Here is a 72,089-nt window from a genome sequence, read left to right on the forward strand (position 1 = left end):
GCACGTTTGTGTACGTTCTGATAAGTCTGTGCGATATGTAAAATTTTCTCCCATCACTTGTTATTATGCAGGTTCTGTTTCTCACTCTTCCTTTCTGTTACTCTTTCTCTTTCTCTCCTCCCTGCAGGCACAGATTCCTCTATATGATGGTTCTCACGGCCAGCCTTCCACACACACACATGTGTGCGCGCACGCACGCACACACACACACACACACACACACACACACTGCAGAACTCGTTTCTTTTTTTTTTTCTTCATACTTGAACCGATCTAGTGTAGCCTTATAACAGTGGTGCCTCAGGGCTTGAAACTGTACTGTGGCAGAAAAATAACCTAAAACCACACAGACACACACACACACAGGGATACACATACAGAGGCACTCTTACATATTCTTATTCAGTCAAGCACAGTTTTCAACAAAACATATCGCAAATATTGTAACGTCATATTCAACATACAAAAGAAGTAATTTTGTCCAAATGTTTCAAACTGATGTACTTTCATAGCACTAAAGGTGTGTGAATGGGTAGATAACAACTTACACTCTTCTGTTAATTCTCTGATTATTTATCGTGAGACTTGTTGTTTGTGTGTGTGCTTGTGTATGTTACATTAAAGCTTCAGCATTCAAAGAACACTTCCATCTTCATAAATATGGTATAAAAATACACACACTTCATTTAAGGGTTGCTACCACTTATATACACTGCGTCGCGTCCCCCTCCCAGACGACGATTGATTTGTTAATTAGGGGAGAAGGTGGGGGATTGCTGTCTTCTGGGGGCCCAAATCTGCGGAAGCAGTAAGAAGTAATTCGGTTCTAGATCCCTCATGGACATACGGTGACCGGCAGGAACAAACTTGTCCGTACTGTTTCATCCTTTGTCTATATTTACGTCTTTGTCGCTCTCCACGTAAATTCTGAAAGTTCATTTAAACGAGAAACAAATGATCGATCTTTTTTGATCAAATAATTCAGTTTAGTTTTAGTTCAGCGGTTACACCCCCCCCCCCCCCAATCCATTGTACCTGCCTAGCGCGGAGGAATAACAACGCATGAACAGCACCCGGGGGCACGAGTAGGAGGGGGAACTTTCAGTGTCTAGCGTGAGAAGTCATTCAGAACTCCGGAGTCCAAGGCGTCAATACGGCTCCGCTCTCACACACGCGCAACATTAGTGAATAAGCGGAGTTTCTCACGGGCGTTTATAAGAGAGACACGAACCTTTCTTAAGTTCTCTACATGTGATTGCGGATTATTTATTTATTTTACGGTTTTGGCCATCTCATACTTTCTTTGGATTTAAAACTAAAACAAAACAGTTTGGATCTATGATAGCCACGGGAGGAATTTTAAAACGGCAGCGACACCTGTGACACCGAAACAGAGGAATGAACCTTTTCTTTGTGAAACTAACGTTTATGACGGTGGCTCTTGCGCTGGCACAAGGTACGGGCACAATTTCCTGTTGAACTGGGGTTAGAAATTCGATCATTAGCCCCATTGTGGCAAATTAACGACGTTACTTCATTATTTGTTTTTCCACTCCCAGAAAACAGTAATTTTGACGTTTAGATTTATTTGTTCTCTACCTTCGAAAATTGTTGACTTTCTTTATTGACTGGATGTTGACAACACTTATGTAATTCTGTTGTAGAAACAGCGATCTTTCTTTTTTCCCCCCATTGAATCTGCCACGACACTTGTTGCTAATCTGTCTTCCAGGGGAGAGTGATAGCCTTCAACTGTTGCACGGCTTTATTTGCAGAATAGGTGCTTGATGTTCGGGCTCACTGGATTCCTTTAAACTCGCTCCCTTTCTATCGTTGGGTCACAGTCGAGCATACTTTTAATAGCAATTGCGGCTGAAGTATCACTATTCTCATTTGCTGTTTAGGCTTGATCATTTTAAACCAGTGACCTATTTTGAGTAGATCAGAAGATGCCGGTTTGATTCTAGTCACAGTTTTAAGTGCTTAGTATCATCTCTTTGAGGCTGTCGGCGCTTGTGTTTCGGGAGTTAATTTTAGTGTGGGAAGCTAGTTCGTTCCGAACTTCAATTGTTGTTGTTTTGACACTGTATTAAGATCCTGATATTTAGCGAAGTCTGGGCATGACCTCCATTCACACTGTGTGTAAGGATTTTTCATGGCGTGGGAGCGTTCTCTTGCCTGTGTGTGTGTGTGTGTGAGTGTGTGTGAAAGAGGAGGGGGCATGCGGGGGAGGGGGAAAGCTGTTGTTCCCGTCCGCTGGTAAACAATGACTTCGGGTGAGTGTTTTATGGCTCGTGCTGGACTCTGATTTCTTTTGTCCGCGCCAGGCTTGGCTCCGCAGCTGTCGCACACCCCCCCCCACGAGCTACGCACCACGCGCGGCGTCCTTTGAGGAAATGATTAGAGAGAGAGAGAGAACAAACGTGCGTGCATAGAGGCTGATTCAGACACGACAAGCGAAAGTTACAGAATAAGTTCGAGTTTTGGGATTGAAAGGTCATAACTTTCACACACTCACGCACTAAGACTGTGTTGTATCACTTCGCCGAGTGGGTTCCACACAACCAACCACACACGCAAAAACACATGGTCTATAGAAATGATTACATTGTTATGAAATCGATTATATTTTGACCTTTGTCAGAAGAATGATTAATACTAGATTGGGTGCGTATTTCGTATATGCTGAAACGTGAGAACGACTGCTTAAACAGGCTTACTCCACTCTTCGAAAATTTTCTGAATATGGACGAGCCAAACTTTAAGAGAAGCACTACTTAACAGGAAATTTGGAAAGTGTCTGAATATTTAGTATCAATTTCAGTCATTGAAATCTGGACAGTTTTATGTAGCTGGTATAACAGTCTATTACTCATATGTGAAGCTCAGTAAAAATCTTGAGGACAGTTCCCTTTAATTTTAATTGAAAAATAATTATAATTATTTAAAATGTACTATTTAAGATCAGACATTTATTTTAATAGCCCGTTCCTCAGATTATTTTAATAACTCCAGGGAATTCTTAATTTGTAGTTACGATGCTCTGATGTACTAATATTGTGCTGTCACAATAGATTTTTGTCGCTGAAAAACGATGACGACAGGAGTTTTTAGTAGAGGTCACAATGTGCAGATGACTCAGAATGAAAGAAAGATCAAACACAGATTGGAAAGGGAAAAATGGAGGTGTGGCTTTTGCTTGAAAAAAAAAAACACACACACCGCAGAACTCATCGGTTTTTACTGTAAAATGCAAGGGTAAAAACACAGAGTGTGGAGAGAAAGTTTTCTGGTTAAATGGTGCATGGCACTGGCGTTATGTGTTTACGTGTTTCCCGGCTCTTTCTTGCAGGTTTTAGCTGCTCTGAGTCATGTCAGAATGGTGGAACATGTGAACTTTCACCAACTGGAGATTCTGTGTGCAGGTGAGTCAGAACAAAATCCAGAAAACAGACAGTCACACACACACAGACCCTGATCATAACACCCAAGTCTTACCATAGTCAAAGAAAAAAAGAAAACAATGTACATCAGACACCGTGGGGAGTTATGTGAGCATTGAGCATGTACTGTATTTGTGAATGAATGTATGTGTGCGTGCGTGCGTGTGCATATATGACTATATTTGATATTCCAGCTGTAGAGAGGGAAACCTGGGCAACAAGGTTGGAATGAGAGCAGCTCCCCTCCTGTGTGTGTGTGCGCGTGCACGTGCGTGTGTGTGTGCGCACACACGCCCATAAACATTTTCTTAGACTCTTAGAGGCAGACCACCCCCCCCCCTTAACACCCCCTTTATCCCCCCCCCCCCCCCACCCCCCCAATGCTGAAGGGACGCTGCTCCTCTGAACTGAAAACTTTTTCAGCCTATTCAGACTGACAGCTGGGTTCTACCTCCCATTGTCTCTCTCTCTCTCTCTTTCTCTCCCTCCCTCCCTCACACACACACACACTCCTTACACACTCGCACAGTCTGTTTCAGGCTCTCTTTCCCTCTCTCCTCTGGCTCTCCCTCTCTCTCACACACACACACACTCACACGCATGCACGCAGTGGTTTGTTTAATGAATGGTGTCCTGTTCAGGGGGCAGATGGCAGGGGGAGTAATGAGATTGAAGATTCATCAGAGTGAGCTCTGTGTGTGTATGTAGATTAGGTTCATGGACGGGGTGGAGAATCCACAAATTTAAAAGCAAACAAGTGGGATGGGAGGAGTGCCTGCTGGCTAACTCCCAACAACCCACTAAACATTTTTATCTGCTCCTCTTTGCTCCTCTCTTTCTCTCTTCTTTTCTGCACTGATGGAGATTGAATAGCTGTGAGTACCATACCAAGCCAGTCATTTGTCAAACTCTCATCCCTCTATGCTTTTGAGAGTATGAGGGGAGACAGAGACCTGCATATTATACATATGTCCCAGGGCCAGAGTGAGTCAGAGATCAGCCTTAGACTTATGGGACTAGTGAGACAGTCTCTCAGTGTGTCTCTCTCTCTATGTTGAGCACAAGTAAAGAAGTTTAGTTGTGTTTTTAGGTAATGTCACTTACAAAGTATTGTGTTTTGATTCCAGGTAACCTTACTGAGAATTTCTTCAATGTGTGTTTGTCACTGTGTGTGTGTATGTGTGTGTGTGTGTGTGTGTGTGTTTTAGTCTTGATGGTGTGTGTCTGTGTAAGTTGAATGGATACTGTTGGACATGTGGTCTGGCTCCCCCTCCTGTTGGATGACCTCAGTGCAATGCGTTGGGGTTTGAGGGACAGTTTTCCCTGGCATGGTGGGGTTGTTTGCTGTTCTCTCTCTCTCTCTCCCTCAAACACACACAGCCTCGCTGCTCAGCTGTTGGTTTGAATGTTTCTAGAGATTTGGAAGGTTTGAATATGTCTGTGAGAGCCACAGGCTATATGTGAGTGTGTATGTGTGACGGTTTTGTTATGGCATGGTAAAGCTGCAGTGCAGGTGGTAGGAATGAGTGTGGCTTTCCTTTTGGAAAGCTATTCCCTCTCAGAAAAAGGGACTGTCCATGCATAAGGGGGATCAATAGCCTTCCTAGTGTTTCAGTGTATATCTGAGTGAGCTGTAGACTGGTATTTTGTTGAAGAGTGAAGATATTCACAATAATGAAAGATAAATAGGAACACAAACGAAAGGAGGAAAATCAAGGTGGTAGTGAGAGTTTTGTTTTTATTGACCCAGAGGGAAGTGAAAGGTATGAACATGAGACCACCCCCCCCTTCCTGACACACACACACACAGTAGCAGATGGTAGAGCAGGCAGTGTAAGGGAAGGGGGGGGGTCATGCTTTAAAGTCACAAATGTGCTTGGGGTCAGAGGTCAGTCCCAGCATCTGTTCAGGGGGACCTGACACGCTCTTCGACCTGTTGCCGATAGCGACTGCCCCCTGGAGTTTCTGGAGACACAAAGAAACACACATACACACACATTCAGACAGAGGGACATATTCACTGAAAGCACATTTAGTTAGGCAGTATGCAGATCTCTGGGGGTCAAATGCTGAGTTACTGAGTAAATGTACGTTCTGTTACTGAAAGCATCGAGAGGTTTGGCAGCACACCGCAGTAGCACCGAATAGAATCTTAATTAAGAGACTGCTAAAGAGATAGAAGCACTCAGACAAAGAGATGACTGGGTTGATGATCATTTTGATTCATCAGATTAGGTAGTGCAAATATATAGAGCCATTGTGTCTTTATGTTTTGAATGGTGTGTGTGTGTGTGTGTGTGTGTGTGTGGTGGGGGGGGGGGGGGGTGTACAGAGATAGCGTAAACATGCCATTATAACATAACTCTAAAAACATGTTAGTTATTTAAAATTACGTGTTCTATTTGTTTTGTTCGCCTTCTCTGATTATGGGTTAATTTTAGACAACAGTATGTTTGAACAATTGTGATAATACAGCAGACTGTACTAAAGTGAAGGAAAATAAGAGGGAAAGCAAGGAGAGAGAGAGAGAATGAGAATAAAGAGATCAAGAGATCAAGAGTGTGTGATATCTTGCTGTCTCAGGGCAACCCCAGAAGCGACCTCACGCCATTCACCATGGAAACAGTTTGGGGGGGGGGGGGGGGGGGGGGGGGCAAGGCTTAAGGGGGAGGGGCCTCACTGGCAGCTGCCCTCATTAATGCAAACACCTGCTTCAGACACAGAGAGCAACAGATGTAGACTTACCCCAATAGACATTTACATACACACTTGCACATTAAGCAATTATGCGTACACATACATACGAACACGCAGCTCACACACTCAAAAATGAGCCGAGACAGTGAAATGTATGTCACATTTCACGTACAGTCACATTCCTGCTAACAGTAGTTTGAAAAGCAATGCTGTAAACTTGCCTACAGATGGAGGCAAAATACTCAGTGTTTTACTGTGTTTGTTTGTGTGCCTGTGGACATTACTCCTAATTCTTCGCAGAACTGTGTTGATCTGGCATGTCAGTGTTTCTATCTCCTTCTACCTCTCTCTCTCTCTGCCTCTCTCTCTCGCACGGGCACACGCACACACACACACACACACACACAGATGTTGAGAATTAAACTGAGCTCAGTGTGGCACCCGCAGGAAAAAACCATGACACATTCGTGCCCTCATTTTCCACCCCTCTAAACTACCATGAGTGTCAGTAAAAATCATCATTTTCTCACGCTTTGGCCTGAAAGAGTGACATGTTTGTGTATATATGTGTGTAAGAGTGTTAAGTAATGTGTTTTAAATGATGAATGTGGCCCAGTGTCATATCTCAGAATGAGATGACAACTGATAAAGTTTAAAAAGAGAATTGCACATTTGTGTGTGAGAGTTTGCTTCCTGTGTTTGGGTGTATGTCTATTTTTGTTTCTGCTTTTTGTGTGTGTGTCTGTGTATGTTTGTGTGAGATTATGCCAGTGCATGTATGTAAGTGTTTATTTTAATGTTTTCTATCTGTTTATTCTGTAGGTGTCTGTGTGTGTGTGTGTGTGTGTGTGTGTGTGTGTGTGTGTATACTCTAATACTGTCTCTGTCTGTGTATTCTGTAGGTGTGTGTGTGTGTGGTGGGGGGGGGGGTGTACAGAGATAGTGTAAACATGCCATTATAACATAACTCTAAAAACATGTTAGTTATTTAAAATGTGTGTATACTCTAATACTGTGTATACTCTAATACTGTCTCTGTGTATTCTGTAGGTGTCTGTGTGTGTGTGTGTGTATACTCTAATATTGTCTCTGTGTATTCTGTAGGTGTCTGTGTGTGTGTGTATACTCTAATACTGTCTCTGTGTATTCTGTAGGTGTGTGTGTGTGTATACTCTAATACTGTCTCTGTGTATTCTGTAGGTGTCTGTGTGTGTGTGTGTGTATACTCTAATACTGTCTCTGTCTGTGTATTCTATGGGTGTCTGTGTGTGTGTATACTCTAATACTGTCTCTGTCTGTGTATTCTGTAGGTGTCTGTGTGTGTGTGTGTGTATACTCTAATACTGTCTCTGTGTATTCTGTAGGTGTCTGTGTGTGTGTGTATACTCTAATACTGTCTCTGTGTATTCTGTAGGTGTGTGTGTGTGTATACTCTAATACTGTCTCTGTGTATTCTGTAGGTGTCTGTGTGTGTGTGTGTGTATACTCTAATAGTGTCTCTGTCTGTGTATTCTGTAGGTGTCTGTGTGTGTGTATGTATATTCTAATACTGTCTCTGTCTGTGTATTTTGTAGGTGCCCAGTTGACTTTGCAGGCGACAGGTGCCAGTTTCCCAGCCCCTGTAGCCCGTCCCCGTGTCGGAACGGCGGCGTATGTCGCACCCGTACGCAGGGAAATGATGTCGACTTTAGCTGCGAGTGTAAACTGGGCTACAGTGGCCCATTGTGCCTCACTCCTGTCAATCATGCCTGTATGCCCACCCCCTGTCGCAATGGAGGCACCTGCACACTCATTACATTAGCACAGTTTGCCTGCCGATGCCCCCCTGGATGGACAGGTATACACAGGCACGCACACACACACACACACACACACACACACACACACACATGCACACACACACACACGCATGCACAAATATATACTGTAGCATACATTTACAGATGCACTCTGGCACATATATGAGCACACACACAAACACATGTTTTCATCTTTATATATCTATAATTGGAGCATCTCATTTTGTTTAGACAAAATTTTATTTCTTTTTCTTCTTTGCTATGGAATTGATTTATCTTGTGTGTGTGTGTGTGTGTGTGTGTGTGTGTGTGTAGGTAAGACATGTCAGCAGGCAGATCCGTGTGCGTCGAACCCGTGTGCCAACGGCGGCCAGTGCTCTTCCTTAGACTCTCACTACATCTGTACCTGCCCCCCCGCCTTCCACGGCCCCACCTGCCGACAGGACGTCAACGAATGCGCCATCACGCCGTCTCCCTGTAGGAACGGGGGAGTGTGCGTGAACGAGGTGGGCTCGTACCACTGTCGATGCCCCGCTGAGTTTACCGGCCCGCACTGCGATTCCCCTTACCTGCCCTGTAGCCCCTCCCCCTGCCTGAACGGAGGCACCTGCCTACAGCCCGACCATACCACACACACCTGCACCTGCCTCCCAGGTACTGAGAGAGAGTCTGAGTGTGAATGAGTGTCAATAAACAGGTGCCTCTGTAAATACTGGAGGGTTGGGGGATTGTGGATATGTGTCTGTGCCTGTATGTGTGGGAGAGGAGTGTGTGTGTGTGTGTATGTGTGCCTGTATGTGTGTGTGTGAGAGAAGAGTGACAGACAGCTGCCACTGGAAAGAAATGTGTTTTTTTTTTTTGTATTATATTTCTCATTATGTAAATATATCTCCCAGACACATCTGTTCCTCACAGACACAGACATGTGGCCAAAGCCACACACAGACGAGCACTGTGTTGTTTGATGTGTGTAAGACAGGAAATGAGTCATGCCTGCTGTCTCTCTCAGGGTTCACAGGGCTTAACTGTGAGTATAACGTGGATGACTGCACTCAGCACGCCTGTCAGAACGGAGGACGCTGTATTGACGGAGTGAACACCTACAACTGCCACTGTGACAAACACTGGACCGGTGAGCTGCTCTCTCAGCAACACAGCCGGTGTTGATCCATCTCCATCTCCACCTGCTGAACAATAACACTGCCATGGCAAACATATCTATTGTTGTTGTTGTTGCATTAACATTATTTTTTATGTGAGTAGTGTCTGAAGTGAATAACAAAAAAAAAAAAGACCCAAAGCGCTACTATACAACATAGCATTTATGCATGTTAATTGTTTATATGTTATTATCACTACCTCTGATTATACCTCTAATGTCCCTGTTAGTACCATTTCTGTAAATACCATCACAGCTCATTCTGAGTCTGACTGACAGGTCAGTACTGTACGGAGGACGTGGATGAGTGTGAGATGTCTCCCAACGTGTGTCTGAACGGTGGGACGTGCCATAACACACACGGGGGTTTCCACTGCGTGTGTGTGAACGGTTGGATGGGAGACGACTGCAGCGAGAACATCGACGACTGCGCCAGCGCCGCCTGTTACCATGGCGCCACCTGTCACGACCGGGTGGCATCGTTCTTCTGCGAATGCCCCCACGGACGCACCGGTGCGTACATACGAGTGTCTGGGTGTGTGTGCTGGCGTAAGCATGTGTAGCGACATTTGCGTATCTAATTTGTTTGTTTGTTTGTTTACCTGCAGGTTTGCTGTGTCACCTGGATGATGCATGCATCAGTAACCCATGTCAGAAGGGCTCAAACTGTGACACGAACCCTGTGAACGGCAAAGCGATCTGCACCTGTCCGCAAGGCTACACTGGCTCCGCCTGTAACCAGGACATCGACGAATGCTCTCTCGGTAACACAGTCACAACTCACATGTCATTACTGAGCCTAGAGAACTGATTAGTTGTTTCTATGGATACAGTACATTTGTAGTTTGTAATATATCTGTGACAACATATAATGTACATATATATATGTATGTGTGTGTGTATATATATATATGTGTGTGTGTGTGTGTGTGTGTGTGTATATGTGTGTGTGTGTGTATATATATATATATATATATATATATATATATATATATATATAATATACAATGATATATAATGATTTTCTTGGAAGATCTTATCTGGATCTTATTTGACAATAACAAACTCAGTAGCTCAAGAATTATGCAAGGTGACCATGTTGCCAGGAAATGTGAAGAGATAACAGGAGTCAGAGGGTGGTTGTTGACAGGAACTTTACTCTGCTTGGTCAATGAGAGCGGATCTGTGATGTAATTAGTGATAAGCCATTAAGAAGGTGTCTGTTTGTTTGTTTGTTCCAGGTGCGAACCCTTGTGAGCATGGCGGCCGATGTTTAAACACTAAAGGTTCATTTCAGTGCAAGTGTCTGCAGGGGTATGAAGGTCCTCGCTGTGAGATGGATGTCAACGAGTGCATGTCCAACCCCTGCCACAATGACGCCACCTGCCTCGACCAGATCGGTGGATTCCACTGCATCTGCATGCCAGGTGCATATCACGTTACCACAGCAACATGAGGGTTGGGTTAGGTTAACAGACTGCAAAATGGATGAATATGGATCTTTTTAGGGCATAAGAGGTTTGTTGATTTATTTGGCAAAAGTGTATAACCCAAATGTGTGTCTTTTTTTTTCTCTCTATCTTGTGTGTGTGTGTGTTTAGGATATGAAGGTGTCTTTTGCCAGATAAACACAGATGACTGCGCTTCCCAGCCATGCTTTAACAATGGAAAATGCGTTGACAAAATCAACTCCTTCCACTGCGAGTGCCCCAAAGGTAACCATAGAAATGAACTCAGATGATCCAGTCAATCTTTAACCAGAAGTCAGAGCTGTAGGTCTGAGATGTGGACTTGTGAGTGTTTGTGTGTGATTGTCAGAGATAAATTTGTTTGTTGGTGCGTTTGTTTTCTCAGGGTTCACGGGGAGCTTGTGTCAGCTGGATTTTAATGAGTGCACCAGCACACCGTGTAAGAATGGAGCCAAGTGTACTGACGGCCCCAACAAATACACCTGTGAATGCACCGAGGGTACGGTAAAACACAAGCGCACACACACACACACACACACAAAAACACACACTTATTTCCTCATACACTGCTGTTTGCTTATGCCCTCTCTGTCTCCCTCTCTCTGCAGGTTTCACTGGTCCTCACTGTGAGATTGACATAAATGAGTGTGCGTCTAGTCCATGTCACTACGGCGTGTGTAAGGATGGTTTGGCGTCTTTCACGTGTGTGTGCCGTCCCGGTTTCGCGGGTCGTCTGTGTGAAACCAACATTAACGAGTGCGCCAGTCAGCCGTGCCGAAACGGAGGGACCTGCCAAGACCGAGAGAACGCCTACATCTGTACCTGTCCCAGAGGAACTGCCGGTAACTCACAAGAACACATGTAGAGATGTGTGAATATGACATACATGCACAAACACACACACACACACACACACACTCGCATGCCAACTCTGAGTCTCTGTTCTGTTGCAGGTGTGAACTGTGAGGTGAACGTGGATGACTGCAAAAGTAGACCATGTGTTCACGGCAAATGCATCGACAAGATAAACGGCTATGAGTGTGTGTGTGAGCCCGGATTCACAGGTGAGATACACACTCTCTCTCTTTCTGTGTGTGCGTGTGTTTGTGAGGTAGGAACAGATGGCCAGCAAGGTGCAGCAGTGGTGTCAGGTAACTTTGGGAACAGAAACGCCCTCACACACACATACACACACTCGCTCTCAAACCCTCAGTTCTGCTTTGTTGAAAATGGTCAGATCTGATCTTGTAAAGTGATCTGTTTAAAAAGACTAGGCTCTGAATAAGCAGCGCACACACACACACATTTGAAAAACACAGAGATATGGGTGAGGGGGGTTCGCCTGTACCTTCATTTAGGATAAAAGCCTATTGTTGGGATGAAATCAGTTGGGTATTATCCTGTCTGTCTGAGGAGGAGTGTGTGTGTGTGTGTGTGTCTTGTAGGGGGGAGATGCTGTTCAGTCGTGTGTGAAATAGGGCCATTTCTTTTGTCTGTGCAAACAGCTTTCTTTCGGCTTCTCCTGTGTATAAGTTTGTGTGAGGGTCAGTCCATTGTGAAGGAGTAACAGGTCCTAGGGTTACTGCCCCTCCCCCAGCACAAGCAACACACACACACACACACACACACACACGTAGAAAGCACACTCTCTCCCTTCCTCCCTGACTCCCTCACTCAAGGCGGTCTTATCTTTTGACATTTTAGTCCACTAAAATTGCTGTGGTAAATGTTACATGTATGAGATGCTGAATGTTGTTTTACTTTTTTCAAGTTTGTCAAAGTACTCAATTTTTGAAAATATTCAAAAATTTGTGGTACCTGTAACCTCAGAGTAACCCTTCCCAAAGACAACAAATTTCTGTTAAATGAGGAATTCCAGCAGTGAGACACTTGCAGATTTCGTCTGAGACACCACTGTGATTGTGTCAGTATCCCATTAGGCCCTAACTGTTAAATGTGACTGTATCTCTCTCCATCTCTCTCTCTCAGGTTCTCTGTGTAATATTAACATAGACGACTGTGTTGGTAACCCGTGTCATAATGGGGGTACGTGTATAGATGGAGCGAACTCTTTCACCTGTCTGTGCCCGGATGGATATCATGATGCCACCTGTCTGGCACAGCACAATGAGTGTACCAGCAACCCCTGTATCCATGGCAACTGCCTCGACCAGCTCAACAGGTGAGTGCCACCTGCTGCATGAGCACGTATATACGCACGCGCACGCACACGCACACGCACACACACACACACACACATACACTGCTTTGCTCTCTTTGAATTAAACACACTGATTTATGGTCTTGTCTATGTGCCTCTCAGCTATAAGTGTGTTTGTGAGTCGGGCTGGACTGGTCGGAACTGTGACGTGAATGTGAACGAGTGTTTGTCCAACCCATGTGTGAACGGAGGAACATGCAGAGACATGACTAGTGGATACGTGTGTAGCTGCAGGCCAGGATTCAGCGGTGAGTGCTTCTGTGTGTTTACTGTCATCTCTGATATATTTCTACTATGTGTTTAATGTGATCACTGTTTACAATGTGATTACATATTAAACAAACCACACTGTCCACATAACTGTCATAAATACTGAATGGACCATAAAACCAGTTACCAGATAGAAAAAAGAGCAGTTAGCTTTTGTGCTATTTACTAGTTTTGCATTTGCATTCTCTTTGACTGTTTCATGCTCAATTCACATGTTAGATTACAGATACATACAGTAGCACCTGCTTTATTACAGATGTTCTTGACACAGTTCAAGCCCAATTGGTACACACAAAATTCAGCCTGATCTAACCTAGCTCCCACTGGGTCCCATCAGGACTGGGTATCCATTCTCAAAATATGTAGATGTCCGTGCGCTGTGTTTAGCTGTGTTATTTTTTGCTTTGGGTTTACACACATTTCTGTAACATTTGCTAAGTAAACGTTTGAATACAAATCTTTTCTACAAACACATTCAGGTTTTTGTAATACAGTAGACCGTGTTTGTGTGTTTGTAATGATGTGTACCCTCTGCGCTGTTTTAGGTCCTCACTGCCAAACTAACATTAACGAGTGTGCCTCCAACCCGTGTCTGAATGAGGGCAGCTGCATCGACGGAGTGGCAGGGTTCAAATGCAACTGCCCACTGCCTTACACCGGTACATACACCCACACACCTAACCCCATTAACCGGTCATCAAAAGCCTGGGCACAGCCAGCCTCTGGCAGCTAGTTTATGTGTTTTGTGTGTGTGTGTGTGTGTGTGTGTGTGTGTAAATTGGATGACAAGAGCTTGTCAGGAAGGGAATATGGTGTTTCCACTTCCTGCTTGGCCATTTCCTGTTTCCTGCCTGTGGGGGAAAACCTGAACAATAGCAGGAAGTGGCTATGCTGGTTGCCACAGAAATAGATAAGGAAGCACTGGCACTGGAAAACCAGGAAAACAAGCACAGACTTGAAAAGCTGTGTGTTTGTGTGAATTCATCCATGTGCAGAACTCACTCCTCACATGTCCCAAAACCATGTGTGTACACCTCACTCTTTCTCGACATGCCTGTGTCCGCGTCTGGAACGGACTAATGTAATGTGAGATAAATCACTCACAGTATCCCCCTCCGCGTGTTTCTCTCAGGTGAGGTGTGTGAGGGTGTGTTGGCTCCTTGCTCTCCACGGCCCTGTAAGAACGGAGGTGTGTGTCGTGAGTCTGAAGACTACCAGAGCTTCTCGTGCGTCTGTCCTGCTGGGTGGCAAGGTAAGTGTGTGTGTGTGTGTGTGTCTATGATAAATAGCTACATCTGTTTATCCATGCTTTACACAAGAATACATTTGTTTATACACCTGCGTCATATTCTCTTTCCTTCTCTCTCACTCCATGCTTCGCCGAGCAGGTCAGACTTGTGAGGTGGACATTAACGAGTGTGTGAAGTCACCGTGTCGTAATGGCGGTATGTGTGTGAACTCTATGGGTGGATTCCAGTGTCGTTGTAAAGCTGGCTTCACTGGTGACCTGTGTGAGACGGACATCGATGATTGCTCACCCAGTAAGATACCTTTAGTTGCTTACAAATGTTCTATCACTTCTTCATCGGGGAAAAACAAAAAACATAACAGATTCTTGGTTTTAATTTAATTTCTACTTAAATTTCAGGAGTTACCTTAATCACATTAAAAGATGTTAATTATATTACATGACTTGCAATTGATTCAATGATCATTTGTGAGGTTTTGTTATATCTTTATTTTAAATGTGCTAGTCTTGAACGTGACATTGCTTTGTTAACCTCATGTGAACACTATGGTTTTGTGGTGACGCAGTAATCACTGTTTTCAGTTTGGTCATGTTGGCTGTTTAATGGCTGTTTCTGTGTGTACACACAGATCCTTGTATGCACCCCAAATGCACCATTTAACCAATCTTTCTTTCTTTCTTTCTTTCTTTCTTAGATCCCTGCAGTAATGGTGGGCTGTGTGAGGACAGAGTGAATGGTTTTGTGTGTATGTGTGTGGCTGGTTTTCGTGGTGAGCGATGTATGGAGGATATAGATGAGTGTGAGAGCGCCCCCTGTCGCAACGGAGGGAACTGCACCGACTGTGTGAACAGTTACACATGTAGCTGCCCAGTTGGTTTCAGTGGAATCAACTGTGAGATCAACACCCCAGACTGCACTGAGAGGTACACACACAAACACACTCATACACACATCCTTTCTCTTTCTGTTTTACTAGCACGTCCGTGTTTTCCTCCTTAAGCACGTATGAATTTACCGCATCAGGATGGAACAACAAAGCACACACAATACACAGACCTCTGTTTTACTGCCCCGCTTCCTTGAATTCACTCACTTTCATTGTGTCTCAGCTCAGAACTGCACGTCTAATTTGTGTGTTTGTGTGTTTCTGTCTTTTGTAGCTCCTGCTTTAATGGAGGCACATGTGTGGATGGTATAAACTCCTTCACATGCGTATGTTTGCCGGGATTTACCGGCAGCTACTGTCAGCACGACGTGAACGAGTGTGATTCCCGACCATGTCAGAACGGAGGAACATGTCTGGACAGCTATGGAACTTACAAATGCACCTGTCCCCATGGATACACCGGAGTTAACTGTCAGGTATGCATGCACGCACGCACACACACAACCACACACACCCTCACACTTACTCTCAGAAATGCACTGTAGTTTCTGCACTTACAAACACACCGGTTGTTTTGACAGAACTTGGTGCGTTGGTGTGATTCGTCTCCCTGTAAAAACGGAGGCTCGTGTTGGCAGCAGGGTGCCTCCTTCACCTGTCAGTGTGCCAGCGGCTGGACTGGCATCTACTGTGACGTGCCCAGTGTCAGCTGTGAGGTGGCTGCCAGGCAGCAAGGTAACCATTAGCATGTGTGCATGTATGTGTGTCTGACTCTTGATTCTCTATATCTTAAGCATTGGTTCATAAGATTTGGCCGTGTGTAAGTATGTAATTCTCACCTCTCTCTCTCTCTGTCTCTCTCTATCAGGTGTGAGTGTCTCTTCGCTGTGCCGTAATTCGGGACAGTGCGTGGATGTGGGACACACTCATTTGTGTCGATGTCAGGCTGGCTACACTGGGAGTTACTGTCAGGAGCAGGTGGATGAGTGTGAGCCAAACCCCTGCCAAAACGGAGCCACGTGCACAGACTACCTGGGAGGATACAGCTGTGAGGTAAATAAGCACACACACACACACACACACACACACACACACACACACACACACTGCAGATCAGCTCCGTGGTGCTGTGCAGCTGTGAAGTGCACACACATGCACAGTATATATTGAACAACAGATAAACCCACACACTTAGAATAAACCCACACACTTTACATGGACACATATTCAGATACAGTATAACACATGCACATAAATACTTATAGACTCAAGCAACTGACATGCACACAATCATTTGACTCAGCGTTTATTATTCCCTACATAAACATATAATGAAAATTCTTCAAAATATTAATTTGTACTCCACTTTCCTTATCTTTCTCTCTCCCCTCTCTTAGTGTCTTCCTGGTTATCATGGTGCAAACTGTTCGAAGGAGATTAACGAGTGTGTGTCTCAGCCGTGTCAGAATGGCGGGACATGCATAGATCTCATCAACACCTACAAATGCTCATGCCCCAGAGGAACACAGGGTGAGTGTGCACACACACATGTATACACACATGCACACACACACATTCTGTATTATCACACACATACAAATGTGTACATGAACTGAAAGAATCAAGTACACAAAGATGCGTGTATACACTCATAACATCAATAACCCCTTCTCTCTCTTTCTCTCTCTCTCCCCCTCTCTCTCTCCATCTCTGCAGGTGTTCACTGTGAAATCGACATCGATGACTGCTCCCCCGCGGCGGATCCGTTAACGGGCGAACCACGCTGTTTTAACGGGGGCCGCTGTGTGGACCGGGTCGGCGGGTACGGCTGCGTGTGTCAGCCCGGTTTTGTCGGCGAACGATGCGAGGGCGACGTGAACGAGTGTCTCTCTGACCCCTGTGACCCCAATGGCTCATACAACTGCATCCAACTCACAAACAGCTACCGCTGCGAATGTCGCACCGGATACACAGGTAAATAAAAACCTTTAAATACACACACATATAGACACAGACTGATTATCTATACGTGTAGACATGTGGACAAACAGCCATACTCACAAACCCACTCATACACACAGACACATGCATAAAGTTACATACATGTACCTCACATACTGTGTGTGAGCGGTAGAATCATCTCATCTCTTCAGCCTCAGTAACATGTTCATTATTCAGTCAGGATTGAACTATTAGTTCAGCTTTTTGAAAAGTGTGTGTCCCTCTGTGGATGTCAGCATGTACAGCTGTCAGTCTGTTCTCCTGCCGAATCAAGGAGTAAAAGCTTCCTCTCCGTCTTTCTCTTTCCATCAGTACCGTGGTCTCAGAAAAGTGTGACTGATAAAATGAACAGGGTGTTAAGTGGTAGTGGAGCATTAATTTAAGCGTTGTTTACACGTTTGTCTCTCTGTAGGTGAGCGCTGTGATCAAGTGTTTGACGGCTGTAAGGAACGACCCTGCAGAAATGGAGGAACCTGTGCTGTTGCCAGCAACACACCACATGGATACATCTGTAAATGCCCACAGGTGAGTATGCACACACACACACACACACACATACATACACGCACACGCACGATCATCACAATGATGCATCTACAAATGTTCACCTATTAGTACTCAGCAGCTCACACACATCCTCTAATGCTTTTTCTCTCTCTCTCTCTTTTTCTTTCCAGGGTTACTCAGGTTCATCCTGTGAGTACGATGCTCGTTCGTGTGGTACGCTGCGCTGCCGCAACGGTGGGACCTGCGTGTCCGGGCACCTGAGCCCACGCTGCCTGTGCCCGCCCGGGTACAGCGGGCACGAGTGCCAGACCCGGCTGGACTCCCCCTGTCTCACCAACCCCTGCTACAACGGTGGCACCTGCCAACCTTCTTCAGAAGCTCCGTTCTACCGTTGCTCGTGCCCGGCCAATTTTAACGGTCTTCTGTGCCACATCCTGGACTACTCCTTCACGGGTGGGCGCGGTCGGGACATAGACCCACCGCCAGAGGTGGAGTCTCGCTGCGAGGTGCCTCAGTGTGAGGGGCGCGGTGGAAACGCCATCTGTGATTCGATGTGTAACAACCACGCCTGTGGGTGGGATGGTGGTGACTGTTCACTGAATTTCGATGACCCGTGGCACAACTGCAAGGCCGCATTGCAGTGTTGGCGATACTTCAATGATGGGAAATGTGACGAACAGTGTGCCAGCGCCGGGTGTCTTTACGACGGCTTTGACTGCCAGAGAACAGAGGGCCAGTGCAAGTGAGTTTGAAGAAACGTCGACACCCACAATCCCTCAGACAAACACATACATGCATGAGAGACCAACACAGCTGTACTCTGTGAAGTCTGATTCTGTTTTCCATCTCTCTGCGTCCCCGTCTTTCACGCGCGTGAGCTCCGTACATATGCAAACCCACTCATACATAAGATCCTGAATACGTGCTCACTCAAATACACACGCATGTTTATAAGTAAAGAAGTTTACTTTTGAATATTATCGATTAATTATCAATTCTCTCTCTGTCTCTCTCTCTCTGTGCGTCAGTCCTCTGTATGATCAGTACTGTAAGGATCACTATGCTGACGGTCACTGTGACCAGGGCTGTAATAACCTCGAGTGTGAGTGGGACGGCTTGGACTGCGCCAACGATGTTCCTCAGAAACTTGCGGAGGGAAGTCTGGTCCTTGTGGTCCACATTGTTCCATCAGAACTTCGGAACCGTTCCTCAGCGTTCCTGAGAGAGCTGAGCAGCCTTTTACACACAAACGTGGTATTTCGACGAGATGCCAACGGAGAACCGCTCATTTTTCCATATTACGGCAACGAACATGAGCTGAGCAAACACAAGCGCTCCAGCCATGACTGGACAGACCCCACCCAGCTCCTCCAGCGCGCCAGGAGAAGCCTCTCGTCCGTCATGAACCTCCGCGTACGACGAGAACTCGACCAAATGGACATCAAAGGGTGGGTCTTTCATGAACTGCTGACAAGTAGCACACATGAGGTGGAGCTCTGGAATTGGCTTAGCTCTGTGTGTGTGTGTGTGTGTGTGTGTGTGTGTGTGTGTGTGCGTGTGCAGGTCTGTCATGCATCTGAGAATTTATAGTTGGCAGTGTGTGTGTGTGTCATTATACTGACTGTGTGTGTGTTTGTGTACAGGTCTATAGTGTATCTGGAGATTGATAACCGGCAGTGCATTCAGCAGTCCACGGAGTGTTTCCAGAGTGCCACTGATGTGGCCGCATTCCTCGGAGCCCTGGCCTCCAGTGGCAACCTCAACGTTCCATACATCATCGAGGCTGTCACCAGTAAGTCCAGTCTCTTGCGCAGTGTCATAAACAAACTCACAAACTTCACACACACACACACACACACACATACACAGAGAGAGACACACACACATTCTCACACACACACATACATGTGCTTAGAAACAGGATCACTTATACGATCTCTCAAAGTGCTCATCCTTTTGCGTGTGTGTGTGTGTAGGTGAAGGGGAACCTCCAGCTTCAGGGGAGATGTACCCCATGTTCCTGATCTTGCTGGGTTTGGCTGTGCTGGCACTGGTTAGTGTGGGTGTGGTGATATCTCGGAAACGGAGGCGGGAACATGGTCAGCTGTGGTTCCCAGAGGGATTTAAAGTGACAGAGCCCAAAAAGAAACGCAGAGAGCCAGTGGGAGAGGACTCAGTAGGCCTAAAGTAAGTGTATGTGTGAAGTATGTACGGTATGAGTGTGTCTCTTACTGAGCAAATTAGAATTATGTCTACACAGGCATCTGCATACAGGCTCGTACATATATAGGCAGTGTATGGGTGCTCATGTCCATGTGTACAGTGTTCTGTCAACAGAACACACATGTAGAATGCAGAATATGGGTGTAGAATCTTACTCTCCTGTGTGTGCTTGTATCTCAGGCCTCTGAAGAACTCAGACAGCACTTTGATGGACGAACAACTCACTGAATGGGGAGATGAGGACACCAGCAAACGCTTTAAGGTAAGAGAGAGAGATTGTGTATGTTTGTGTGGTTACTGGTATATTTTTGTTTAGACTAAGGAGCTGATTCCTCATGTATACTCTGTCTCTGTCTGTGCTTATAGTTTGAGGAACAGTCTATGTTGGACCCTCGCCAGTGGACCCAGCAACATCTGGATGCTGCTGATCTCCGATTGTCCTCGATGGCCCCTACACCCCCACAGGGCGAGATTGAGAGTGACTGTATGGATGTTAATGTTCGTGGACCTGGTGGGTGAACCTCATTTCTTACCTTACTTTGACCTTCATGACATACTGATACGACCTTGACAGAGCAATGACCAAAAAGCATTAGCATGAGCTATAATCTTTAAGTATTCACTCTCTCTTTCGTTTTGCTAACTTACTCTTCATCTTAATTGTTCGGCATGACCGCTGGTGTCTCTGGCTTTCTTTTGCTCTCTCTCTGTGAATGTCCTTAACTGTTTATTCATTTCTCTCTCAGATGGTTTCACTCCTTTGATGATTGCGTCGTGTAGCGGCGGTGGTCTGGAGACGGGCAACGGCGAGGAAGACGACGACCCGTCCGCTGAGGTCATCGCTGACTTCATCTACCACGGTGCCAACCTACACAACCAGACAGATCGAACTGGTGAAACGGCCCTCCACCTTGCCGCCCGCTACGCCCGCTCTGACGCTGCCAAACGTCTCCTCGAGTCCAGCGCTGATGCCAACGTTCAGGACAACATGGGCCGCACTCCGCTCCACGCTGCTGTGGCAGCCGACGCACAAGGAGTCTTCCAGGTAATGATGTGGATCAGCACAGGTACTGGACTGGGTACCAGTATCTTGGGCAGTATCTACAACAGAGCAGTATTTTAGTACATGAAAACTATTAGTACAAAATAAGTACAGGAATGCAGTATGGTGTTGTTCTGGCTAGCCCTTACTCTTAGGAATGTAGACCCACTTAAATGTGAAAACACAGCTCCAGTGCAAAGATTTTATATTCGCAAACTAAAAAAAGCTTAAAGGGACTATTACAGTATGAACCAGTACAAATTAGTAGTAAAGTTCTTAAGTACCTGAATTAGTTCAAATTATAAAGGATAGTGTAGCACTAACCATCACAAGCAGCACTGTACTACCTAACTTAAATTACTACAACACTAATCCACAAGGACTAATTCATTGCAGAATGTTGCAAAATAGTGGAAAACTAAATACAACTAGAATAGTAAGTTGCTTTTATTGGCAGGAGGTTTACCAGCATTGCCTAAATTTTGACAAAACACTGGTGGTTCTCTAAGATTCTGATCAGGAACCGTGCCACAGACCTGGATGCACGGATGCATGATGGAACGACGCCGCTGATTCTAGCTACGCGATTGGCTGTGGAGGGCATGGTAGAGGAACTGATCAACTGCCACGCAGACAGCAATGTTGTTGACGACTCTGGTAGGAACATACGAACACATATTTAGTTTATCTTTCCTTTCTAATTTTGGTCTAACTTAACCTCTGTTATTGAAAAGAGAAGATAAGAAAGATACATCAGTGACTTATGTAAAGCACATAATACTCACCTAGCCCTGTCTTTCCCTATAGGTAAGTCTGCTCTGCACTGGGCTGCTGCAGTTAACAATGTGGATGCTGCCATTGTCCTGCTGAAAAATGGAGCTAATAAAGACCTACAGAACAACAAGGTGAGTGTGTTGGTGTGCTTTTTCATTTCATGGAGTTTATCTGTCATCTGGGTCGCTTTTTTTATGATATGATGATACCTCATCATTCATCACATTAATATGTGTCATCATTCATCACATTAATGTGCGTGCATGTATGTCTGTGTGTTTGTGTGCATATAAAGGAGGAGACCCCACTGTTCCTGGCGGCTCGTGAAGGTAGCTACGAGACAGCAAAAGTTCTCCTGGATCACCTTGCCAACCGTGACATCACAGATCATCTGGACCAACTACCACGTGACATCGCTCAAGAGCGCATGCACCATGACATTGTGCGTCTACTGGAGGAGTATAACCTTGTCCGCACCCCTCCTCTTCCCCTGTCTCCTCCTCTCTGCTCCCCAAATGAGTACCTGGGCACCAAATTGAGCCCTGGTTCCACCAACAACAACGCGACCAAAAAACCCCGAAAACCCAGTGGCAAAGATGGAGGGAAGGAGATGAAGGTAAAGAAGAAGAAGAGTAATGAGGGGAAGGGTGGACTGATGGATGTAGGCGTGCTCTCACCTGTTGAATCGCTTGAGTCACCACATGGCTACCTATCTGACGTCTCCTCCCCACCAATGATGACTCCGCCCTTCCAGCAGTCCCCGCCCATCACCTTGAACCATCTGCAGGGTTTGGGTGATATCAATATGGGAGGGTCTCACATGGGATTGGGCAAGGTGTTTGATTCTGCACCTCCTCCACGGCTTTCTCATATGCCAGTGGTGACTGCTGGCGGTGGTGGTGTCACTCAGACGGGGCAATGTGATTGGCTGCAGAGGGCACAGCAGCAGCAGCAGCAGCAAGGGGCGTTTTCGACGCTGATACCCACAATGCAGCACAGTGCTGCCCTGCCACAGGTCATGGGCTACCCAGTCTTGCAAAGCAGTCACCTGGGAACGCCATCACACCTGTTAACCCATCAAAATCACCAGAGCCACCCAAACCTACAACACCAAAGCTCCAACTCCACCACTAGCCACGCCCTTGCACACCATTTCCTAGGAGATGTGAGAGCGTTAGAGCTTCAGCCGAGCTCTGGCCACGCCCCTACTCAAACCATCCTATCGCAGGAGACCCAGCATCTGGCTCTGCCCATCTCTAGTTCGCAATTCCTGACTCCTCCTTCTCAGCACAGTTACTCCACCCCCGTGGACACACCTAATCACCAACCGCAGGTCCCCGATCACCCTTTCCTCACACCCTCCCCTGGCTCTCCTGACCAATGGTCAAGCTCCTCTCCGCATTCCAACTTGTCTGATTGGTCTGAGGGGATCTCCAGTCCACCCACCAACCTGCATATGAACCACATCCCAGATGCCTTCAAATAGACTTGGGCATTATTGCCGTGGCAATAAGTAACAAAAGAGAAGACAGAGAATTTGCTGAAAAGACAATGTTTTCTTTTTTTTTTTTCTTAGAAGAGCATTTTATATGAACGCCAAGGACTGCTTTTATTCTTTTTTTTTATATTTATTTAAGATTTTTTCTAATTTCTGATAAACAAATCTTTTTTATTTATACTTCTTAAATTTTATTTGTGAAACACTCAGAGAAATTTTAACTTTTATCTACTGAGCAAGTCACTTATTTTAAAATGCTTAAAAGTTTTCATAAAATTTGCTCTGAATTTTCTCTTTATAGAATTGTTTTTTTAAGTTTCAGTATTAATTAGATTTTATATTGTCTTTTTTTAACAAACCTGTAGATTTATTGGAAACAAAAGTAGAGTCTTTGTACCAAGTCTTAATAATGAAATGTGAACAAGTGAAAGTCTTGAGATGTCTGAATGTGAAAACCACTAAGTGTATACACACACATCCTCTTTGTGTTGTTGTCCATGCATGTATGACTGAAAGAATGAGCTGGTATTCTGTTAACAAATTGTCTTCTAAAGATATGATTTAAAAAATGTCACATTTGGTTTGTTTCCGTTAGAACTTTCCAGAAGCTTCTTCCAAATCCCTGACTTCAGATACTCGGAGGATTTGAGGCATTTATAGCTTGTAGTAATTTCTGTGTTATTTATTTCCCCAGGGCAGAAATTTGGTATAAGCTACTGTAAACATTTTAGGCTTGGGTTTGGGTGGGATTAGGGGTGATTGTGTGAGACTGCAGAGAGAACATAGATTCTCATGTGCGTGAGTGTATATGTCGCAGTATGATGACATCACTGGAGCTCTGGCAGGTGTCAGAACGGTTATGTTTTATAAACGCAGATCAAATGAATGTCATGACAAATTACCTACATGTTTTTGTAGTTTGTTTGAAAAAAAGAACAATGTATTGTTGTTGTTGTTCAACAATTTGTAAACTATGTTTTCTTGATATAATAAAAGACACTGTTTAGTGACTTTCTTTAAAATGTTTCACGTCTCTTTTGGATTACTTCGTTGGATGATGTTAACTGTTGGACTGTATTATGATTTTTCCTCCTGTCTTCACATGGCATCATGGCTTTTTCCCTCTTTTTTCCATTGTGTGCTTATGCACGCAACTGGGAATGACAACTAACTTTAAATTTGCGAACAATGAACCTAGTTATAACTGGAAATAAAACGAGCAAATGGGGCTTTGTACAATATATGGGAAATTTGTATAAGAGTCAGAATCCAAAAGGAGAGAGGTCGCTCTGAGAGAAGTTATTCTTTAGTTACAATAAAATGTGAGATTTAGCATGTTGGTGTTACACAGAATCAAAGTTGTTTGAGGCATAGATGGATTTTAACTAAAGGTTTGAAATAGAGTGAGAGACAAGCTAAAATTGGTGATAGTGTAAGGGTTATGTTGTGGTTAGTAATTACAAACACTATCAAAGTGGGGTTGTAGGGGTTGATTACAATATCATTCTCTTGCCCGTTTGCGGCCTCCAGAGGTGGACGTCTTCTCTAAGCGCTAGTGCACTGGTCCGCACGCACCGTGTAAATGCTTTTCCCGTGTCTCTGTGTTACCTGTTATATTCACTGAATTAAACTTTAAGACAGTTCTTCTCTCTAGTGCATATTTAAAGGTCCGTGTGCCGTATAGAAATAAAAAGAACAGTATGTATCAATGACCGTCCATGAGCAGACTTACCGCAACGTGCTTAGAGAAGACCATATAAATTATATATACTAGGAAAACGAACTGGTACCCGGGCTTTTTCTCACCCGATCCAACGCAAAATCGCCCGTAGTGACTGTGTCGCGGGTTTGGTTGTCCTTTTGCCAAAACAGATACCAAAACTGGACCACAGAGGTTATGGAATAGATCAGTAATCGAGGCGGTCAACCGGAAACAGTGGATTGATTTTTCCGTTTTGGTACAAGAGGTGTAACACTGGCAAGCCAAACTAATGGTGCCAGAATGAAGCTCTGACCAGACTGAAAAAGTGACCAGACGGAAACGTCATCATAAACGTTTTTAACGGAGAACCCGAGGCAAGGCTCCCTTGATTGCGAATTTCAAACTGCTACATGTCCTACGTTATTGATTGGTCTATATGAAGCAAGTGTGGCCAGAAGAGACAACAGCTTCCGAACCTCTATTCGTCATTTCCCACGCATTCGATGAATAAGGATCGGATACTGAGGGTGACAGGGGGCGATTTGGGACAAGGATGTCGTGCTTCTGTCTCGGATTAGTGGGACAGGATTTTGGGGTTTTGTAATTATTTGGGTGTCCAAGGACATGAGAAGTATTCAGATGCATATTCTAACAACTCCAAAGGATCACACAAGCAAGACTTAAATAATAAGCCTTACATTTATCAAGCTGAACAAGATATACGACGTAAGAGTGGAGAGTTGTTCAACATTATATGAATGATTTAACATTAAATACATGATTTGCCCTCGTTCAGTTTCTTAAGCCAAATGATTCACAGCATGGGACGACTAGGCAGCACGCATGCGCACTGATAGGCTGCTCCTTGAGACAGCGCCTGCACGGACACACATATCCATAGATACAATAACAGAAAAAATATCTGTCGTTTTTCTGTCATACGGACACTGAGCATCCATCTGACCAGCAATGGTGGAGGACCTACTCCCAACGATGACTGGCCCGTGAAATTTTGTGGAGGATTCTCTACCAGTTTTATTATATTTTACCTTCACTGGATTCCTCTCCCTCTGCGGTTGTCATGTAGCGGAGGCCGCAGAGAATATTGGATTGTGTTGTTGGGTGGGGAGGGGAGCCAAATGCGGTGCATTTCATCTGAATTGTAGGTTTATTTAAACCGTTTCATCACAAAAGCTGGATTGTGGACCTCATACGGTACTAAAGGTATTTAATTCACGGATTGACATGGTTACATATTACTGTCCTGGCTGCTGTCAGCTGTAAAATAGATTGCGAGAACGAAAACCTAAACCAGCAGCTACGTTTCGCTGAGTGATAGTATCTCCCCACTCATTCATTCATAGTAATCCCTTGGTTGATGCAAACTAGAGAATATGCATTGTTTCTTCAGTTGAAGATGTTAGATAAATATTCCCCTGGCGACAAAACATAATTCAGTTTAGTTTAGAAGGAATTCTTATTAAGGAACAACCAAAAACAAAAAAGTGCGTGAGATACACAGGCTGTGTTCAAGGGCAATCTGGTTTGTGTTTCTATTATTTGTCGCCTTTTGTTTGTCTTGTATTAATAATCTTATTCGTGTTTATTTACTTATTTAAAACCGAACATTTTGCTAGAATGCCACTTTTTAAAAATGCGCATTTGATAGAAGCGAAACCTTAGCTGGATTTACCCGAGCTGATTTACAGCTCATACGTGTCGTTAGATCCGCTAAAGACGTTTTGAAATGTAAAAATGTAAACTAATATTTTATCAGTTTATTCGCTACCGTGTTAAGATTTTGATTTAATGAATTAACTGACTTAATCTGAATGAAACGATATAAACCAGTGTATAGGCTACTTTAGATTCCGTTTATTATTAACTCAGAGGGATATTTACTAATCATGTAGCGTAAATCGTAGGCTGAGAAAACCTACTTGCCTCCCAAAGCTGTCCGGTCATTATAGTTCTCTGAAGTACATAGTTGGCCGCTACTAGGAGCAAACAGAGAGCTCGCAAATACGTAACACACCAACATTCCTTTATAAACTTGCACAGAAAATTTTAGCAGCATGCTTGGACAATGGCAGGATAACATAGGCATGCAGTATAGTATAGTATGTTGCTCCATATCTGTTAATTATTTTAAAATGTAATGTAAAGCAAATTTGAATTACCAGTCGTGAGTCTAGGCCCATGTCTTTAGTGTCCCATGTGCCCCTTCATCAAGGGTGTTTTGTTTGTTTGTTTGTTTGTTTGTTTAAAGTGTTTTCAGTTTACTTGTGAGACAGTGGTGCTGTTACTATCAAATTAACAAATTAATGATCTTACCATGCATTCTGTGTCTGTTTCTAAATCTCGTTTGAAATACTTTAGTGATTTTTTTCCTTAAAGCATGAAAGTACCATATCTGTGATGTACTGCTGTAACTCTAATGTGTAGATTGTCTTTGTGTCTGTAGGATGGATGTAGATGTGTGCTCAGGGGGGGAAGCTGGACAAAGAAGAGGGAATTCGGCAGGACTAGAGATCCTTCCATTAGAGCTGTATGACTCAGCCAGGGCCAAAATAGAAGCCAATCTGCGCTGGCTCTTTGCCAAGGCTTATGGGGAAGGTAAGACACCCCCCCCCCCTCACCTGGTCAACAAACTACCCTCCCTGTTTTATTCATCTGTGTGGTGGCTGGTGAGATGTGGACGGTGACATAGCTGGCCTTACTGAAAACGCCATACGCTGATGTCATTATTGGGTTGCCTGTATTTTGTCTGTGTTAAAGAGTGCATAGGCATAGCCACAGAGTCTAAGTCAGCAGTTGTTGTGATCCATGGAGGAGATGATGGTCTTGGCTCTAGTCCTTCCAGTGCATCAGTCCTTCATCTGTGTATGTGTGTGTGTGTGTGTGTATTTGAGTGTGAGAAAATGATTGTGTGTTGGTATATCTTTACAGTGTTTTTAAGCGTGTGTGAGTGTGTTCAAATTTCCTGGAGTGTCTGTATGTGTATGTGTTTGTCCAAGGAGCAGAGCTGACCACATGTCTAATCATATGACAGAAATAACAACCTCAATGTGACATCACTAATCTCTTTGGCTTGACCCCCCCTCCCACTCTCTCTCTCTCTCTCTCTCTCTCTGTCTCTCATGTGTGCCTACTCATTAAACTATGTCTCATCATTATTCATGTTAAATCTTTAGATTCAGATCTTCATCAAGAAAATTTCATTAATTTTGTATTTTTCAAAACAGTTTTGGCCCCTGTTGTGAAGGATGATCTAACAGTTCTTATTTTACTTTTGACATGGATGGTAAAGGAAAATTTCCACTGATATATGAAATATGTGTGTATGCAGTGTGCTGACTCATCTTTATCAAGGGTTTATTTAATTATCAGAGACAGTACACACTTATTATTTACACACACACACACACACACACACCTCTCCTTGGGTCTCAGACAGTCTCCTTCATGTGTAGTCTACAGTCAGATTGGCTGACCTCTGACCTTTCCTCATCAGGGACTCCCAGAGGTGAACCTTGTTCATAGTTAACGCGCACAACCCATCCCTGTCCCCATCACCATTTCCATCACCTTATTGTTAACTATCAACAGTCTGGAAAGATTCAAATTCCAATTCTGTGACTGGTGCAAAGTGAAGCCCTTTAACTGGTCATATACCATGGTGAGACAAGCTCAAACAACGTATTGTGTGTTTGTGTTGTGCTAAAGCTGGTTAGCACTAGATTAGCAGACGGCCAAAATTAGTTCTGAGACTGTCTAGAGTAAAAATAACTCATTCTAAGACGTTACCCCATGTAACCTAAAGCTGTTTTGTGTAAGTGAGTGTGTGACAGAGAGAGAGAGTGTGAGTAATTTAGGGCTTATGTGAGTGTAACCTGTCGTGTGTCTAATCTTACTGAGATGTTTGTCCATTGACAAGCAGAGGTTCATCTCGCCATCACCTGCACGAACCTGCCTGCTTGTGTATCCGTTGGTCTGTCCCCCTGCTTCCTTCTCTCACACTCTCTCTCTCTCTACTTCCCTCTGTCCTGCTCTCTCTCTCCTTCTCTCTCTCTCTCTCTCTCTCCTTCTCTCTCTCTCTCTCTCTCTCTCTCTCTTTCTCTCTCTACTTCCCTCTGTCCCTCTCTTTCTCTCTCTCTCTCTCTCTCTCTACCTCTCTCTTCCTTCCTTCCTTTGGCTTTTTCTCTACCATATTTTCTGTTTTCTGACATTAGAAACTGATTTTGTCAGTAATACTATATGTAAATAAATACACAGTTGAACAGCATGAACATTCACTGCTCCATACAAATGTGCAACTTTCTCTTTTCTCTCTCTCTCTCTCTCTCTCTCTCTCTCTCTCTCTCTCTCTCTCTCTCTCTCTCTCTCTCTCTCTAGACCATATTCCTGCAGACCTGAGGGACCCATTCTACACAGATCAGTACAGTGTGGAGCACATTAAGCCAGCAGTACTGGGTCTGTTACTGAGTGCTGACCTCTACTGTAGGGTGTGTGGTTTATTACTACAACAGGGGGAACAGGGCTCCAGTCTCAATTCACACCAGAGTGTCATTCAAGTGCTTGCACGACGGGGCATCTATGTGCATGAGTCAGACAACACGCCCGTGTCTCATGATGACCTCTCTTCCACGCCCATTAAAATGGTGAGCAGTGGAGTTTGTGTTATTATCTTGTCCTTTTGACCTATGTGTCTCTTTGTGTATATGTGTGTGTTGTTTGTATGTAAGTGTGTAAAGCTGGGGATTTTGTGTTAGTGTTTTGGTTGGTGGGATTAGCTGGTGTGTGTGTGTGTGTGTGTGTGTGTGTGTGTGTGTGTGTGTGTGTGCTAGGGATAGAATGGTATAGTGAGCCCACGGTTCGGTGTGTATCATGGTTTTTGGGCCATGGTAACGAAAACGATAGAAAAATAACAGGCATATCATAATACTGCGGTTCATGTGTGTGTACTGAACCGTGGGGGGCGTACCAAACAGTTAGACAGCATCCTGTGTACCGTTTCATCCCTAGTGTGTGCGCACACGCGTGTGTGTCAGGGGCAGGGTATGTTTGATTGGGTTGTTGCCCATGAGTGATCTCTTCGGGAGTATGTGTGTATGTGTGATGTTATGGTCTGGTTTTTTAATCAGTAGGAGAGGAGAGTGCTCAGGATGTCCATCTGTTCTTAGCCTGCTCAGTATTTTGTGCAGCAAAGTGCGAGTGTGTGTGTGTGTGTGTGTGTGTGTGGGTGTGGTCCATCAATCTCTCTGCATGGTGTGGCATGAAATGGAATGTTATGGAGACTAAAGGCTGTTAAAAGCCACCCTTGTGGCCTTCAACACCACATTACACAAACACACACACACACACACACACACACACACACATTTACGCTTTATCCTCAAACTATGACTCTGCAAGTTGTCAAAGTATCACTTTCCGTAGCCACACATAGTTGTCCATGTTTGTGTGTATGCGCATGTGTGCGTGCTTGTGGTTATGTGCGTGTGTGTCTGCATTATGGGGTCAGAGAATATGTAAGAAATCATTTTTGACTTGAGTGAATCTCCAAATAAGGCTACTTCTTTTTGTCTGTTAAATATCAGCCTCTATGGCTTGAGCTGTTTGGAAGCTACAGAGGAGTCAGACTGTTTATCTCTGAATGTAAGAAATAATATTAATATTATACCAGTAATCATGAAAGTTGTTGGTGCTGTTATAAGGCACTTTTTGTGATGTACATTGGTGTTTCTTGATGGTCTGTTCATGTTTACCAGAGAAGACAATAAACATATTTAGGTATTTGGCCAATCAGAAAAAGAAGCGAAAAAGACTTTTAACATGCTTTAATTCTGACTTAAATTAATTCAGATAACCACTGGAAAAACTCAGTCCTGATGTAATATGTCATCTCTGTTTAGAAACATTTGCTGCTCCATTTTGAAGGGACAGCAGCTCATCCGACAGTGTATTGTTTGAGAGGCCAGAGAAAAGAGCATTAAAATAATCGGGTCTGGACGCATGATTAGGACTGGCCTGTCTGTGTCTGTTTCCAGAAGAAATGGCTGTTCTTCGTTGAGGTTTTCAAAGATGATATAAAACGATGTTGGTCACATTTCTGAACACAACAATGAAAACTCAAAATCAAAAAGACCCAGAATGTTCACTCTTTTTTTTTTTTTTTTTAAATTCTTTATTTTGAGATAGCAGCATACATTTCAAAACTTGCATCAAACCAACAGTAGTGTTCATTTTCCAGATTTTTTTTTTAACAATTGCAAAGAGAATAAAAATAAAAATACATAATAAAAAATAGGAATAAGACAAATTTAAGAACTTTGTACAATTTGGGAGAGGTTAAGTATGCACACAAGAGCAATGTGAACGAATAAAACACTTCCATCCAAACTCCCGGCATACGTGAGAGTCAGTGCATTTTCAGTGGAATTTGCATACATCAAGCCAATCCTCATTTGATATTGAAAAATTACCTTCTTTTTCCCATTTTTCTTTAATTTATTCTGTAGTGTGGGACTTTTTTGTCATGAGGGTCTTATAAAATCTAAAGATAGCACCCCCCCCCCCCCCCCCCCCCCCCAAAAAAAATACCATCTATTTTGGGAGAGGCAAAATAGATGGTCCAAAATTCAGCTTTGTGTTAGCCCTTCTTGATGTTTCTTTGACATTCTTTGCTCTAAATTTCCATGTATTAGGGAGATCTAGATATCAAGATGTACGTAAATGTTTGGACATCCAGAGTAAAAACAACAGTGGTACTTGCTATCTGTAGAGATAGCAGAGTCCAGAGTATTGGCCTAGTCACACCACAGCCCAAAAACACTTAAGACAAACAGATCAGTGTAGTTTGTGGTATAAGAGACTAAACTGGCCTTCAACATGGAAACATATCTCCACTCATAACCGCTGGGTTATAATCAGATGGAACAACAGACAAATTCAGTTTGACAAACAAGAACTATGTCGGTCTTGATGTTTGAAGTGAATTTTACTTGAGCCTTTTAAAATAATATTTATCCCTCTCTTCTTTTGTGTGTGTGTGTAAAAATTTAAATAATTAAAAATGGGACTGGGATCAAAATTTAACAAGATGTTTCCTGCATACTTCTGTAAAATGTATAAATATTACTATGATTGTGTGTGTGTGTGTGTGTGTGTGTGTGTTTGTGTGTATGTGTGTTCGTTCATGGATGCCCATGAATACATGTATACTGTGGATCTCCCCCTGTGTGTACAGAGCTCCCACATCCCTCTGATAGATGGGCTGATGCTGGCGTACTCAGTAAAGCTGATGAGTATAGAGAAGGTTGTCGCCAGCGTCAAAAGATTCTCTGCCTTCAGTGCCTCCAAAGAACTGCCCTTTGATACTGAGGATGCCATGGTCTTCTGGATCAACAAGGTCAGACATAGCTGTGTGTGTGTGTGTGTGGCGTCATCTGCACAGAGCTGCTGTGTCTGTCTCTCTGTCACTCTTCAAGAGTGTGTATGTAGTCGTTTGCTCAGTGTGTTTTTGTATTTGTCCCAGAATGTACCTGTGTTGGGCGTAGGGTGTGTATGTATGTATGTATGTATGTACATGTGTGTGTGTGTGTGTGTGTGTTCCAGGTGATTTTAAAGACGAGGGAGATCTCTGAGAAAGAAGTCAAATTAAAACAGCAGCTGATGGAATCACCGTGTCATCAAAAGGTAAAACCAACTAATCACACGCCTTTATAGAACCCCTCCCCCTCACATCCAGTTGGAAACCCCTGCTTTAGCATGCAATGAGGCCTGTATTCTCCTGCTCCTCTTACTGGCTAATGCACTGAGCGTGTGACTGCATGGTTTTAATCAGATTTCTCAGGTGAATCTGATCCTTCCGCATCTGACCTTTTGACCTATCTGCTACTCTTCCTGTTTGTGTCTCCCCTTATCCTGCCTCTTCCTGTTGGATAGTCTCCCTCCAAATGGTATTGGAAGCTCGTGCCTGTAAGTGCCAACCTCTTACCCCCCTCCCTGCTTCCATCTGTGTGTGTGTTTGTGTCAGGGGCTTTTCCTGCTCAATCCCGTTCTACTTTGTTTTGTTTCTCTTTCATGCTGTGAGTGGCCGTGTGTGAGTGACCATCATCGCTTAAAAGGGGATTTAACAAAAAAACAAAAGCAACATACCAAATCAAAATCAGATTACAAGGCAACAAAAAAATGAACAAATTTTGTACGTCGTCAGATTTAATGAAAGTGTCCTGTACTGTAGTCCTCTACTGTGTAACCAGTACTTAGTCCTCTACTGTGTAACCAGTACTTAGTCCTCTACTGTGTAACCTGTACTGTAGTCCTCTACTGTGTAACCAGTACTGTAGTCCTCTACTGTGTAACCAGTACTTAGTCCTCTACTGTGTAACCAGTACTTAGTCCTCTACTGTGTAACCAGTACTTAGTCCTCTACTGTGTAACCAGTACTTAGTCCTCTACTGTGTAACCAGTACTTAGTCCTCTACTGTGTAACCAGTACTTAGTCCTCTACTGTGTAACCAGTACCGTAGTCCTCTACTGTGTAACCAGTACTTAGTCCTCTACTGTGTAACCAGTACTTAGTCCTCTACTGTGTAACCAGTACTTAGTCCTCTACTGTGTAACCAGTACTTAGTCCTCTACTGTGTAACCAGTACTTAGTCCTCTACTGTGTAACCAGTACTTAGTCCTCTACTGTGTAACCAGTACTTAGTCCTCTACTGTGTAACCAGTACTTAGTCCTCTACTGTGTAACCAGTACCGTAGTCCTCTACTGTGTAACCAGTACTTAGTCCTCTACTGTGTAAACAGTACTTAGTCCTCTACTGTGTAACCAGTACTGTAGTCCTCTACTGTGTAACCAGTACTGTAGTCCTCTACTGTGTAAACAGTACTTAGTCCTCTACTGTGTAACCAGTACTTAGTCCTCTACTGTGTAAACAGTACTTAGTCCTCTACTGTGTAACCAGTACTTAGTCCTCTACTGTGTAAACAGTACTCAGTCCTCTACTGTGTAACCAGTACTGTAGTCCTCTACTGTGTAACCAGTACTTAGTCCTCTACTGTGTAACCTGTACTGTAGTCCTCTACTGTGTAACCAGTACTGTAGTCCTCTACTGTGTAACCAGTACTTAGTCCTCTACTGTGTAACCAGTACTTAGTCCTCTACTGTGTAACCAGTACTTAGTCCTCTACTGTGTAACCAGTACTTAGTCCTCTACTGTGTAACCAGTACTTAGTCCTCTACTGTGTAACCAGTACTTAGTCCTCTACTGTGTAACCAGTACCGTAGTCCTCTACTGTGTAACCAGTACTTAGTCCTCTACTGTGTAACCAGTACTTAGTCCTCTACTGTGTAACCAGTACTTAGTCCTCTACTGTGTAACCAGTACTTAGTCCTCTACTGTGTAACCAGTACCGTAGTCCTCTACTGTGTAACCAGTACTTAGTCCTCTACTGTGTAAACAGTACTTAGTCCTCTACTGTGTAACCAGTACTGTAGTCCTCTACTGTGTAACCAGTACTGTAGTCCTCTACTGTGTAACCAGTACTTAGTCCTCTACTGTGTAACCAGTACTTAGTCCTCTACTGTGTAAACAGTACTTAGTCCTCTACTGTGTAACCAGTACTTAGTCCTCTACTGTGTAAACAGTACTCAGTCCTCTACTGTGTAACCAGTACTGTAGTCCTCTACTGTGTAACCAGTACTGTAGTCCTCTACTGTGTAACCAGTACTTAGTCCTCTACTGTGTAAACAGTACTTAGTCCTCTACTGTGTAACCAGTACTTAGTCCTCTACTGTGTAAACAGTACTCAGTCCTCTACTGTGTAACCAGTACTGTAGTCCTCTACTGTGTAACCAGTACTGTAGTCCTCTACTGTGTAACCAGTACTTAGTCCTCTACTGTGTAACCAGTACTTAGTCCTCTACTGTGTAACCATTACTTAGTCCTCTACTGTGTAAACAGTACTTAGTCCTCTACTGTGTAACCTGTACTGTAGTCCTCTACTGTGTAACCAGTACTTAGTCCTCTACTGTGTAACCTGTACTGTAGTCCTCTACTGTGTAACCAGTACTTAGTCCTCTACTGTGTAACCAGTACTTAGTCCTCTACTGTGTAAACAGTACTGTAGTCCTCTACTGTGTAAACAGTACTTAGTCCTCTACTGTGTAACCTGTACTGTAGTCCTCTACTGTGTAACCAGTACTTAGTCCTCTACTGTGTAACCAGTACTTAGTCCTCTACTGTGTAAAAAGTGGAGGACTAGCAGATGTATCCAGACTTCTCTGAGATGCAACTCTAATGGGAAACACTGTGATGCCAAGGCAGCATTTCCAGAACTCTATGCTTCCATAACTAAACTTATGAGAGTCATGGAGCACTCAGTCAGTTCAGTAAATACATCTATAAATCATCCAGAAAGTCTCAGTAATAATGAGACAAATGTGCACATATGTCAGATTTGACACACATTCATAAATAATCAAACAGAACAGCAGCAAAATTCAAAATCTTTATGTTTTGTTTGGAGTTCTCCTTTAAAGCCAGCCATTACACTCCATGCCTAACTCTATCCATCAATCTCTCTCTCTCTCTCTCTCTCTCTCTCTCTCTCTCTCTCTCTCTCAGCCTGATCTCATGAATGCTTTGGCCCATTGCATGTTGGAGCCTGTGGAGTTTTCTCGTGTGGTACAGTGCCATTTAATTCACTCACACACTTATTTATGTAAACGTTCATGTATGTAAACATTTATTTTCAGATAGATGCTGTACTTCCTACCCTTTTTGATGTTGGATGTTTTTTTTTGTGTGTGAGAACAGATACATATATGTATGTATTTATGTGATGTTATGTACAGTCATGAACATCAGGATAAGAAAATATTTGTGAGACTGAGGGGGGGACTCTCACTTTCTGCTCAGGTGCGTTACCGTAGAGACCACCTGTCGGGCCATACGCTGCCACACATGCGTGTTGTGGAGGAGCTGATGAGGGATGTGTGTGACGGCACCGCCCTTCTCACTGTGATCCATTACTACTGCCCGCAGTGCATGAGACTACAGGGTACACACACACACACACACACACACACACACACGCGCGCGCACACACACACACACGTCATTCCTTACTGAAGAGTTTGAATACTTTGTTACACTGTTTCAGAGCATAGATGGAAAAGTACAATTTTGGTATTGTATCATTTCTAATTGTGTAAGGGCTTAGATGTTTTGTTATTTAGCGTATCAGTACTACACTTTCTGACCCCCAACATTGCTGCCTATCTTTGAGTGGACTGACCCAAAATAAAAATGCTTGCAATGTAACGTTATTTCTCTCTCTCTCTCTCTCTCTCTCTCTCTCTCTTTCTCTCTCTCTCTTTCTCTCTCTCTTTCTCTCTCTCTGTCAGACATCTGTCTGAAGGAGGTACTATCTCTAGCAGACAGTGTGTATAATGTTGACTTGCTGAGGGAGTTCTGTAATGAGTATCTGAACAGGTGCTTTTACTTGCATACTGAGGACCTATTGTATGCCCCGCCTGTGCTTAAGGTAAGGCTATCACACACTCTCATACACGCTCATATATTCACACACAGGACACAGGTACATGCATACAGAAAGACAAGGATATTACCTAGGTTTCCATTCATCTCTGTAGATTTTAGGCAATATTCAGCTCACACAGCACTTTGGAATTACACACACGCACACTCTCTCACACTCTTTAGTTCCATGCTGTGTGTCCTGTCTTTCTGGGTCATTGTGTAGGTTGCAGGTTAGGGTTGCCCAAATCCATTCCTGGAGGTGGCCAAACACCTGCCGATTTTGATATGAGCAAACCTTTTTTATGTCTGATTGGCTGAGGTGTACTTACACCTGTTTCCCAGGTAAAGTCACCTTTAAGTATGAAGAGAAGGGGGGGAAAAGCAGCAAAACATCAGCGCAGTAGCACTGGATTTGGGGATAAACACACAAATGAACACACTCTGAGCAGCATGTCCAATGTGAATAACCTGTGTGTGTGTGTGTGTGTGTGTGTGTGTATTTCTGTCTGTCTGTCTGTCTGTTTGTTCTCAGTATAATGTGATGGTCTTCATTGCGGAGCTGTTCTGGTGGTTTGAGGTGGTGAAGCCAGACTTTGTTCAGCCTAGAGATCTGCAGGAAATCAAAGATGGTGAGAAAGCGTTCTCATTATTCTGATTAGCTGAATGAACTACTCAGTACTTAAATCTTTATTAGAACTGATGAGTTCCCATCCTTAAATGTAACTGACTTAGAGGCATTCCATACAACTAATCAGATATGAAAACAGGTCAAGGGATTGAAGATGGACAGTAATGCAGTGTTGAGTTAGAGACTGGTCTTCTTATCGCTGACTAGTGTTCATGTCATCTTCTACTCTGTGTGTTGCCAGTCAGGCAAGGATGGGCTTCCTCTCTTAGTCATGGTCCCTTCCATGGTCCTTTTTTCTGATTTTCTCTGCCACTGTGGTATCTGTCATGCTTACTATGGTCTCATGCATGGCCTTCTGTAAAGCTTCTTTGTTTCCATGTCAGTGGGGAAAAATACGTGCACAAATCTGAATTGAATTACTTTACTGTGAATGTTGTTACAGCTGGGGCTTCACTGCAATTAAATGTTTTACCTTTTGAAAATGAAAAAGATCGTTTTTGTAATTAGTTTTTATCTTTCCCAAATAAAGTTTTTTGTCTAAATGAATTATGTCATAAGCTGATGTTACAAACACTTTCTAGAGGTCTTTCCTCACTAGGTGGTTAACTGCCCTTTCATTCTATCTGACAGTGAGGTCCGCCCTTCAGCCAAAGAGTACCCGCCCCCACGTGCCCATATCCAACGCCACCAAGCGCAGCTTCCAGGCCACACCCGCTGCAGATGTCTCCATGGTAACAGGCCCAAACCCAGACACCTGTATGAGGTACTACCTGCACTCTGAGGAGTCAGTACCAGGGTGAGTCTATGTCATACACAGAATGAAGAGAGATTCTGGGTGTGTGTGTGTGTGTTGGGATGATGGCTGGGTTATGACCGATATGTGATGATGTTTCTGAGTGTATCTAAGTGTTCATTTTAATTTTACATCTGTGAGACATAAATGTTTTTGCTTGTGTTTACACTTCATTATTCTGTGTTAATTGTGTGTATATGTCTGTGTCTTACATCTTCTAACATTTTACAGCACCAAAGAAAGTCCCACCCGCAGCCCTTCACATACGCTCCTTCCACTGAGGCAGAGACAACAAAAGCCCACCCAGGGGGAGGAGACTTCAGGTAGCCCCCCAGCTCCTCCCATTTACTTATAGGTGGTTTTCGTCTATATGTTAAATATGGATGCAGCAGTTTTCATTGCTTTTGTGTTTGTGTGTTTGCGTGTAGAGCTCAGGAACAGGTCAAACTCTCTGTCGAGAATGGAAGGGCACAAACTGGGGTCAAGACTTGCTTGGGCAGAGAGAAGACAGAGGTGAGGGGTCACAGGTTATGCATGCAACTCTTGCTCTCACATGAATTCTAAAATAGTGTAAAGAAATCAAAACTTTCTCATTCTGTTTTTTCTCTCCTAAGTAAGCCTACATATATGTATGTATTTAATACAAAGACGGACAAAATATTATAGGATATATAGTAAAGGACAGGTGATGTACATTTCTCTGAATATTCCTCTATTCCTGTCTCTCTCTCTCTTTCAGACCTCTGTCTGGCATGGATGTGGATTGGGATCGTATGTGTTTTGATAGCATTAGTTTGGCTCGATCCATCAGCAAAGACAGTTTAGCGTCCAACATCATCTCCATCACTCCGAAGCACTGTTTAAATGGCCAGCCACGCCCCTTGCACCATGACAACCCTGATCAGGAGGAGGAGCTGGTAACTCTGGTCAGCACCGAGGGCGTGGCCTCGGGTGTCGGACCCAGCCCTGAGAGTTTTTTCCTGGAGCCGTTGCAGCCAGCCGCTCTACGCGTTAACAAGGAGAAAAACGACATGGCGAGCAAACGAGAGGAGAGCGGAGAGGGAAGGATGGGTCGTAAAGGGGGAGAGCAGACCCAGAGTCACACAGAACACACATACTGCCCTGAACAAACATCATATACAGTCAGCCAACCCTTTAGCGAGCCGCAACACAAACACACACTTGTGCACACGCAGCAATCTGGAAGTTTCTTCCTACACGGGGACAATGGATACATACGGAAAGATTCCGTTTCTGACTTTGAGGAAGATGATGATGAGGACAATGACTTTGAGGATGAAGAGCAGCGTGAGCTGGCAAAGGAGCTGCTGCAGCATGCTGGGAGTAAGTGGGCGGGGCTTAGGGAAGAAGAGGAGGAGTCTTTGAAGCTGCATGAGGAAGAATGCATCCGAGAGCGGGAGGATAAGGAAGATATTAGTAACTTTAGTGGTCGCTCGAGTCCCTGTCCCAGCACGTTGTCGCACGCTAGCAGCACGTCCACTGGTCGCATGACCAGTTTTGCTGAACGTCGCATGCAACGTACGGGACAGCTGCAAGACAGCTGCTGCAGTTACAGCACGGGCAGTTCCTTAGCAACTACTCCAGATGGTTCTGAAGGTGCTCCAAGTCTGTATGCAAAACCTGCAGTTGCACAGGCTGACACAGCCACAGGAGTTCGCCCGGGGCTGGCATCAGAGCTCGTGCAACTGCGAATGCAGCTCGAAGAAAAACGACGCGCCATCGAATCACAGAAAAGGAAAATAGAGACTCTGACAGCGCGGCAACGACTGCAGCTGGGCAAAGCCGCTTTTCTTAATGTTGTCAAAAAGGGGCGTGGCCGCGAGACGCCACTGAGACTACTGAAGCATCAGGAGAAGTCAAGACTTGGCAAAGACAAGGAGGAGGAGGAGGAGGAGCAAAACCAGACTAAAGAGTGTCCTCAAAGCAAAACAGTGCCCCCTGGTGTAGTGGAGAGTGGTAGCGATAAGCATGTGAGTGTAGCAGAGGCTTTGGAAGAAGGGGGCAGGGAAAACCAAGCCAGAGAAGATGGAGCCTGGGAAGATGGTGGCGGAGAGTTGGACTTGAGCGAATGTAGCCGTTCTATTGAGCTTCTGAACGACGCAATCTGTTCAATACAGCAGCAAATGATGCAACTTTCGCTTCAGCAAGATATGCTGATGAAACAGAGTATGCAGTCTCCACCTGAACAGACACACCAGCTCACACACACACACTCTGCAGAGTCTCCTCATGAACAAAAAAATACTCCCCAGCAGCAGTCTGAAGCCATCAAGCCAGCTGTGCAGTTCATGGAATCAGTTACATTGCCGACACGACGCCCCCCCAGACTGAGCTCTGGACGCACCCCTCGACTCAAACCCACAGATCTCAAATTCTCTAAGGGGTCAAAGTTTAACACTACTGGTGACACCAAGCCCTCCCCAGGAGGGGGCCGGACCCCCCGTTCAGAGGGTGAGGAAGAGGGTGGCGCTAAAGAGGGTGGGCGTGGCTTAAGTAGAGGAGCCGCTCGGAGTGCCACGTTCAAGTTACATGACGCCGTTAACCGACGCAGGTCCGGAAGCCGCAGTCCAGAACGATCGCCCCTAAGCCTGCCCCCTACCGTGGACCCAATACCGATCCCTGCAGAACTGGCCCGAGAAAGGAGTGTTTCAGGTGGGTCGGGGAAAGAGAACAACGAGCCTGGTGAGGAGAGTAGAGCCAAGGCTCAGCTGATTGAAGTGGACCTGTCAGAACTACCCCCAGACTCAACCAGTACCAGCACAGAACCACCAGACCCAGAGCAAAAATCAGGACTGGGCTTCTTCTTCAAGGTATGAGAGAGAGAGAGAATGAGAGAGATTGTGTGCGCATATATTTTAAGATTGTCTGTGTGTGTTATTAGGTCATGTGTGTAGTATTTAGTTGTGTATGGGTTGTTAAGTTTTGTATTTATATTGGATAATTATGACTTCATAACAAGCAGTACATGACAGATTACTTGGGTTTACAATTGTCGTAACGGTAGTGTAATACTTAATGGGTTTCTGAATGGCTTTAAGAAAAGGTCACTACAGCAGATTATGAGTAATTGGATGAAAGGACATGTGTGTATGTCATTATATTATTGCATGTGTGTGTCTGCTTGTTGAAATCAGTGCATGTGGATCTGATTATTATGGATTTCTGCTGATCATTTTTTTAATGTTTCCAGTGCATTTAGCTTTGAGATGATGAGACTTAAGAAGGAAAGAGAATTGTACCTTAGAACTACATATCAGAGCAACGAAAGTAAGCTATCACTCCCAACGCACTGAGAATAAGAATATATAAAACTCTGTGTGTGTGTGTGTGTGTATGTGTGTCATCAGGATGACCAGAAAGCAGAGGATGAGCTGGCTAAGAAGCGTGCGGCATTTCTGCTGAAACAGCAGCGTAAAGCTGAGGAGACACGACTTCGTAAATTACAGCTGGAGGCAGAGTCAGAATTAAAACGAGATGAGGCCAGGTAAACAACTCTGTGTGTGTTTCCTCAGTCTCCAAATGAGATTTGTGCGCGCGCGTGTGCGCGCATGCGTATGTGTTTTCTAAGTGTTCGCGTGAGTTTGCGTGTTTGAGGGTATGTTTGTGTGTACGTATCTCTAAATTGAACAGAAACACCAGAATCTCTGTATGTGTGTATCACTGTGCTAGAAATAAAGTGTTTGCTTTTGGGTGTGCGTTTGGGTTTTTCAGACGGAAGGCTGAAGAGGAGCGTGCTCGTAAAGAGGAGGAGAAAGCTCGTAGAGAACTCATAAAACAGGATTATTTGAGAAGGAAACAGCAGCAGTTAATGGAGGAACAAGGTGTGGCCAAACCACGCCCACGGACGAGGAAACCACGCCCAAAATCTTTACACAGAGGAGAATCTGCCACCCGTAAGAATCTATAACATGCTTGTGCTTGAACGCATATGAAGAATAAATAGAGAACTACATTTAACTTTTGCAAACATTGTCAATGAGAGACAGATTTACAAATTCCTGTGATGACGTTTGGTCATATGAGCAGCAAAAGCTGGAGGTGAACAGTTAAATGTGAACACTGGAGAGTGTTTCAGAAAGTCGACACATCTGTTATGTTTTTCTATTGTAGTGATCGCACTGACCTGTGTAGGACTATGCATGACTACAAAATGAACTTGAAGGAAAATATCCTTACTTGTGTGTCTCTCTCTCTCCCTCCATCCCTCCCATCTCCTCTCTTTTTCCTCTCTATCTAGCTGAGGGTTTAGGTAATGCTCCCTCTGGCTCTTCTCTCTCTCTGGCCTCTGCTGCCACTGAGGCTGACAGCGTTATGTCAGGAGGAGGCTCACAGAGGTGGGTGTGTGTGTTTGTGTGTTTACGCGCACGCACAAATGTGTGTGTGTGTGTGTGTGTGTGTGTATAGTCTCCAGAGATTTCAGCAGTCAAAGTGATGCTGGGATCCTAAGCAAATGCAAACATGCAGCGTAGAATCTAATTTCATCTGAAGAATAAAAGATGGATGGATATGTTAATTAGTCTCCTCTCCCTAAAACTGGGCTTGTGTGTGTGTGTGTGTGTGTGTGTGTGTGTGTGTGTGTGTGTGTGTGTGCGTGTGCATGTGCGTGTGCGTGTGCGCGCGTGCGCGTGTTTATTTTTTGAATGTATGTGAGACTCAAATACTGTAAGAAAATATGTGTTAAACAGAAATACCTGAATTTTGAGAATGTGTGTTTTGATGACTTCTTGTGTGAGAATATTTTGGAGAGAGATATGTCTGACCATCGTGTGTGTGTGTGTACCTGTGTGTGTGTTACAGAGGTGATTCTGTGGATTCTTTCCCCCTGCTGAATCGTAATGTGAGCAAAAACTTTGAAAGAGACTGGGACAATGGTTCTACAGCCTCATCTATTACATCAGTGGCTGAGTACAGCGGTGAGCTACACACACCCCCATCCACACACACACACACACACACACACACACACACACATTTACCCATACACACATTAACACTTACTTACACACCTACGTATGAAACACTTTCGGGCTCATTGTCTGTGTTGTGTAAGTGTGCATGGTTTTGTGTGTCTTAGGTCCGCGGCTGTATAAAGAGCCCAGTGTGAAGTCCAATAAGCCCATCATTCATAATGCAATCGCTCACTGCTGCCTGGCGGGGAAAGTCAACGAAGCCCAGAAGAATGCTATACTTGAGGTAAAGCCCCATTACCTTAACAAATGATCACACACCCAGATTGCCATAGCAACTAACTGTTTTACTTTCTTAATATTCAGTGAAATTGTGGAGCAAAGCTGCAGTTGCCTCAAAAAGCAACTTTCATATTATTTAATATTACTATAATTCTGTGTGTGATTTCTGTGGTGGTGTGGTTTCCAACTGAGCTGTAAAGTCAACATAACTGTTGTTGTAGTAGGAGCTAATGAGTGAGTGACTGACCTGGTGTTGTTTTTGTTCTTTGTGTTTGTTTGTGTGTTGTAGGAGCTAGAGCGCTGTGAGTCTAATCACTTGATAATCCTGTTTCGTGACGGGGGTTGTCAGTTCCGTGCATTGTATTGTTACTCCCCGGACACGGAAGAAATAGTCAAACTGACCGGGACGGGACCCAAGAGCATTAGCAGAAAAATGATTGACAAACTCTACAAGTACAGCTCAGACCGTAAACAGTTTACAGTCATACCGGCTAAAACTGTTTCGGTCAGCGTGGATGCTCTCACCATTCACAACCATCTATGGCAAACAAAGAGGCCCACAACCTCCTCCACCAAGAGGAAGTGACACTGCCCCCCTTTTCATGCGCTGCTATTGGCTCTCCACAGGCTGCTGCTCCTCCGACTCTCCTGCTGGCTTAAGGACTATCAGTGGGGGTGGGGTTGTGGGTGGGGTTTGCACTTGATTGACAGAGGTGGGAATATGAATGTGTGTTTAGAGGTTTGCTAGTTTGTTGTTTAGTGTTCATTTTTTTAAAGGGCAGGATTACTGCTTGTGGCACTCTTTCTGTTTTTTTGAAAGGAGTGGATTTTAATTTGATTGTAGTATTAATTCACACTAAAGAACATACTTAAATTACTGCGCTTTCTAGTACACAAACAAACGGCTATCACGACATACACTCTGATGAAACCGTTGCAGATGTACAAACTCTGTGTTTGTATGTGTGTGTGTGTGTGTGTGTGTGTGTGTGTGTGTGTGTGTGGCGTGTGTGTGCATCCTCAAACTGTTGCTGCTGATTTCTGACTAGTATCTTTTCAGCACTAAAGGGAAATTCAGACTAAACCAGACAGGCGACCGGACTGAAAAGGGATGTTAAGTGGAAGCTCTGTGCATGTTTGTTACCTTTATGGTCATCCCCAATCATGTTTCTGGAGCTTTTATCATAGAAAAGAACCACAATGTACACCTAAGCATTCTCTCTCTCTCTTTTTTTTTTTATAACTAAATCCCTCTCTTTCTCTCTCATCCATCCTCTGCTGTCTCATCTCTGTCTGCCTCTCCTCTCTCTTGTTCTCTAAATGGCTGTCTAACAGTATTAGTTTTATGGCAGTGCTTCCTTAATGCCTCATAAAGGAACAAGATCACTCCAGTGATCAGATTACACACACTGATCCCTGTGTCTGACAGTGTGTGTTCACATTTGGCTGGAATGTCCGTTTCCAGTGGTATATGTACAGACCCCGTTGCTACACTGTCTTAGAGTGAGTGTATGTGTATATTTGTAAGAGTCAGCGCGTGTGTAAATGTATAACAGAAGGGGTGTGTGTGTGTGTGTGTGTGTGAATGATTCTGCACTGAATGTATGCTCAGCTGAGAGTGTGAAGGAGGAAGGTAAGAAAACATAAGGATTGTAAAGATCTTTGCTTTATCTTTTTTTTTCTTTTAAATTATTCTTCCATATATTTATTTTACAGAGAAACACTGAAGTTTAATAAATTATACAAGCAATCTTTTTTTTCCTGTCTCTGTGGTTTCACTGAGGTACTTCGTCTGTTCAGGTAGAGGTTCATGATTTTTGTTTTACATCATCATGTAAAGACAGAGCACCATCCTGTTCTTAGAGAAGAACAGCTCTGTAAGTGTGTAGTGTATTTCCACTGATTGTGGTCATTTAGTGTCAAGATTCAAGCAGTTAGTCCTTGTGACTGGAAGCAGTTAGATTCCATGAGGCAGAACAAGCTACCTTGACAAGCTACATTTCAAAGCAACACTATGCATTAAACATCTACGTGTAGAGTTGTTTTAAAGGTAAGAACTTAATGTTAAAAAGGTCAACATTTCCTTTAATACTTTATTTCTTTGAAATGTTTTTTTTCTTTTTCTTGTTTTCTGAGTACCTTTAATAACCTAGCCAATCTAACAACCTGGACTCACATCATAATCTACAGAATCTTAACAGCCCTACATTTACTACAGTATTTATTAAAAACATTATTAGAAAATAGTATTATTAGTAGTGTCCATAAACAGACTTCAGTAGCTCCCCTACCTGCAGCTGTAAAGACCGTACCTCACACCCAGGACTCAAACAGAGTGTGTTTTGAGAGGGGCAGAATGATGCTTAATGGGAGGTGAAATACAGCAGGTATCACTGAACTCTGGATTAGACCACAGGACTGTCCAATAAGATTTTAGTCCAAGGAGATTTTTAGTCCATTTTTAAACCTCTTTATGAGTACTTCTCATTTAGGTGGCAATGAGGTAGCTGAACTCGTTTGAGACTTGTGTCTTTGACCCAAGTGTTAGAGCCTGATGTAAAAAAAAAACCTTACATGGGACCTTAGTCCATCTTTCTTTCTCTCATTCCTCTCTTTGTTGTAAAGTCTCATTTAAAGGCACCTCACACTCTTCTCTGGTCCAAGCCTGAGTCTGTTGAGAATTCCACTCAGTTTCTGCCCAGTCACTGTTTACAACTTCTTAACTCTGCCAGTATGTTGGAATGGAAATGAGTGTCTTTATTTTGTTTCAAACTGCACAATTTTCTGTAAATTTAATTAGTGAAATCACTTGGCAGATCTCCCACAGTACTATATCATGAGCAAGTGGAGGTTAAACATTCAACCTAACTAACACCTTAAATGTTTTGCTATGACCTGAAAGGGATGGTTTTAACCCAAATGTTCCAAGTACTTCTGACTGAAATGACTGGACATATGTGGTGTTATTTTGGTGTTAGGAACAACACACTCTACACACTATACTTACAGACCCAATTAAAATTAGGTTCAGGTGCCATTTTTGTACATGTTAGTGCCTATTTAAATAGATAAGCAGTGTAAAGACATTAAAGATCCTTGAACAAAAGGTTCATTGCAATAAACTGTATTTGCCATTAAGATCCTCCTGTTTTATGGTATGAGAGTGGTTCTGGAGATAGACTAACACCTCTGTCTTAGTCTAAACCACACCTTGGTCTATAAACTCCCGGTAACCAGTAACCGGAATAATGAATAACAGTCCTAACATATGTTATCTTTAAACTCAACCTTTACCTAAACTCAGAACATAGAAGCAAAGTGAATTTAGAAACTGACCCTCATCTTACTATTCACTGTGTTACAGGACACAGAAAATAAAATGCAAGTTCACAAGTGATCCACTAGGTGGCACTAAAGGACTGACTGCTGTGTTAATCTAAACGTACGCATGAGCATAGTGTAATCTGCTCTCCTGTGGTGTCCCAGTGTAGGTATAGTACTGCAGCCAGGTGGCAAATATCCCCTATGGTTCAGTAAAACATCTCCGTATGTTAATATCCCTGTGATCTGGCAGCTTACTCCCAGCATAACTCCAGCGTTTAACGACTCGCTCCCATCCTGCAGAATGAGACTCAAATCCTACCCTTGTGTCTTAAGAAGTGAGCTGGACCCATAAGGAAATGACGTACTATGTAGCTATTTATTTATTTATGTTTGCTGGTGGTGATATATGTATATATGCTTTCTGTTTTAGACGTGACCAGAGGAGAGTAGAGTTTCTGTGGAGCATATTTGTATTTTGACAGAGCTGAATAAAGTTGATATAGAAATGATGTTCTCGGTTTTAGACGGGGCTGTGTAGAATTGCTATAGAATTGATGTTCTCGGTTTTAGACGGGGCTGTGTAGAATTGCTATAGAATTGATGTTCTCGGTTTTAGACGGGGCTGTGTAGAGTTGCTATAGAATTGATGTTCCCAGTTTTAGACAGGGCTGTGTAGAGTTGCTATAGAATTGATGTTCCCAGTTTTAGACAGGGCTGTGTAGAGTTGCTATAGAATTGATGTTCCCAGTTTTAGACAGGGCTGTGTAAGGGGCTGGTTTGTGAGGAGGGAGAGATCAGAGATTGCAGCAGGGAACGTTTGATCTGCTTGCTGGTGGGTGTGAGGTGTGGAGTGGTAACCGCGGTAACCTTGGCCAGCGTTTAGTAATGCTTGTCTGTTTCACATCTAAAAGACTGAGAGAGGATCAAGGGAGCTTAGACAGGTTATAAATAAGAGAGAGAGAGAGAGCAGTCTTCTGTCTTCTAACCTCCGAAATGACATCGCATTGACTGGCCAACTTCACTAAAGTATTTCACCAGTAAATTAAGACAGACAGACAAGATTTAACCCAAAGACAGAGAGGGCAAGACTGCCCTTAACCTGCTAGATAGACACTATATGAAAATGGAATAATCTATCATGTCTGAAACACACACACACAGAGTCATACACACACGAAGGACTGAACAAGGTCAACAGGACGTGTAGTTAAAGCAGAATTCTGCTCATTAATATTTATGAGAAAAAAAAATTCCCAGAGATACAGAAAACGCAGAAACATGGTGGATATCTCTAAAACGCAAAGTACACATGTATTTTCTCTCTTTCTGTCTCTGTCTCTCTCTCTGTCTCAGTTGAGCTTTCTGTTTTGCTATCTTTCTTTCTGTTTCTCTTCTTCTCTGCCTGTCCATCTACAAGGGTGTTGGCCTCTGTTCTTTAGAATCCTGGTTACCAAGGCAGCGTGACTTCTGTCACCCCACTGAGTGCTCTAAAGGTGTGTTATACAATGTCTAAAACACTCCCCAAAAATTACAGAGGCATTTACCTTCACCCCTTTCACTTCCACACAGACCCCTGAATACACTTTTCTCTCCTCTCTCAGCTCCTCTGTCTTTTCAAATGTCATCCATTCATTCCATGATCCATCCAGACCTTCAGCACTGAAAAGCACAAACAGAATGTTGAGGTCCATCTCCGCGGTAACTCCTGCCCCCCTGCCCAAGTCCAAACCTTTGTCACTGAATTCATGTTTAAAGCCACACACACATCGGTCTGTTTGTGCAGGACTAAATGAGCTCTACTGGGGTGTTCAGAAAGAGCAAAAAATGAGTCAAACGCACAGTAACACCACAGGACACACGCCAATAAATATGAGCAGTATCGAGTCATTTGAGTCCATCTGATGGGTCTCTCAGCTGCTCTAACCTTACCCCAAACCTTCATTACACAAGCACAACTCAAAGTGTTAAGTGTGTGTGTGTGTGTGTGTGTGTGTGTAAGAAAGAGAGGGGTAGAAGATTGTTCTTTTTCTACTGTGTTTGCCTCAGTACATGTTTGTGTATGGTATGTAAGTGCATGTATGAGCATGTTTTGAAACAGGTTGTGTATGTGTGTACACACTCTGGAAGAGTGTGTGTGTGTCCTCCCATCTTTCATAGTAAGAGTGGTTTGACATCCCAGGCCCCAAATCAATGCAACTACACACATATACACAATACAACATTATTAGGGAGCACTCTCATGTAGCCAGTAAATAAAAACACATAAATAAAAATACCATATAAATGTTAATTGTAGACCCCCCCCCAGACCCCCCCCCACCCTAAAGATCCTAACAGTGACAAGAAAACACACACATCTTAAAGCCCTAAAGTTACAGCCCTCTCATCTCTCCAGAAGACTGCATGCATATACATAAACATACCCTTCAGCTAACAGCCCGTTCATAATGTAATTCATAATGTAAGTCTTGACACAGCTTCAGGTTGGCACATACAATTCTGTATGAACACACTTGGTCAGGGAGCTGTTCGCCAGATTTCTCATGGAGAGATAAAATTATAATCTGTCTGTGTGATCTACCGTCCATGCTGAAGTTTCACGGAGTGTATTCACACAAACATATGCATGTGATATATCGAGTTCACGTGTGTTTCTAAGATGTGTCTGCACTCATGCATTTGACTTACATCAGAATCACAGAGCAACTGTTATATGAAGGAAAAGGTAGTCCACACACACACATATATACACACAACTGCAGATTAGTACTGAGATTACAAAGGGTAGAAATGTTCAGATTAACTGAGAGGAACATGGAACTCTCTCTCTGTCCCTCTCTCTCTCTCTCTCTCTCTCACACACACACACACACACACACAAACACACCTGTGTGTGACATCACAAAGCACAACCATGTAAAACACACAACCTCGGTCAATAATCCAGTCCTGTCGATTACATAGTCTCAGCGGTTGTTCAGCTGTTCTCTCTCTCTCTGTCTCTCAGTCCCACTCTTTCCACTCTTTCAGTTTTTCCCCCTTTTCCAAAACCTTTCATTCAGTATTACTCAATCTTCCAGTAGGCTATAATAGGTTTTGTTTATGTGTACAACCAAAAATACAAGAAATTAGTGTGCGAATGATATGTCAAAGGATTGTAAATCACTATATTATTCACACAATAATTCACAACTCTTAAGATTGCCACAGTTGCTGCTTTATGACATAAGCCAGGCCACTACTGCAAGCTAGCGCATGTGAGAAATTTATATTATAATAAATTGAGCTCTCTGTCTTTATGCTGCAAGAGAAACTGGACATGGCTGGACTAAATGCCCCCCCCCCCCCCCCGTCCCCACCTTACTGCACGATACCCAAACCAGACACTGATGAAAAAAATGTGAGAATAATTACAGTTAGTTATAGTCGATCAGAATTTTCCAGCCTCTGGGATACCTTTTTGATCATACATTCCGTTGTTTTTTCAACCTCTATATGCAGGAATTTTTGACTGATTCGTATTTGTCTCCACTGTTTGTCTACACTGACATGCAGCTTCAGGGCAGCTGCCAGGCAAATCCTTGATATAGAGACAAAAGAACAAAAGAGGACCTAAGACTAACCCTTGAGGGACGCTCATTCAGTTTGCTTGACCAAATTTTCCCATATTGATTTTTTTACACACTGTGCCATGCACAGATAGGACTCAAGTCATCTAATGGCTAGCTCTGAGAAAAGTTAGTTTTGTCATTTGGACCAAAGTAGAGTGATCAACTAGGGTGTACTTTCAATTTCAGAGCTGGTATGGACATTTTAGGAATGAGGTAATCCTTTGGAGTAACATCTGCTTGCATTACCATTTGCTGCAATTTTAAAATGTTTAGGGATGACTCAGGGCACCTCTAACAGATTATTGAAGGGCTTGTGTAGGGGAAAACTATTTAAAAAAAATTTTTCTATCCTCAAATGCTAACTAGCACTCATTAGCATTTTAAATAAATGGCTAGACAGTTCTTAGATCATTGTTGCTTTGGAATTGAGGCAATATATAAAACCTGTATGTCATCAAACTTAATTTCACCTCTGAAATACCTAGTTGCATGTTACAGAACAAATCGAAAAAAAGTAAAAAAAAAAAAAATCAACTCACATTGTGTTGAAAATATGTCTGAATGTCATTCTTTCTTTTTTTTTTTTTCTCTGAAACATTTTGGGTTCTTGGGATAAATACCCAAGAGATTAGGTATTTATTAACTGTAACTTATTTACGGTAATTTACTTACTGTAACTAAATAAATACAATAAGGGAAAAAACTGCAGTAGCAGAGTGTTAACACATACCTTATTACCCTGCAACAGATCTAATATTTGTAGTCATGGAGAGGAGAATGGGGCTTTCACAGGAGACGTTAGTCTCGGCTGTAGGCTACGGATGAGAGTTGGTCACACCAGCAGTTCTGGCTACACACTAGCCACAGGGTGACATGTTCCTAAAGGCATTCTCCAGGCAGGTTTAGACTACCTAATTTAGTGTGAAAGTGGGAGATATAACATCATGTTTTCAAAAAATAAACAAACAAAAAAACGAAGTGATGGGGATACATCTCTGCTGGTTATATAGGAAACTACTCCCAGTGCCAGAACGTATAAAAAGATTGCTCTGACATTGCTCCCTTGTCCAGATAATGGTTTATATGAGGTAGTGATTTAGGTAGAAGTTAATAGAAGGAAGGAAAAGGAGCTGGAGTGTATCAGTCTGTGTTTGTGAACCAGATGAACTGATCAACGATCTAACTTCCTATCTGAGGTCTTTGTAAAGAATGTGGAAGTTTCAGTGCGCCAGTGGGTTTAAGTCTAACACAGAATTCCAGAGAAGAGCTAGAACAGCGAGATCAGAGAACCCAGGTCTGGCCTTTCATCTGTTACTCATAATGAGCGAGGGGGGAGGGTGCGGGGGCAAGAAGCGAGGACGGCCTTTAACAGGGTGGACCTCAGCAATTAACAGCCCAGGAGTATACACACACACACACACACACACATACACTAACCCTCTCGTTTGTACATATCAGCATTCATAAATGATGAAGAGTAAAATTCATCGCTATTAAAATTCAGCATGCATCCTCACCCTTACAAACCCTGTTTGCAGCCCAAGCACAAAAATTATTTTGTAAAGTTTGATAGAACTAGAACAACTCCCTCTTATTTCTGTGAAAAAAAGAAGAATAGAACATTCCCAACTGATCAATGGCAAGTATAATTAGTAGAGGAAAGAGATGTATCTATCCATTTCTTTGGAGTAGGAGATTGGAGAGTGTATAAGTTTCACTGTGGAGATCCATGTGCGAGGTGTTAAAAAGCACCGCATCTCGAATTAAAAGAAAAAAAAAAGTAATGCTATTTTAAACACATGCGGCAGATCCACCAATCAAACAGAATATTTAATATCAAACTCTCCTTAATGCATACAGAGAAGACGGCTGTTCTTTTATTCATTCTCTCTCGCTCTCTCTATCCTCCTCTCCTCTTTTTTGCTCTTAGTCCTCATTCCTTTAGACCTCACAATCTGTTACAGGTTCAGGGGTGTCTTTCCATTCTCCATCTTTCTCTCTCTCTCTCACACTCTCTCACTGATGTCACTCTCTCAGCTGAAGGTAGGACTTATCCAGTCACTCAGTATTGTAATATATCTGCAGTTCCTAGAGAAGTAGAGAAGTAGGATCATGAAACATGGATCATGGTGTGTGTGTGTGTGTGTGTGTGAATTTGGTTGTGTTTGTGTGTGAGAGAATTACGTTCACATTTTAAGGGCAGATTTTGTAACAATTTAATGGCTGAGTATAAATTTAAACAGACAAGAGAGCAGATACACACACACGCACACACACACACACACACACACACATGTACACACTTACTCTGACATGTTGAAATCAGCAGATATATACAGTACTTCATAAATCCCACCCTGTTTGTGATGGACAGGTGGGTTGCTGGGTAACAGATTAGAGTGTAATGCCAACTGATCTGTGGTCTTGGACAGCCAATCTCTGTGTGTGAGTGTGTGTGTGTGTGTGTGTGTAAACAACGCAAACATACTGATCTCTTTACAGTTTTCCCATGTTCTAGTTGTTTCCGTGACATGAATTCCTCTTTTCCCATCTTACGGCTGTCAAGTTTGAGTGCGGGGTCATTTTTTACACCGGTGGGCTTTTCAGGAGAGAGATGGATAGAATTGGTCAGAGGAAAAAGAAAGGTAAAAGGGAGAATTTATTTGGGAGCAAAAACTGGCCAAATAATACTGGCAAAAGTTAATGGACATGATGTAATCAGGAAATGAAAGGTCAAAGTGAGCAAAGAGAGAGAGACATATAGAATCGGAAAGGAAAAGAGAAAAAGAGAGAAAAATAGCACGCACCAACCAGATTAAAAAGCCAAAGAGTATAGTATTGTGTCACATCCATAGTGTGAATGTGAAAGAATAGATTCAGTCAGTAAGTCAACTATTACACAGTTTCTGTTTTTAAAGAAAAAAATTGACAGAATAAGAGAGAGAAACTGAGAGATTCTGCAGAAGAGTGCAGTATGAAGGCCAGGAGCCAGACCTGCACTTTCTCACGCCCCACACACACACATACTGACACACACACACACACTCCTATCCTACTCTCTTTGCAGTGATGTGAATGGCTGATTAAGCAAACATTGATTAGCAGGCAGCTTGTTAGCATTCTATTATCCATGACCCCCCCAAACCACGCTCACACCGACACTGATACAGTCTCCAAAGGATTAACAAACAGAATATTTTTACTGCTCACAGAGCGTCACTCAACACTTCTGATCAATAGAACTCAAACCAGCCACAAGCACGCACACACACACACACACACACACACACACACACACACACACAGGGACAAGGGTATAATGCGACCTTAGTTTCACATGTTAATGTGGTAAAATGTTGAATCTTCATTGACTTGGCTGAGCCATTTTCACTCATTGTGCTTTCAGCATGTTTTGGTGTGACTACACTGGTGACAACATTAATACTCCCACCCCCATCCGTTGCACTTAATAACAAAGTGATATCATATATAACCCACCGAGTAGATCTGACTACACTTTAACATCAGGCCTCATAAATGTATACCCATACATTTTACCATGACAGCAACAACAGAGGACATATGTATTTAAAACAGTGATAAAATGAAAATAAGGACAGCATATCCACAATACAATCTGCTTGACTCTATGTCCAGACATGGTATGAACCTTGATTTTTGCAGAGCTTTGGAGAAAAAATGGCTTTATGCATTACTTTTCTAAATGACAAAAAAAGAACTTTTTCTGCGTGATGAATACATAGGAGGACATACACAAGACATCATATGGCTATAGAGTACCACTGGGCTCTGTGGACTGTGTATTATCACATTCTGCTGTAGTATTTGCTGATCACTTATCTTGAAATGCAACAGAAACAGGACCATCTGAAAGAGAATGTCTGGAGCATATTTCTCATGACACTGTGAAAATGCTTATCGATCCAAAATGTTGCAGCATGATTTGCATACTGTAAGCCTGCAAACTCAACAGACAGCTACTTAGCAAGCAAAAAGTTTTGAGGGTTTTTTTTTTTATGGATATACACCTGTCTGTTCAGCTCCTCCTATCTCTTCGTGAACAGCAGATACAGACTAACAAAGTGAAACTAGCCAGACAATTGAATTTGACAATGAATGACATCGCACAGACAATGTGCCAGCGCCATATGAATACTCAGCAGACACCACTGACTCTGAATATTCAAGCAACACCACTGACTCTGAATACTCAGACCAACACCACTGACTGCCAGTTCACCATATGAATACTCAACCAACAGCACTGAGTCTGAATACTCAAGCAACACCACTGACTCTGAATATTCAACCAACACCACTGAGTCTGAATACTCAACCAACAGCACTGACTATAAATACTCAAGCAACTCCACTGCAACTCCACTCAAGCAACTCCACTGACTGCCAGTTCACCATATGAATACTCAACCAACAGCACTGAGTCTGAATACTCAAGCAACACCACTGACTCTGAACACTCAGCCAACAGCACTGAGTCTGAATACTCAACCAACAGCACTGACTGCCAGTTCACATTGCTCTGATTGGAGGACTTTTCCTGGCCTAAAGTGCAAACAGGACATTCTATGACCTTCACTGATGGAAAACAGAATTTATTAGTGGTTTTAGTAAAACTGAAGAGATTATAAATGTAAGCTTCACAGGAAGGAAACATTTTCAACAAAAAGAAATATTAGTAAATAAGAAATTCACTCTTTGAACTTCAGAGAACTGAGTGAGAAGAAGCTGAAAGGACCCGTCACTTCAGCTGTTTGACCCAGAACACTTTGTGAAGCAATGGCTATCTCTACACAAAAGAACATACTGCCAAACCACACTAGGTGCCAATATCACATTGAGGTTTTACTGGAGAGTGATGCTGGATTAGTGTAATGAGCCTGACTTTTGACAGGTACCAAAGAGAGGATGACTATGTAGTCACCATAAACATCAGCGTTATGGCTCCAATCAGTTCAGAGAAACTACAGCAAGGGCAGGAGAGCAAAAGGAAATCATTACCACATCACAGTGCAATAAAGGCGAAAGAGTAGAAAAACAGCAGACTGTGTGAAGCAGTTTTAAAAGAAAAACTGTGACATGTAAAGAGTAAGTGGATATTTACATGTAATATTTATTTTTGCATTAAGAACCTTTGTTTTTGTTTTGTTCAATGAGTGTATGATTTTTTCAGGCAAAGTGTACAGACCAAACACACACACACACACACACACACACACACACACGCACGTATGCATGCACACACACACATTTTCAAGCATTTCGGTGGAGTTTATGAGTTTGTAGTGATGGAGTTTTTAGAGTGTGACAAATGTTCTCTCTCCCCCCCACCCCACCCCCCTCTCGGCCTTGGGAAAAGCTGGCGTACTGATTCACTCCAACATAACAGCACATTATGCCATGAATATTTCAGAGCTAATGTTTCTTTAACATTCAAGGAAAAAGCATGTGGCACTCTGAGCGTGTCCTGCAGCCACCCCTCCTCTGACAGGATGTGACATGTTAAGACACACATTGGTAAAGACACACCCAGGCACAAAGACAGGGAAGGTATATACACACGAGGTACACAAAATGAAGTTCAGTTAAAATCCTCTCCAAGACTGATGTCAGTGTTTGTAAAGTAGATGTGATGTAGGAATGACAATATAAATAAATTGTTTGTTGATTTATAAATTTTGCAGTTAGATCTGTTTTGTTTAATAATTGTGTGTTTGTTTACTAGGTGTGTGTGTGCCTGTGTGTGTGTGTGTGTGTGTGTGTGTTGGGTGGGTGTTTGAGTGAGTTCTGCTTTCCAGTTTGGCCTGTATGAGAACTCTATGAGTTGGTTCTGCATCTGTCAAGTTAATGCTCTTTTTTGAAGACGATTTTTCTTTATTGTGGTTGTGTATTTTAGAGAGTCCCTCTGATGGCTTTTCAGCTTCCTGTCAGTTCCCATTTGATGGAATTCCCTGTTCTACAGGCTCATGGTTTGATAAGCTGATTCTATTTACAGCCCATTTTCTGTTCTGTTGTGTTCTTTGGTTTACTCTATTTTGAATTATTACTTATTGAATGTCGTCTTTTTTGAGCTGGTTTCCGTTTAAATGTGCTTGGAACGGTGGTTCTGTTTTGAGGTAGCTCTGTGTTGATCTAGCCCTAGAGTAATTTGATCTGTTTTAAGTTGGTTCTGTTATCAGCAAGTTTAATTGGGTTAGTTATATATAGGTTAGATTTTGGCTGAATTATTAGCTGATTTTTCAGCCTAATTTGACATGTAAATTGGCATGTAAAGTTTTTAGCCTAATTAATAAGGTTTTAGTTTAATGAGCTTCTGTTATCTAGATTGTATTTTTTTTTCTCAGATAATTATGGTTCAAATATGACTCTGTTTGGAATGGATTCAAGTTTAGTACTGGTTTAATGTGAATCTCTTTTCAGGTGCTTGTAATTTAAGCATGACTGTGTTTTGATCTGGTTCTAGTCAAATGTGGTTCCGGTTAAGCAGATGGCTGAGTGTCTGGGCCCCAGAGGACTGAACACCCACTCTTGTGTCACCGTGAGCTCAGACGCTTTCCGTGGAACGTTTCCAAAACACTCACACAACACTCCTGGCAGCAGCACATGCCTCACACCATCTGTCTCCATGGATCCATCAACCTCAGACACATACATGCACACACACATGCACACGCACACACACACATGTACTAATACACATGGATTTTTCAAACAGCTCAGACTCACACACACTCACGCACAGACACAGTCTGTGAAGGTGAACACGTGCTATTTTAGAACTTTGGCAGATGCAGACAGATTTTTAACAACTGCAAAAACATGTGCTTGTTTTTGCATGGAAGTGTCTGCATGCGCACCAGACTGCTGGAACAGACTCTGTTCACACTGAGATTTCAACCTGAGTGAGATACTGGCCCTCAACTCTAGCTTATCATGAATCTCTACAGAGAGTGAGTGAGAGAGAGAGAGAGAGAGAGAGAGAGAGAGAGAGAGAGAGAGAGAGAGAGAGAACATACGTAAGCGTAAAGTTTAACGATGATGAAGACTGTCATCTGCTCTACCAAACTAATTCACACACACACACACACACACACACACACACACACACACACACACACACACACACACTCACCAGTTAAAGCAATTTACTAAACAAACAGCATTAGTTGGTTACTTGTTCTTTATCGTCTGAATTTGCCACAGTTAAAGTGCATCAGAAGAGAAGCTAAAAATAACTGCATGCACTTAGCATTCAAAAGAGTCTTTGATTCCAGTCTAATGTGGGATCCCGGCTCGTTCAGTACTGTAGGAGGAAACACATAAAGAAGCCACTTTTACAGTGGACATGTGATCCACAGTTGCAGTAAGTTCATGAAAGAATGAATCAATTCCAAATGAAACAAAAGTCAGATTTTGGAATGAATTTGGGAAAGGCAGTGATGAGACAAAAGCAAAATTTTGCAAAGTTGTGTTTAATTCTGAGATTCCAAATTTCACTGGATTGAATTTGGATCTTGTTATTCTTGCTTGACATCCCCGTAGTGCGGTCAATTCCAGCTCCATTTGAAACTCTAGTAACTTCTATCAGCTCTCAGTTCCCCAAACCTGATACAAATCCAAGGTGAGGTTGAGTCCAAGATTAATGAAAAGGCTCCACAGCTCACCGCGTCCTGCATCACGGAACCTCTGAGTCTCTCTCACATTAACAGACACACCTGTTGGGATCCAAAGGTAACAAACTAATGGTTGGTAAATTTGGTGAAACTTGCTCTTTGTTACTCTGGTAAATACTTTGACATTAGGTCACTTGAGAGAAAATTGCTTAAAGAAAGCAAATCTGCTTACACTCGATGTTCTACTAAACACAAGGGAAGGTAAAAAGTCGTAACTCTTCAGACTGTGAATGTGTGCACTGAGAATGGGTCCATTTTAAAACCAAGTATAAGTGACCCAGCATTGACTTAACAACTCTCTGTCACATAAATCTGGATCTTGGTGTGTAAATCCAGGGTGTTTTAGGGTACGGTAACCGGACACTCCTCAAACCTCGTCCAATCTCCTTTTCTCTCTTTAGTCATTCCTCCATCTCCTCTCTTTTTGTCACGCTCCCTTACTCTTCTTTCTCTCTTTCTCTCTCTTTCTCTCATACTCTTAAAATTAGGGCAGTTGCTGTCTACAGTTCTGTGAAAAAAGGCTAGTGGAGTGAAGAGATAGAGATTTGGGAATTTCCTTCGGAATGCCGGCGTGCCATGAGGGATCTGTGGAAGAAGTCAGATGGAGGGATTGTTTGTCCTCCACAACATTTACATCTATTTCCCTCTCCCTCTCCCACATACACGCACACACACACAGACACCTGGAGAGGGTAAGTTTGGGTTGAGCAGTTTATTCTCACACAGCACAGAAACAGCACATAGCTCCAACTTCCTGCCCCCCACACACACACACACACACACACACTTACCCTCTTTCCCTGTCTCTCTTTCCTTTTCATTTTGAGGGAAGTGTTTGAAGTGTAATTGTCTGAGCCAGTAAAAGAGGAGCTCAAGCCCTAAGCATTGTTTCACATGGATGACTGGCTGTTAATCAGGTTCTTTGCGAGGGTCTATTGATCCCTCATCAATGCTCGTTGGTTCTCTGTTTAACCACATCCATGGAAGGAGAACATTTCACACACACACACACACACACACACACACACACACACACACACGGCCCCTTTCTGTCTCTCCTTCCACATGCATTCTCTCACAAACACACACTCTCTCTCTCTCTGCTCTCTAACAGACACATACAGATATGCACAACCTCAGTGCATCCCTGGCTCTATTTCTCCCTCACACACACTCTCTTTTCCTCCCTAACAAAAAGCAACAAATAAAACACAGCCTTTTGTTTATCCTGTCAGTATTCACAGGATTTGAGAGAGTGGGTTTGAGTTGGCATAAAAGCTCTGACCCCTACCTGCTCTCTCTCTCTCTCTCTCTCTCTCACACACACACACACACACACACACACACACACACACACATGCAGGAGTAAGGGTCTCCTGTCCATTCACACCTTCCCAGTGTTCTCCCAGTTGTAAACACATCCTGAGCATTCAAACTGTATTTTTGAGACAACACCAGATACCATTCTTTTGTGACACACCCCTTTTGGGGGAACAGGGTCACATGACTAACAGCAAACCTTTCACCGGGGTAACAGAAAACGATGGTACTGAAGCTGACCCTGATCAAATCAATGTGGGATTAACAGAAGTGTTTGTGACAGTATTTTTACCAGGACATACATAACCACCAAAGGTGTTAAGATGGAAAGATCAATTATTTTTACAACACTGAATAAATTTTAAATGGGTCATTCTGAAACATTTTATAGTGTACTTGAAAACTCTATGTGACTCTACATCAAAGCTGAAAAATTTATTTCTGGGAGAGAGAGAGAGAGAGAGAGAGAGACGGGAAGAGAGAGAGAGAGATATGGAAACAGCTGAGTTCCCTCCTTTCACACACATCTGCTGATGAGTTAGTAGTGTCTTGAAGATGAATGTGTGTGAATGGGTGGATGGGCGGATGGTGAAAATGTGTAAGAGTGTGAAAGCGTAGAGTGTGAGTGAGTATGTGTGTGAGTGAGTGGTATGTAAATGTGAATGTAAGTGTGTGTATGTGTGTGTGTGTGGGGGGGGGGGGTGTAAATGTACATGTGGGAGTGTGCATGTGTGTGAGTGTTGTGTTTCTGTGTGGCGCAAGGTTGTAAGATACTGGCTCTATTTATAGAACAGACGTCTTGATTCTGCTCTCGAAGAGCACTAAAATGCCAAAGCCAGCCAGGCCAGAGAGATTAAGATCTGCCTCCACACAATTATAGTTACAGTTACAATTTAACAACAACAACAAAAAAAGAACACACATAATGACATTAAAAGGAGGATTTGCCTGTACTCACAGTAACCTCACAATATATCATTACAAAATGCACTAAACCTCCTACAACTCCTACATAAATGTAATTACTTCATCTTTCAGCACATACAGCACAACAAATTACAGAAACGTCACACTTACAGTAACATTCAAACATTAAAATATCTATATGTTATGTATAGGAGTGCAGAGGCATGTCGTACAGCTGCTCCTGTGCATGAGAGTATCAAGGTCATTATCAATTGGAGGTTACAAATAAAGCTAAGCTGTTGGCGCTATCTTCTCCGAGCTAAATGATATCGCACTGATTGCAATGTGAATCAATACAGAAATTATGTTAATTTACATTGGAGGAAGTGGGTAGCATCACACTTTCTCTGCAGTTTGAAGGAAAGAGTCAAATTTAAGGATGTGCAGTATATGTAGCAATTATGTACTAAATGTCCAATTGCATTATTCTGAATGGTTTAGATTGAAGGCACTCTTGAAAGTGGGAGAAATGGATAGAAGGAGATAGACTGAGAGAGAAGGTGATAGATTGACAGAGACAGAGAGAGAGAGAGAGAGAGAGAGAGAGAGGGAGAGAAGGAGAGAAGGCGAGAGAGAGCTACACCAGACAACACCAGTTAAACTCAAAGTCATCATATTCATTATATGCACATAACCCTCTACAGACATCAAGCAGTGAGACAAAGGAGTAGCTTCCCAAACACCTTCTATGTGCCTGAGAGACGGGGAACGAGCCACAGGAGGAGAGAGACGATGTGTGAGAGAGAGGAAGTTCACACAAAGAGACAGTGGCACAGCTACGGCCTTGAGACATGAAATAAAACTCCATCAACATTCCCACAATGCAACAAAAACAGACAACAGCGATGACAAATCTCTCCCCCATCCTGAACACAACTCTAATCAATCAAACACAGCCAGAAAGAGAGAGGTACAGTGAGAGAGAGAGAGAATATCTGAATTTATCATATTTATGGTTATCGTCTCAATTCAAAGACTACTGACTCCTGACTGTGAGATTTTTGCCAGTTGAACCAGACTGAATTTGAATTTTCATACAAAACGTTCTTCATAAATAAACAATAATATTCATGTCTTTTGGAAATTTGTGCTTGCGAGAACCTCTCCTTACAGCAGTTTCTCAGCTAAACCACATACTCTGTAATGAAAAAATGTGTTTGTAAAATAATTTAAGTGCAGCACAGTGCGTAAATTTGATAAATTTGTTGAGAAAAACAATGAAGCTATGACTCCAGTATGTACTAGCTATTTGCAAAGAGAAATCATTTTAGGTAAGAGCCGGTGCTTTGTATGAACTGGTATGGACTGCTGTTATCACTTGGCGAGGTCTGTTTGAACTGAAACATGCAAATCTGTTTGCGGTGCACCATGGCCTCATTCTCAGGTTCATTCATTCAGTAGCTAACTTTAACTTTCAGAGCCTCATGCAACAGATTAAAATATTTACAGTATGTGTGTATGTGTGTGTGTGTGTCTGCTCTTAAATAATCAATGCATATATCATACAAACTGATTAATATGCCAGCCCCCTTCAAAGTGAAAGCACCATTGATTGAGATGGATTTACATCACATGACCTCCCTTCACACACACACACACACACACACACACACACACACACTCTCTCTCGCTCTCTCTCTCTCTCCATGTTTGTGAAGGACGTCTGAACAGTCTAACAGGCGATAACAAATGAAACTGTTCCCTGAATGTAATATCAAACAGGCTTACTGTCAGCATTTACTACACACATCAACCACACACACACACACACACACACACACACACACACACACACACACACACTAACAAACACTCAGCATACACTGAGTCAAAGACACACATACACAGGCAGAGCAGTGCTTTGAACTAACAGAATGCAGAATAGCACAGATTACCCAGGAGACTCTCTGATGGGCTTTGAAACTCTCCTTTGATACTGCAGTGTCTATTGCTACCCCTCCATCTCTCTCTGTTTCTCTCTCCCTCCTTCCATCTCACCATCTACATTCCTCTCTCTTGAAATCGTCTCTGTCTTTCTCCCTCCACTCCCCAGTCGCCATATACTGATTATAGATCTCTCTTCCTGCCTTACTGTCTTCCATCTGTCTTTCACCACATCCTTACCAGGAGGTCCTAGGAGGTCCCATCACTGCTTAAGAATCCTTCACAAACACTGAACGTTGGGGGAAAACGATGCCCTCTTGCCCTACCTGTGTGTTACATGCAACATCACAATCTAGTCAATGACAAACCAGTGCTGGTTTTATCATGGGGTAACTCCATGGAATGATCAGAACATGATTTTGTGAGATGAACTAACTGCTGATTTATTAGACTACATCAAAAAGTGCTGCAACATACTAATAAATTCATGTTTATTCATTTTTGAGAGTAGAGAGGCAGGCAACTGCGATGTTATGGGCTGACTGAGGATAAATGTGTGCTGTGTAACACATCACTATCTGTAAAGTTACTGGTTTATAGTCCTGCGGCTGAGAACAAAGGCACTTTAATCCAATATGTTTTTCTACAAGTAGCCCATTTAGAGGAATTTTCCAAATGATGGGGTGGCTACTAATAGATTTACCCATTTTAAACAAAGTTTAAATGAATAAAAAATGGGGAGTAAGTGGTTAAAGTGTGATTGTATGCAGAACTTCACTCTTCCAATATTCATCTTCTTTTTTTTAAGTCAGAAGAATGATGCAAGAGCTTCAAACAGACTTGTAATGCTCTACTCAACACTGCATTACAAAACACTCACAACTACACTCATGGCTTTATATGTGTGTGTGTGTGCGTGCGTGTGTGTGTGTGTGTGTGAGGATGACAGTATTGCTAAACTTGATCAACCATTTTGATTTATACACACCAGCAGAATCTCAAACACACACACACACACACACACACACACACACATATAGTTGGTTATCTGACAGGAGCTTTTGGAGTCTCACGTCCACTCACATAATTAGGCATGATCAAGGGTCCTCCCGCCTGTCATTGCTGCCTGATGTGAACGCCTGGTGGCAAAAAAAAAAAAAAACTTCAAACACTTACTCACAGTCATATCTAATCAAACACAGAGGGAGGGAGGGAGAGAGAGAGAGAGAGAGACAGAGAGAGAGATGAAAGATATCTGGCACTAAGAGAACTAGCTGTGATAGCTGAATTCCAACATACTAACATTAGCTGCCTTTCAGCTGGAAACAATGGGGTATATGAGGCAAAGATCTGGCATTACTCAGACTTCATCCACTCCCAGTGTTTGAAATTAAAAGAATGCTAATGTCATAATGCTGAATATCAGCTATCACGGCCAATGGAAGTCTAGTAAACTCACATTCTTAGAATTGTGTTAAGAACACACTGATTGAAAGATTAAAAAGTTGTCCTTTTTCAAGGGCATGGGTTTGACCTTGCAAATAACATGGACATGTTTGTTTTAGCTTCCCACCTCCACAGGAGCCATAATCCCCCCACCAATGTGAAGTCCACTGGACCTTCAGAACTCTAAATCACACTGCCAATTTCAACCAGAGAAGAAAGAGGCCATTTCTGGTCATCTGCCATGTTGCTCCACAAATAAAAACAGCTGCTAGACTGTTTCCAGTATGCCAGCTCAGCCTTTTTCAGCATCTGAATAAAGGACATGAGAGCTGCCTGGATGTCCTACTGTATGACCTGAAATACCAAGTACTCTTGGCCTGTGTTCTAACCGATCAGTCCTTTCCCAAAATCCCCTAAGCCAAATTCCAAAATGAAGGCGCAATTGTGATAACCCAAAAAAATGAGAATATTAAGTGTGTAAATAGGTGTAAAATATTAAGGCATTTATTGAACTTATCACACTACCTGCATTCTCTCCTCTAAACAAAGTGATGCTAAACAGCTTATGTTCTAAGGCAGAGCAAACTGTCCAACAAAGTTACTGTTGAAAAGGTCGTTCCTTCAACCCAATCTTCAGTGCAAGTGTTTGGAGGTGTGCCAGTCCAGAGCAACGCCACAGATAAACTACCCTCCCTCGAAAATGTCCCGGCTATTGGTTCAAGCCTTCAGGTCAATTGCTTCCAACTCCCCTCGACTTTGGAGTTTGAATCCCAGTTGGCGCACATCAATTTGTATTCAAGCCCCTTCAGAAGGTTGTCTTGTTTTTAGCATGCCAAGGTCAGCAGAGATCTTCAAAGAGCAAGGAGTGTCACTTTCAGATGAAGGGTGCTAATTTGAAATTGGGGGTTCAAGCCATGAAAATCACGAAAACATTCTGTCTTCATTACGGAATAAAATCAAAAGGCATGTATTTTCAAAGGTAGGTTTGCTCAAAAATCCAAAGATCTGAGAAAAAGTGATGAGGTAGAAAGTTTGGGTGCGATGAACGACTCTTTAATGAGAGAAGCACAGTGTGTGCTTCGTGCACTTTTATTACCTGGCCAAAAAACGACTGTCCAGTCTCACATCATGAGAGCCTTGTAGAATTGAAAAATAGGGGGGGGGATGCTTCGCAGCAAAACTGCCGCCAAAATTGCACAACATTTAAGTGGTGAAATACAGGGTAGAACACTGATCCATACAGTGAGCCCATGTAAGTAAACTGACAGTTCTTATTGATGATGCCTCTACATTTAACAGGAAAGCAGCAATGACTGTCAACATCAGAGCCACAGCTCAAGGTGGTTCTCTAAAATTCATGTCTCTTGATCTTGTGGAAGTTGATGTCTCTTGATCTTTTGGAGCTTGGGATCCAGAGCTGAGTGGATAGTCTACACTTTACCTGACTACAACTCTTTCCCTGTCACATGCTAATGATCTTGAGCATCATTTGTTTATGATAGATTGAGTTTACGGTGAGTGGGATTCCAAGCGTATCAAAAAGGTTGAGATTTCACAAACTAGCATAGCATTGCATTGGATGTTCCATAGAACAGAGTTGGCCATCTCACATATCACTGATAAAAATTCAGTTCATCGCTTACAGGTTTTTCTTGAAAAATTGCACAGCCTCAGCAGTCAGTTTAGTCATAACTAGAAAGAGCTCACTGAAGCAGCAGTTTGAGATGTAGATAGGGTCCCATTTCAGATTCTTAAGACCACTCAAAATTTGATGTTGTGTTCCAGTACTTTTCAGGCGGTTAGAACTAAATGAATATCGTACACAAAGCACTGTCAGAATGCTCTTTCTGATGAGCAGAGGACAAGGGAATAGAGACAAACTCACAAAGGCCCTAAGAAACTGCCTGCAAAGTCCAGAACTTCTCTGGCACTTTGATCTAGTCTGTGACATTAGAGGTCCTGGTGTCAGGAACTATGAGCTAGTTCAGTTCTTCCCCTTCGAGCAGAAAATTTTGTTAAGAGTGCAGTCAGGGTCTTAGTTTCATCCAAAACCAAGCCAGAGGAAAAATATGGAGAAATCTTATACACCACAAAAGTGTCATGTTCTGAACTGTACACCTCAGATCAAAAGCAAAGTCCTATCAATGAATGATATGTTTTTGCAAAGTCTGAGCAACAGTTTAAAGGAGCATCAGGGGACTGTGGAAATCAACACTGAAAATCACCACACTGAGTCTAAGGGCTTAAAATCATTCTTGAAGTGTAAAGAGCTCTTCCCGTCTAGCACAGCAGAACAGGAGAAGACTGTTGACCTGATGAATGATATCATAACCAACAACAGCCTCTCTCTGAATTTCAAGCATTCCAACTAGATGATGATAAACTTGATGGTTCTTCTGTTTCATACTTCAGCCCCAAGGAAGTACATCATCCCATTGCTCCACTACCACTGCATTGATATTGATTCAAAGACGGAGCAAAGCAGCTCTGTTTGGAAGGTACTATATCTTAGTAACCTGTTAGCTTTGTGGAACTGGATACGAAACTGTATGTAGTACACTGTGTGCTACCTATCAGTAATCACACCATGTAAATGAAGACACCTGTGTTCTTTTGTGATCAAAGTGTAATCCAATGTTGATAATTGAAGGTTATTTCTGTAATACATAGATGACATTCACTTGGGTTCTTTGGAGGTACATAGCTGTAGTTTTCTCATTATCAGCAATTATCATGTGTAAATGAGCTGTAAATGTAATTGAATCTTTTTTTTTTTTGGAATAGAGCCCTAGTAAAGCAGGATTTGTGATTAAGGACAAATTTTTTAAAACTTACCTGACCCTCCATGTGCTTCTCTTGTGTGACGATGGAAAAAAGAGTTTATGTGTGCGTATGCAAATATCCTAGTCTGTGGCAAAAGCACTGAGTACATTAGCCCACTAGTTATTGTGTTGTAACGATGTCACAACATAAGGGAAAACTTCAGTAGAAGATATGTCCCTACCGGACGTTTATTTAGGAGCAGCCACAGCACACTGAAACTCAACGACCCAAACTAAAAAATAGACCATGAAAAGTCCAAGTCCAATCATTTTATCAAGGCCCCAAATAGCGAAATCGCACAAATACCTGCCCCTGCTCCATTGCTTTTACCAAAGCACACCGGCCACCCCTGTGGTTGGCAGATGGCAGGTAGGGAATAAGTGTACTTCCAAAGACTGCAAGAATTATAAATGTGGAAGCAGTAATCAAGAGTTTAAGTGCTGCTTCCTTCAGCAGTGCAGCACTAACGGACACAGCGACGTCTTGTCTTTAAGCACACAGTTGTTTTGTTTTTGGGATAGAAGTGTTGGAATGAGGTTGTGTATGTGTGGGATGATGAAGATAATGCATTTTTTGGACCCTCATGTCTGTATGTTCTTTATCAGACATCATGCAGCAGCAGCGTTGCCAGATGGGAAACGTTAAAGTATCCTACCAGAGGCTTAAAATCATTGTATTTTGAGGAAAATTATCGTACACGAGTCATAACTGAGACAACAAATAGGTGTAAATGTGTAATTTCAGAAAACAAGCATTTATTGAGATAAACGACTTTTTGTCACCGCCTACAAATCCAGCCACATTGTTACAAAAAAAAAAAATTAAAATGCTGATGTAATCATATGATGTGTGAAAGGGAGTAGTTTTTCAGGACTCGGTCAAATAAAAATGTCTCAGCATTGAACACAAAAGCATACCAGTTAAATAAACTAGAGGCTATATTAGTAAGTGCAGCCATGTTCATCATCACAACAAGCATGAGTGGCTAGAAAGACATCATGTGAGAAGAGATGTGTAAACAACAGATATAGAATCCATATTTTGCTATCCTGATCGTGAATTAAAATGAGCCTAGACTGATTACAACTACTAATACTAAGTGTCACAAAATGGTCAAATTATCTTACATTATGGGACTTTTGGCATTATTGATCATACATTGTACAGAGGGCAAAATTATCATGCATCTGGCAGCGTTGTGCAGTAGGCAAACAGCTCTGCTCCAGTGGTGGAATTATGATGAGTGAGGATTTGACAGAGTCAGCCATTCATGGAGTAAGGGATATCTGAGGTCATGTTTTTTTCCAGTATGTACAACCTCAAATTTTGACCCAAACCAGCCGCATGTATTGCTTCTGACCTCTAATACATAATCAATATAGAGAATTTTAGATTGTTAAAGTCCTTAAAATAGGGGCACTGTTGACTGTCCTGCTTTTATTGCCCCCCCTCCTCTCTCTCACACACACACACACACTCTGAGCTACAATGTTAAGGGAATAGAGAGAATGTGGAAGACTAAATGTGTGTGTGTGTGTGTTGTGTCTCTGAGTGTGTACTTCTGAAGGTCCTCTGCAGGAATGGTCGATAAAGAGCTTCCAGCTTTACAAGAGCTTTTAGCACATCCCAGAAGAGAGAACGGGGGAGAGGGGGTGAGGTATGGCAAGACTACATTCCATGGTCCTGTGTTTGTCCTTTATATTTTGATTTTAAAAAGCTTTCTGTTCTCAGTGAAGTCCTGTTTTAAAGGTCCTCTTTAAACAAGTCAGTATGTTTCTCTGTGACGGAATGATGTCCTTGAAAGATTTCAGGTAAACTTTGCACTGCATACGTATGCATACGTGCAAATGTAAAGTAAAAATAAAAATAAAATAAAATAAATTTGAAAATTTGCTGCCCTGAGAAACTCTGGTTTCTATCAGAGTGAAAGAGAGAGATGAAAATGAAGCTCCTGTTGTGGTTTCAAAACAAAAATATTTCACACATACAAACACAATGAAAAGTAGAAGCAATAAGGCAAAGGGAGCGGGAGCGGTTTGACACAGATATGCTGCCGGTATTTCAGATATCTTCAATCAGAGCAGAGTGAGAGCTGCAAGAGAGCTCTTCAGGCTCACTATGAAGAGCTGAATTCAATATAGATGAAAAAAGAGTGAGGTGAAAGAAAAGAAAAGAAAAGAAAAGAAAAGAAAAGAAAAGAAAAGAAAAGAAAAGAAAAGAAAAGCCTAGATAATTACCGACACGTTGCTTTAATGTAACCTGTCTTCACTGGGGAAAAAAAAAGTACTTTTGTTTTTTAATTCGTTTTTTGTTGTTGTTGTTGTTGTTTTTTTTAAGTGAGAACACTCCAAAAAGCATTCTTGATAAACTACAATCATACAGGTTTAGTGTTCAAACAAACAAATAAATAAATAAATAAATAAATAAATACATAAATGATGTGAAATCTAGGCTGCTTTCACACGAAAACCTCTCAAATCTCCCAGATCTCCTCCTTTTGTAAAATTATGCTCAAGAAACTCTTGACTCTATGTTAAAACAAATAAGCAAAAAGCCTGATGATAAAATTATTATGGATTTTGGGCTAAAGTTAGGGTTTGAAGACACAGTTAAATGATCAGACTCACAAGCAGACCTTGAGTCTCAACAGTGATAATATATGAAACCTATGATATACCTAAGGCCCAAAAAGCTGCTTTAAATTTCATATAATTTTGAATAAAGACTTTGAGATTCAGGATGGTTTCTTCAAGCTGTTCAGAATGCCTCATATCCCAGCTGTGCTCAGAAAGTTAACATCTGGATTCCACTGTCATCAGAAACAATAGAGTGATTTCCCTTCTTCCATTTGTGGCTGAAACACTTCCAACCTATTATCAAATATTTCTTATAATTAATCACTCAGCTTACATGACTGGTAAATCTACACTGGCCCCTCTCTTTTCTGTCACAGGGGCTCCTTAAACAACCTCCTTGGGCCTTGTTCCTCTAAACCTCTCCTTATTCCTCTAGACCTGTCCTTATTCCTCCAAACCTCTCCTTATTCCTCTAGACCTGTCCTTATTCCTCTAGACCTCTCCTTATTCCTCTAGACCTGTCCTTATTTCTCTAGACTTCTCCTTATTCCTCTAAACCTCTCCTTAATCCTCTAAACCTCTCCTTATTCCTCTAAACCTCTCCTTAATCCTCTAAACCTGTCCTTATTCCTCTAAACCTCTCCTTATTCCTCTAAACCTGTCCTTATTCCTCCAGACCTGTCCTTATTCCTCTAAACCTCTCCTTATTCCTCCAGACCTGTCCTTATTCCTCTAAACCTCTCCTTATTCCTCTAGACCTCTCCTTATTCCTCCAGAACTACCCTTATTCCTCTAAACCTGTCCTTATTCCTCCAGACCTCTCCTTATTCCTCTAGACCTCTCCTTATGCCTCTAGACCTGTCCTTATTCCTCTAGACCTCTCCTTATTCCTCTAAACCTGTCCTTATTCCTCCAGACCTGTCCTTATTCCTCCAGACCTCTCCTTATTCCTCTAGACCTCTCCTTATTCCTCTAAACCTGTCCTTATTCCTCCAGACCTCTCCTTATTCCTCTAAACCTGTCCTTATTCCTCTAAACCTCTCCTTATTCCTCTAAACCTGTCCTTATTCCTCCAAACCTCTCCTTATTCCTCTAAACCTCTCCTTATTCCTCCAGACCTGTCCTTGTTCCTCTAAACCTCTCCTTATTCCTCTAGACCTCTCCTTATTCCTCCAGAACTACTCTTATTCCTCTAAACCTGTCCTTATTCCTCTAGACTTGTCCTTATTCCTCCAGACCTGTCCTTATTCCTCTAAACCTCTCCTTATTCCTCTAGACCTGTCCTTATTTCTCTAGACTTCTCCTTATTCCTCTAAACCTCTCCTTATTCCTCTAAACCTGTCCTTATTCCTCCAGACCTCTCCTTATTCCTCCAGACCTGTCCTTATTCCTCTCGACCTCTCCTTATTCCTCCAGACCTCCCCTTATTCCTCTAAACCTCTCCTTATTCCTCTAGACCTCTCCTTATTCCTCTAGACCTCTCCTTATTCCTCTAGACTTGTCCTTATTCCTCTAAACCTGTCCTTATTCCTCCAGACCTGTCCTTATTCCTCCAGACCTCTCCTTATTCCTCCAGACCTGTCCTTATTCCTCCAGATCTGTCCTTATTCCTCTAAACCTCTCCTTATTCCTCTAGACCTCTCCTTATTCCTCCAGAACTACCCTTATTCCTCTAAACCTGTCCTTATTCCTCCAGACCTCTCCTTATTCCTCCAGACCTGTCCTTATTCCTCTCGACCTCTCCTTATTCCTCCAGACCTCCCCTTATTCCTCTAAACCTCTCCTTATTCCTCTAGACTTGTCCTTATTCCTCTAAACCTCTCCTTATTCCTCTAGACTTGTCCTTATTCCTCTAGACCTGTCCTTATTCCTCCAGACCTCTCCTTATTCCTCCAGACCTGTCCTTATTCCTCTAAACCTGTCCTTATTCCTCTAGACCTCTCCTTATTCCTCTAGACCTCTCCTTATTCCTCCAGACCTCTCCTTATTCCTCTAAACCTGTCCTTATTTCTCTAGACCTGTCCTTATTCATCTTAACCTCTCCTTATTCCTCTAGACCTGTCCTTTTTGCTCCAGACCTGTCCTTATTCCTCTAAACCTGTCCTTATTCTTCCAGACCTGTCCTTATTCTTCTAGACCTGTCCTTATTCCTCCAGACCTGTCCTTATTCCTCTAAACCTGCTCTTATTCCTTTAGACCTGTCTGTGGCCTTTGACACTGTTAAACATTGGATAATGAGTTCACTTTGAGTAGAGCTGAGTATATGATAGAATTCTGCTCTTTCCTGGTTGTAATATATTTGGAGGGGTGGTCTTGTAAAGCAGTCCTGAAGAGATTTGGTCTTAGGCACTGGTCTCTTAACTGGTCAACTGTTGCAGAGAAAAAATGCTCAAAAACATGCTCAGACTCACACACAGAGGTAACAAGTAATGTGACCCTGCTGTTACTAATTGCATTGGACTGCATTTCCCATAAGTCTGTACTCCTCATTGTAAGTTGAGTAGTTTAATAAAGTGAATGCTGCAGTGCAGAACATTCTGGTGTCTTAATATTAAAATATTGCTTAGTGCAAGAGAGAGAGGAGAGAGAGAGAAAGAGGGAGAGAGAGAAGAGAGAACTCACAAATGACTCATCAATAACTGATCAATCACTGATCAATACCTACCTACCTAGCCAATCACCATGGCAAGTGATTAACAATGAGCAATCAGTTGTCTCAAACACCTCACTCAAGACAGAGGCAATAACAAATTAACAAAGGCACAGGCACAGACATGCATGCAAACACGTTCACACAAACAGCCCCCAGCGTTTCTGAGAACAGACAAAGGGGTTATGAAATTTATTTCCATAGATATTTAAGATTAAGTTAGTATGAACTCAGTGTTCCGTGGCAGTAGGTGGACTAGTGCTTTTATGTTGCTCCAGAGGGTGCAAACACACACATACACTCTCTCTCTCTCTCTCTGTCTCTCTCTCTCTCTCTCTCTCTCTCTCACTCTCTCTTTCGCTCTCTCTCCCTCTCTCTCTCTCTCACCCACTCACTATCTATCTATCTATCTATCTATCTATCTATCTATCTATCTATCTATCTATCTATCATACAAATACACACACACACATGCGTGCATACCCATACACACATACACATACACACACATATACACACACACACACACGAACACACGCACACACACACACACGCACATACAGAGCTCAGTCTGGTAAAATAGGTCAGAGGAGGCAGGGGAAGACTCAGAGGCACCTGGCTGTTGTCTGCATGCGATCCAGAGAGACTTACAC

The 72,089-nt window shown here is 42.8% G+C and overlaps 2 protein-coding genes across 2 annotated transcripts; both read left to right on the plus strand.

Annotated features, from left to right (window-relative positions):
• The first annotated feature begins 1,398 nt into the window (after positions 1-1,398).
• notch1a (notch receptor 1a) lies at positions 1,399-23,259 on the plus strand. Its single transcript, XM_030767366.1, has 34 exons — positions 1,399-1,456; positions 3,353-3,425; positions 7,715-7,977; positions 8,255-8,593; positions 8,949-9,071; positions 9,378-9,611; positions 9,707-9,862; positions 10,340-10,525; positions 10,700-10,813; positions 10,953-11,066; positions 11,176-11,409; positions 11,521-11,631; positions 12,557-12,749; positions 12,891-13,036; positions 13,604-13,717; positions 14,191-14,310; positions 14,447-14,599; positions 15,003-15,231; positions 15,469-15,670; positions 15,776-15,929; positions 16,063-16,247; positions 16,592-16,724; positions 16,911-17,168; positions 17,608-17,720; positions 17,873-18,444; positions 18,731-19,150; positions 19,346-19,494; positions 19,679-19,889; positions 20,106-20,187; positions 20,292-20,436; positions 20,672-20,970; positions 21,477-21,624; positions 21,775-21,872; positions 22,037-23,259. Exons 1-34 carry the CDS (start codon positions 1,399-1,401, stop codon positions 23,225-23,227), a joined length of 7,320 nt encoding a protein of 2,439 aa, XP_030623226.1. The 3' UTR covers positions 23,228-23,259.
• A 4,147-nt stretch (positions 23,260-27,406) lies between these two features.
• On the plus strand, positions 27,407-43,710 carry camsap1a (calmodulin regulated spectrin-associated protein 1a). The gene is made up of 19 exons (XM_030767367.1): positions 27,407-27,557; positions 29,337-29,602; positions 32,191-32,352; positions 32,559-32,639; positions 35,576-35,635; positions 35,870-36,011; positions 36,358-36,497; positions 37,026-37,122; positions 37,752-37,917; positions 38,146-38,237; positions 38,343-38,427; positions 38,654-39,847; positions 39,956-40,745; positions 41,283-41,419; positions 41,647-41,828; positions 42,173-42,269; positions 42,733-42,848; positions 43,010-43,128; positions 43,414-43,710. The coding sequence occupies exons 1-19, from the start codon at positions 27,407-27,409 to the stop codon at positions 43,708-43,710; spliced, it is 4,374 nt and encodes a 1,457-aa protein (XP_030623227.1).
• The last annotated feature ends 28,379 nt before the right edge of the window (positions 43,711-72,089 follow it).

This window comes from Chanos chanos, chromosome 3, assembly GCF_902362185.1.
Source record: "Chanos chanos chromosome 3, fChaCha1.1, whole genome shotgun sequence".
NCBI lineage: Eukaryota > Metazoa > Chordata > Actinopteri > Gonorynchiformes > Chanidae > Chanos > Chanos chanos.

Bases quoted from the DNA above. Each gene is read 5' to 3' on its own strand.
- notch1a (XM_030767366.1), top strand. From the start codon at position 1,399: ATGAACCTTTTCTTTGTGAAACTAACGTTTATGACGGTGGCTCTTGCG. The intron at 9,612-9,706 runs GTGCGTACATAC...GTTTACCTGCAG, and splicing joins ATGCCCCCACGGACGCACCG to GTTTGCTGTGTCACCTGGAT. The intron at 19,890-20,105 runs GTAAGTGTATGT...CTTGTATCTCAG, and splicing joins GAGGACTCAGTAGGCCTAAA to GCCTCTGAAGAACTCAGACA.
- camsap1a (XM_030767367.1), top strand. From the start codon at position 27,407: ATGGATGTAGATGTGTGCTCAGGGGGGGAAGCTGGACAAAGAAGAGGG. The intron at 32,640-35,575 runs GTAAAACCAACT...TCTCTCTCTCAG, and splicing joins AATCACCGTGTCATCAAAAG to CCTGATCTCATGAATGCTTT. The intron at 37,918-38,145 runs GTGAGTCTATGT...AACATTTTACAG, and splicing joins TCTGAGGAGTCAGTACCAGG to CACCAAAGAAAGTCCCACCC.